Raw genomic sequence first — 72,089 nt, forward strand, 5'->3', positions numbered from 1 at the left:
CAGAGTCCATGGATTTCTCAACAACCCACCTAGACATCAGAAAACACTTGAGTTGAAACTCTGTCTCTCTCCCAAAGGATTCCAGTCTTCACCTTCAATGATCTCGCCTTGGAATTCTTTCCACAAGTCACTCCAACTCTGACAGCCTCAACACCAGCATGCTTTACAGGGTTTCACTCCCATCTTCCGAGACTCTTTTCCCCTGGATTCTTGAGTATGCACTCAAGTACCAATTCACAAGCACGACTTCAGCTCCTTGGCCATGCCGAGCAGAAAACTACTGCTGCAAAGGGTGACCTTCACCCCAACGGCCCTAAGCACAGAATCACCAACCTTCTGCTTCAGGTCTTCTCCTGAGCCCTCTTCAATTGCCAGGGCTTCCTTTGAGCCCTCTTTGATTTCAAGGGCTTCTCCTAAGCCCTCTTTGATTGCCAGGGCTTCCCCTGAGTCCTTTCACATAAAGACTGCTAACTGCAGCCCTTTTTCAGTTTGAAGCCTCTTTCTCTGCTCCTCTCTTTTTAACTTAGCTGGGACCTCTTCCTGGCCCTGTTCCCTATCTGGGATTCTCTGGTTTTGACCTCTCCCTGTCCCCTCTCCCTTTGGGACCTCTCCCTGTCCCCTCTCCCTTTAGGACCTCTCCCTGTCCCTTCGCCCTTTGGGACCTCTCCCTGTCCCCTGACTGGGACTCTTCTTTTCGCACACATTCCCCTACACCTCCCCCCAAGGTCTCTTCTCTTAAAGGGAAACCCTCTGTGGTGGTTTCACCAGTCTTCCCAAATGGGTGCATATCTCCTTCTGAGCTTGCTGGTAATCCTGTTGCTCTAAGGCCAGTTTGTAGGTGTTGTCACTCCTGGTTTCCCTGATTTGTGGTTCAGTAAATGTAACGCTCCCTTGAGACTCAGGGTACTCTGCCCATGCTGTTAATCTACATCTTTTCAGGGTATTTCCCTGGGTGCTGCCTTGTTATACTTTCAGTTTTACAGCCCACAAATTGAACAACTTCATTGGACTGGTCTTGGGAAATTTCCCTCACATCTCTGACAAAAGCTTTACTCTGCCTCTGCTCTTTGGCCTGTCTGGCTAGTTGTACAGCTTTGCTTAAATTTAAATTTTCCCTAGATTGTAAGAAGTCTGAAAGACTCTCACCTAAAACTCCAAAGGCCAATCTATCTCCGATCAGGTCTTCTTTGGTATTCCATACTCACAATTTTCAGCCAGGCAGTACAATTCATTGATGAACGAGTCAATCTCTTCCTCCAGTTTTAGACTGCACTGATTAAACTTCATCCTCTCAATGTCAATACTTTTACGAAGACTGGAGTATGTGTCAGAGGCCCCGATGACATCCTTGTAGGAGGCTGTCTCTTTGTTCCCCCCCACCACTGGCTGACCAGCATATTATCTGCTAAGCTCCCAACAGTGCATGACAATATGCTAACTTAATCTTTGTTCCCTTTACTCGCAAGACCTGAGGCATTGCGATACCAAGTAAAACATCTTTGCCAATTTTGTCATTGCTCAGCCTGTCTGGGGCCCTCTATATTTACAAATGGTTGTGGTAGGGGCAGGGCAAAGCAGTAGCCATTTCTCAGCCTGTTTCGAGGTTGTCTTTCCCCGTGCTGCTTATCTTGCCAGTCACTGGGATGCCCCCGTTATTTTGTTGTTTCTGGTGTGGTTGCTGGGTTGACCTCGAAGTCCTTCATCCGCTGAGCTGCACTGTTGCTGGACTTAACCTGAGGCTTTTCCCACCATTTTCTACTTTTTCTCTGTGGGCGCAGTCACTGCTGCCACCATCTGTTATAGTGGTTTTATCCTGGGATAAAGCCTCTTACTCTAGAAGAGATCTTGCTGGAGGCGATGGTCTTTTGTTGAAAACACATTTATTTACATACTAACTATTTGCAAAGGTTAAGTAAGGCCAAAACATAGCTGGAATTACTGTCTAAGATGCTTCTCACTCATTTTCTTACAGTGAGTAACGTCACTGTGACAAACTCCTTATGCACATGCTCAGTAGCTATCATTAGAGTTAACCCTTTTCTCCTCAGGAGCTGGTCACGGTCTGGAATTTGTGAGGCTTGAATGTTACTTGCCACTTATTAGCTCAAATTGGAATGTTGTCATTGCTGCATTTGGATAGGGACTGCTTCAATATCTGAGGAGTCATGAATAATACTGAACACTGCAATATTCACACTTCTTATGATGGAGGGAAGGCCATTGTTGAAGCAGCTGAAGATGGTTGGGCCTAGGACGCTACCCTGAGGAAATCCTGCAGTGATGTCTTAGGCTGAGATGATTGGCCTCCAACAACCATAACCATCTTCTTTTTTGCTAGGTATGACCCCAATCAGTGAAGAGCTTCCCGCTGATTCCCAATGACTTCACTTTTGTTAGGGCTACTTGATGCCACACTCGGTCAAATGCTACCTCTTGAATCTAGCTCCTGTGTCCATGTTGAGACCAAGGCTGGAGTAATAACTGGAGTTGAGGGCCCAGTCAGAACTCAAATTGAGCATCAATGAGCAGGTTGTTGCTGTGCAAGTGCCAATTCATAGCAGTGTTGAGGAAACCTTCCATCACTTTGCTGGTGATCGAGGGTAGACTGATGGGACTGTATTTGTTCGGATTGGATTTGAGCTGCTTTTTGTGGACAGAACATACCTGGGCTAATTTCCACATTGTTGAGTAGATGCCAGAATTATACCTGTACTAGTACAGCTTTTCTAGAGCCATGGTTAGTTCTGGAGCACAAATCTTCTGTATTATTGCCAGAATGTTATCAGGGCCTATAGCCTTTGCTGTATCCAATGCCTACAGCCATTCCTAGATATCATGTGGAGTGAATTGAATTGGCTGAAGACTGGACTATGTGATGCTGGTGGCCTCAGGAGGAAGCTCAGATGGATTATCCACTTGGCACTTCTGGTTGAAGGTGGTTGCAAATGCTTCAGCCTTGTCTATTGCACTGATGTGATCAGCTCCCTCATCATTGAGGATGGAGATATTTATAGAGCCTCCTCCACCTGTTAATTGTGTAATTATCCACCACCATGCACAAATGTATGTGGCAGGGCTGCAGAACTTTGATCTGTTGGTCGTGGGATCGCTTAGCTCTGTCTATCACATGCTGCTTCCGCTGATTGGCATGCAAGTGTTGTATCTTCACAGGTTGGCACCTTATTTTTAGGTATGTCTCATGTTTTTCCTGCTCTCCTGCACTCTTCATTGAACCAGGGTTGATTCCCCAGCTTGATGGTAATGGTAGAGTGGGGGATATGCCAGGCCATGAGGTTACAGATTGTGGTTGAATACAATTCTGCTGATGATGGCCCATAGCATCGCATGGATGCCCAGTTTTGAGCTGCTAGATCTGTTCTGAATCTATCCCATTTAGTACCATGATAGTGCCACACAACATGATGGAAGGTATCCTCAGTGTGAAGACGGTACTTCATCTCCACAAGGACTGTGCGGTGGCCACTCCTAACAATACTCTCATGGACAGATGCAATGGTGACAGGTAGATTGGTGACGGTGAGGTCAAGTAGATTCCTCCCTCTTCTTGGTTATCTCACTATCTGCTGCATGCCCAGTCTGTTAAGTATGTCAGTCAGGATGGGGCCAGCTTGATCAGCAGTGGTACTACCAAGCCACTCCTGGTGTTGGGCATTAAAGTCCCCCACCCAGAATATATTTTGTGTCCTTGCTACTAATTCATCAGATGAAGGGTGGCAGTAGGTGGTATTCAGCAGGAGATTTGATCTGATGCAATGAGATTCATGGAGTCTGGAGTCAATGTTAAGGATGCCCAGTGCAACTTCCTCCCCTCTGTATACCACTGTGCCACCACCTCTGTTGGGTCAATCCTGCCAGAGGCACAGGACATACCCAGGGATGGTGATGGAGGTGTCTAGGAAATTGGCTTTCAAGGTATAATTTGGAGAGTAGGGCTGTGTCAGGCTGTTGCTTGACTAGTCTGTGGAACAGCTCTCCCAATTTTGACACAAGATGTTAGTGAGGAGGACTTTGCAGGATCGACTGGGCAGGTGTGCTCTAGTCTTTTCTGGAGTCTAGGTCGATGCCGGTTGATCTGTTTGATTTTATTCCTTTTCAACTTTTCTGTGGAGGTTTGGTACAATTGAGTGGTTTGCTAGGCTTTTGGTGTGTGAGGGAGCTGACATCCAATGTCATTGCTACCTTACACCAGTTTTTTGTTTCATCCACTGTTCACACAGCAATCTTTCCCTCCCTTGCTGCACTTCATCCAAGAGTTGCCTGAATATCAGCCTCATTCAAATTATGTACTTTTCTTACCGCTCCCTTCCAAACTCCTCCTCCTTCTGTCTGTTACCTCTCACAGTTCCTCCAGCAGAGGACATTCTTCAAAAGTGCCTCTCAAAACCTCGCATAAATAATCTATTACATCTTTGCTGATAGTCAATTCAGTCTTGCACAAGACTTATTACTAATGTACCCCTGCGCCTGCCTGCTGCTGTAAAATTCAGTCATGTCTTGTGATTGACAAGAAAGAAAATTTGCATATAAGTAGGTCCTGTCACAACCTCAGGACCTCACAAAGTACTTCACTGTCAATTAGTCCCTTTCTCTGAAGTGTAACAGCCAAAGAGCTCCTTCCAGAGTTGTATTGTGGTTTTCGCCCATCGAGAAGCATCACAGGCATTTCTTTCACTGCACGACAAAGAGAAATGCGAGGAATAGCGCCGACCACTCTACATGGCCTCTTCTGACCTCACAAAAGCCTTTGACTCTGTCAACCACAAAGGCTTGAGGAGCAGCGCCCTCAAATTTGGCTGCCCTCAGAAATTTTTCACTATCCTCTGCCTACTCCACGATGACATGCAAGGTGACCTTCACCAATGCAACCATCTATCTCAGTAAAGACTGGGATCAAACAAGACTGCCATCACACCAACTCCCTTCTCCATCTTCCTTGCTGCATTCTGCACATCACCCTCCAGCAAGCTTCCCACAGGCGTGGAGATAATCTACAGAACAGACAGGAAACTATTCAACCTACATCGCCTTTAATCCAAAACCAAAGTTGTTCCAACTTCATTGAGCCTCAGTATGCAAATTATACTTGTATGTATGTTCACTCAAAAACTGAGCTCCAGGTCATTGTCAACTCTTTTTCTGAAGCATGTGAGAAAATGGGCTTACTTCACTAAGCATCCAGAAAACTATTGTCCTCTTCCAACCAGCCACCACAGCACAGCACCTCCCCTCATTGTTTAAGATCAATGTCGAGACCCTGGAAAATTTGGACCATTTTCCATGTCTTGGGAACATCCTTTTGACAAAGGCAGACATGGACAATGAAATTCATCATTGCCTACAATGTGCCATGCATAGTGTGTGACAATGGTATTTCTGACAGAATGGAAAGAAGTTAAAACAGATAGTAAAAATTTCTACAAGCATTTGAATAGGAAAAGAGTAACTAAAGCTAGTGTTGGTCTTCTAGAGAGTGAGTCTGGGGAATTCATGATGGAAAACAAAGAAATGGCGGAGGAGTTGAACAGGTATTTTGGGTGTCTTCATGGTAGAGGACTTAGAAAACTTCCCAAAGGCTCTTGAAAATCAAGAGGTGTTAAAGAGGGATGAACTTGATACAATGACCATCACCAGGGAAAGGGTGCTAGGAGAACTATTAGACCTAAAGGCTGTCAAGTCCCCAGGACCAGATGGCCTGCAATCTAGGATCTTAAAAGAAGTGGCAGCACAGATAGCAGATGCATTGGCTATAATCTTCCAAAATTCCTTAGATTCTGGAAAGGTTCCAGCAGATTGGAAAATACTTAATGTAACACCTTTATTCAAGAAAGGAGGGAGGAAGAAAGCAGGAACCCATAGGCCATTTAGCCTAACATCTGTCATAGGGTAAGTGCTAGAATCCATTACAAAAGAGGTTATAGCAGGGCACCTAAATAGTCACAATTTGATCAGGCAGATTTAACATGGCTTTGTGAAAGGGAAATCATGTTTTACTAACCTGTTAGAGTTTTTTGACAAAGTAACATTCAAGGTGAATAAAGGGGAACCTGTAGATGTGGTGTAGTAAGATTTCCAAAAGGCATTTGATAAGGTACCACATTAAAGGTTACTACACAAGATAAGAGCACATGCGGTAGAAGGTAACTTATTAGCATGGATAAAGTATATGTTGGCTAATAGAAAGCAGGGAATAGGGATGAACGGGTCTTTTTCAGATTGGCAAGCTATAACCAGTGGAGTGCCACAGGGATCAGTGCCAAGTCCTCAACTATTTACAATCTATAGCAATGACTTGTATGAAGCAACTGAATGTATGGTAGCTAAATTTGCCAATGACACCAAGACAGGTAGGAAAGTAAGTTGTCAAGAGGAGGTAGAGTCTGCAAAGGGATATAGACAGATTAAGTGAGTGGGCAAAAATTTGACAGATGGAGTGTAATGTGGGCAAATGTGAACTTGTTCACTTTGGCAGGAAGAATAGAAAAGCAGTATAATATTTAAATGGAGAAAGATTGCAGAACTCGGTGGTACAGAGTGATCTAGGTGTCCTGGCACATGAATCACATAACGTTAGTATGCATGTACAGCAAGTGATTAGAAAGGCAAATGGAATGTTGGTCTGTATTGCAAGGGAATGGAAAATAAAAGTAGGGAAGTTTTACTGCAGCTGTACAGGGCTTTGGTGAGACCACATCTGTAGTGCTGTGTGCATCTTTGGTTTCCTTAATGAAAAAAAAATAACTGATTTAGAAGCAATTCAGGGAAAGCCCACTGAACTCATTCCTGGGATGAAGGGGTTGTGAAGAAAGGTTGAACAAGTTAGGCCTATACCCATTGGAGTTTAGAAGAATGAGAGGTGATCTTATTGAAATGTATAAGATTCTGAGGGGGTTTGATTAATACTCAGAGGATGTTTCCCCTTGTCGGGGAGACTAAGACTAGGGTACATAGTTTAAAACTAAGATGACTCCCTTTTAAGACAAAGATGAGAATTTTTTTCTCCCATGGAGTCTTTGGCGTGTGCCATTCTCTTCCCCAGAAAGTATTGGAGGCTGGGTCTTTGAAATTATTCAAGGCAGAGTTAGACAGATTTTTGTTAGGCAAGAGAGTCAAGAGTTATGGGGGGCAGACAGGAAAGTGAAGCTGAGACCTCAACCGGATCAGCCATGATCTTATTGAATGGTGGAGCAGGCTCAAAGGGCAAATGGCCTACTCCTGCCTTTATGTTCCTAAGTTAAAATGACCAAGATTACCATAAGATGCAACCTCCAGCCTTGTGTCATTCACTGCACCCCTATTGAGGAAAGTAGCAAGTGCAGAGTGTGCCATTAAGAACAGAAGGAGGTGGAATTAAATGTTAAGGGGATTGGAGGAGATTGCTGGTAATTGGGGAAGGAAAGGGTTATGAATGTTGGGCTGGAGGTAGTGCAGAGTTGAGCAGAGAATAATGTGGGATCTCAGTCTGGAGTTTTACCTTAGCAATCCAAGTCAAGTTATTAAGCTCCTGGCAGCATTGCAGCCAGGACTATAGTGTGATGCGCCAGGCATTGATCCAGGTTGCCATCTCTCCCCATTGCTGCTGAGTATCCTGACTCATTACCCCCTCCTCCTGTCCATCTTCTTTACCAACAGCCGCAATGCAATGTTTGGAAAATTGTGAATCCGGCTGTTTAATCGTTATATTATTCCAAAATGATTTAGGAACCGTGGGTGGAATTTTACAGCCTGTTGCGGCAGGGGCGGAGCCGTAAAATGAGGCGAGTCGTTCAAAAGCCCATTGACTTCGGCGGGACCGGAAAAATTCCACCAGCTGCAGCGTCTGTAAAATTCTACCCTATAATGTATTGCAGAGGTATACATGTCTATCCAGAGTGCCACATCACTCACTTATGCACTACAGACAGTGTACCAAAGCAACAATGTATTGTTCCCTTGCCCACATGGAGAGCTGCAAGAAATACTGGAAAGTTCCAGTATTTGTGTGTAAAATGTGAAATTATTTCGAGATCCTGGGAAACATAAGACATAACAATTTGGCACTAGGTACTGTGAGTAAAATTCAAACATTTTAAATGAATTTAATGCCTGGAAGTCTGGTGATCAGTGAAGAGGATAGTGTAGTGCTTCAAAAGGACATAGACAAATTTGTGGATGGACAAGTGACAGATGAAATATAATGCAAAGTGTGTGAAGTGAATAGTTTTATTGGGGAGAATGTGGAGAGGCAATATAAAATAAATTCTAAAGTGGGTGTAGGAGCAGATGCACCAGGGTGTACATGTGCATAAGTAATTGAAGGTGGCAGGACAGGTTGATGGGATGGTTAATAAAGCATTACGGCATCTTATGCTTTATTAATAGGACATAAAGTAGAAAAGCAAGGAGCTTATGTTGAACTTGTATAAAACACTGGTTTGGCCCCAATGGTTTGGAGCATTGTGTTCAGTTCTGGGTATCACACTTTGTGAAAGACATGAAGGCATTAGAGACGGCAGAAAAGATTCACAAGAGTGGTTCCAGGGATGGGGAACTTCCATTATACAGATAGATTGGAGAGATTGGAACTGTTTTCCTTTCCACAACCATTCAGATCAAGAAGGTGAGAATTAAACCCACAGCCACAAATATAAAGCTGAAGCCTGAAATCAAAGCACGGAGTAACATCATCCCACTCAGACTATAGCAAAAGTCTGTTACTGAAAATTTGAAAGAAAATGGGTACCCAAAAAAAGACAACTAGGAATGATCCAAACCAGATGGACTACATAAGAAAAGACGTTAACTGCATGTTCTAAAGCACTGAAACAGATGGTTCTGCTTTCCTGGGGCTGAACAGTTGTGAAGAGCTGCAGCTGACCTCAGTAAACCATGAGATGAAGGAGGCATCACTAAGGGTTGAAGGTAGCACACCCATCAAAATGCACCCACCCATCAAAAACAAGAAAGATCTGGTCCAAATGTAACCAGGGGCAGAATTTTTCCCCCGTCGGTGGGGGATGTTCAGGAGCAGACACGTGTAGGTGTTTTACGTGGGCGCGCCGCCCTTTTATGTGGGTGTGCCAATTAAGGCCCGCCCAGCGTGACGTCTGCAAGGAAGCACTGTGTGCTCCCTGTGTGGGTGGGGGGTGGGATTCCCTGAGCCGAGAGTGCGCTTTTTCGTGCGTGCATGTGAAAGAGCACACTCATCTCCCTGAGACTAAGTGCTGCCTCATGGAGATCGGTTCCACAATAGAAAATATTAAAAACAGAAAAAAAAAATCCCTGCCATGTCCCCTAATGTGACACTGTCACATGAGTTGGGACATGTCCATCACTTTTACTTACACTTTTATTAATTTTTTAAAAACGTACATGAGACCTCATCCTGCCCGTGAATGAGGTTTCATGCTTTTTCCAATGCCTGCCAGGGCTCCCGGCCTGACCGCCAGCCTTAAGGTCCACTAATTACGTTAATTACTTTGTCACTGGCCTTAATTGGCCACTGACAGGTCAGCGGGCGCATAGCTGATTCGTCTGAGCCCCCGCCGACCTAAAAATTGAAATGAGGCGGGGTGACGTCGGGAGTTCCACCCACATCATCCCGCGTTATTTTACGCATCGGCGAGCGGGCCTCGCCAACCAGGAAATCCTGGCTCAGAATATTTTGATGAGACAGTTGGATGCTTTGAAGATTTTGAGTATGGCATCACTATTGATCCAGTAAAGAAACCAATGACTCATCCCCCAGATAAAGTGCTAATAAAGCTAAATGGAAAAGCTGAATACAGAAGATACTGGAAACCTGAAATAAAAACAGAAAATTCTGAAAATACTCAGCAGATAATGGCAGCACCTGTGGAGAAGAATCAGAGTTAATGTTTCAGGCATGTGACCTTTCATTAAAACTGGGAAGAGCTTGAAATAGGTTTTGGGCAAGGGGTAGGTGGGACAATGACAAAAGGAAGGTCCGTGATAGGGTGGAAGACAGAAAAGATTGGATGATAGAAGAGTTAATGTTCCAGAGACAAACAAAATGGTGGTAGGGCAAGAAAAAATACAAAGAAACAAAAGATGTTCCTGGAACAGGTGTGCTGCTGACTGCAAGAAAAAATAGGAGAAAAGAGAGCTCCAAGAGATGGGAGAAAGGAAGGTGATTGCCAGAGTCACAAATCCTACAGATTGCGTAAATTCCATCATGATGAGAGAGAAGTCAAATGGACAGCTATGGTTTGCCTGAATCTCAAAAGATCTTAATCAAGTGTCACGAGGCTATGCCCCTTTATTTTTGAAGTTATGATTTTTCAACTTCCAACTGACCAGAAATTTAGCAATTTGAACTGAGACACAGCAAACTGCTTAAAAATGCAAGGCCACTTTCCAAAGTGAAGGTGAGAAACCAACAAATTACCCTCAGTGAAGTGTGAAGAGAGAGACATTTCCTATGATCCAGACACCCATCAAAACTCATAACTGTCTAAAGAAGAGATCTCATAATAATTGCAACATCTACATCTGGCTGCATCCAAGAAACCAGCTAACCTAAATCGGCCACAGCTTTTAAAATCTATGCCTCAAGGACAATCAAAAGACATTTGACTGTATATAGTTTCACCTTTTTTGTTATTAGACTCTAACTCCACTTATTTCTGATATCTGTGTGTGTGTGCATGATGTGCGTGTGTGTTTGTGTGTGTGTGTGCATGTGTGTGCTTGAATGATTGCATGAAGGCCAAATGTTTGACATTTGAGAGCTGAAGAAAGAAGTTGTTGAATACCAGTGGTCAGAGTCGCATGAGAGAAATTCCAACAAACTCAAAGATGTAGTATGCAAGGAGAAAAGGAGATAACAGAGAGAAACCTATCACTCTACAAGTAGATGCTGCTACAAAAGGAGTGGGAACAGCCCTGGTACATGAGGGAAAACCAGTAACATTCACATACATAACTCTAACATCAACTGAGACCAGATATGCCAATTCATCACTGAGAGCAATGAATATCAAATCCACAAGATGAAGGCTCAACATTTCACCACCTGAGTGATATTGTGAATATTTTTTAAGAGAAAAGAAAACAAGCTATAAAAGAATCATGTTCAGAATTTCAAGTTTAATTATGAAGACAATTGTAATGTTTTTTGGAGAAAACTAAAGTTAATGTTTGAAAGGTTATGTTGAGATAAAGAGGCATTTAAAGAAAAAGAGATGTTATAGTGTTATATTGTTCTAAAATTCTTTAGGAACTATATTGTAATGCGTAAGTATACATGTATATACAGGGTGTCACATCACTCACTTCTACACGACAGTCAGTGTACATCATCCATGGTGTCAGATCAAATGTCACAGGAACTAAGAAAGAGATGGTTCTGGAAGAAGACTCGTGCTTATCTGTCCCTGTATGTAGTTGTAAATAGTTGATAAATGTTTGGAAGTTCCTGGAGGCCTTGTTTCTAGTGGTCTCTGTTAAACACATCCTGGGACTGTTTATGATGTTACTTCATGTTCCACCACCCACATGGAAAGCTGCAAGAAATACAGCCAATGAAAGCTCCAGTATTTGTACCTAAAATGTGTGATTATTTTGTACATCTGGGAACTCCAAGACATAACACCGACTTGGCAGGCAATTGGCCAATGGCCTGCACACTGAGTCTCACGCTTAAATAGGATGGAGGAAAACCTCGCCTTGCAATGCCTCACTGAAGTACAGCAAAGTGCTCTCCAGCTCTTAGACAGCTCACATGAAACAGGGATTCCTCTCCACTTTCCATCAGTTCCCTCTCAGGCCCTCAGAGAGAGCTGCACATGCTGCCTGCTGCCTTGATGACCAAGACGACCCCTGCATAAGCATAGGTGGGACAATCTTGCTGGGGCCCTCAAGTGCTCCAAAACCCAGTGGTCATCTGCTCTCATCCGTCAGAGCAGGGGAATGAGCAGCCTGCCTCCAGCTCTGTTGAAGCCATAGGGGTTGCACCACATAGGAGCAACAGAAAGCGCGAGAGGAAGACTTCTTGGTTGAACAAGGGGATTCAATGTCACTGTTATTATGGCTATCTAAGTTCCAATGAAACTCTCCATTGTCCAGCCATATCCTTTGTTGCCTCCAGAATTACAAATGGACATGAGCCTTCAGGAGAATAGTATGAACAGAGTGCGAGATGAGCAGAAAATGTGAATCTGATGGAAGGATATGAGAGTGTGGGGATGATTTTTATTGGGAGGTGGTGTTGATGGGGGGTGCCTTCAGAAGGTTGGAGTGCCTTAAGGCTTCATGCATCAGGTAATCTGAAGCGTACCTGTATGAGGTCATTACTTCTCTGGCAGCCAAATGAGTAGGTTGCAGGAGCCCGGCCACATCAGCCAGGTCCACGACTAGAAATGTCTGCAACTAAGATTACCCGCAATTAGGGTTGATTTGTCAGTGCAATTATGTGACCCCTAAAACATTGGGAAAGGTTTTACTTATAATCACTACGTCTCTAGTTTGTTTTCCTTCTTCCACCTATTCATTCTAATCTTGAACATTGATTTAATATCTGTCTCAACCACCAATCATGGATGTAAATTCGACAGCTTCACACGTTTGAGTGAAAAAGTCTCTACTCCTCTTGGTTATAAATCTTACATTTATAGCCCGTTGTTCTGAACCTTTGGCTACTAGAAACAGTTTGCTTCTAACTACCCTGTCCCATAAGCCAGGCGGACTCATTACTAGCACTCAAGACCAAAATATTTACCTAATATCTCACTGGAGTAAATTGCTGAGACAATAATCTGTCTGTTTTGTACTCGGTCACCAGGTTTGACTTTTTGTGAAACCTTTCCATCTGTGTCTATGGCATATAGGCAAAGATTTGATTCCAACATCTGATCAGACAGCAGCTGTTGCCAAAACTCTCAGAAGCATTGGACAGAATGCTGGCCCATGGTTTGATTCAAGTGATACAGAAATAAAAGGACTAAAATTCTCCACAATTAATTGAGAATTCTACACAAGTATGTGTAAGACAAGATTGGTAACATTATGCCTACTTAAGTGGCAGTTCTGTCCACTGGGCACCATGCCAGAGCAGCAGGCAGAAGATACACAATTACCTTCATTAAAACCTCCCAAATTTTCCAACAAGAATTATATAACAGGAATTTCACACCCCTGGGCCTCCCTTGAACTAATCGAGACATCAACATCAGTCATGTCGGTTGTCTCAAAAAGAATTCTGAGAAGAGTAGAAATCACTACAGTAAAGTAACATGGGGCAGTGATGAAATAATGTGGATAAAATGATTTAACAAAGTTTCACAAACCCTACAGTCGTCAAGTAAATTTGGTTCCCTGTTCAGCTCATCAGTTCCTCATTTACACTTGTCTGACATACTAGTGGGAGATGTTAGACTGCGCTTTTCTTGGGTCAAAAATGGTACAGGAAGTTCCAGTACAGGAGAGTCTTGCACACAAGAAACCTTCTTGTACTGGAACAAGACAGTAATATAAATGAGCCTTGAGGAATTTTGAAGAGCATACAATTTGAACAGCTAAAAATATCAACAAAATTTTAATGAAAGATGATCCAGTGCCTTTGCTTCTTTGATAACCACTGTGCCCCAATTCTTCTACAAAAGTAATGCAAATAGAAAAATAATCTTTTTAAATATGGCAATGGTGTAGGACAGTGGGGGAGTGTAAGAACTGGAAACATACATTGTTCAAACAAAAAAAAAATCAGGATTTAATGCAATAACAAATTGTGATATTATTAAAGTGCTGATTTTATTAATTAGTTTTGTTCTTCTATGTGCGGTTATAAGATTTGCAGCTTTCAGTTTTTTGTAACTTGTTGAAATAGGAATTAGAGTTGCGGCTTTCTTCCAGCACTATTGACTTTACTTATGGAAGAGAGGTAGGTTCCAAAATAGACTGAGTTTCTTATAAACTGCACATCATAAATTGAATCATGTCACCTTGACTAATAATTACCACTTAGCTGTGGTGCATCACACTGGAGACCATGTAGGATACCTATAACATCTCCACGTGTTTTCCAAAAAGCTGCCATTGCAGCCAGTGGGTAAAACATCTTTATTCCTGCCCACTACCACACTTAGTGCAAATCTGGGATGATTCCGCCCTAGGACGTTGGTTGACTTACGGAGGTCTTTGTTGTCAAAGATTCACTGCCATAGTTTGTAGAGAGTCTGAACTGGTGCAGCTGATCAACTGCTGGATCTCCTCATCATTTGTGACCTTTTGAGAGAAGTGGTTGCCAGGGTATTGGAAGTGCTCAACATTTTCCAGAGTCTCCTTCAATCTATGTGGAAGATGGAATATTTGACTGATCAGTTGTGGGTGAATATATAAGTTATGTTTTGGCAACATTCAAGGACAGGTTGTGTTTCTTGTATGCAGAATTGAAGAAATCGAGAGTGGTATGCAAATCTCGTGCAGAGTGGGCGACGACACCGGAGTTACTGGCAAACTGTAGATCATTTATGTTTATGGTGGTTATTTTAGCTTTCGTACTGAGGTGGCTGAGGTTAAAGAGTTTTCCATTTAGGCAGTATTTAATACTCACACCAAAGGGCAGTTGATCTTTGATGAGGTAAATAGCCACTCTCAGCTAAATAGTATAGGGGCTATCACACAGCCTTGTTTGACACTGGTCTGGATTTTGAAGGGGTCTGTTTCAGATCAGCCATTCAAGATGGTTGATCTAATCTGGGACCAAAAGATGCTCAAAAAGGTAAGTTTACATTTTAATTTTACTTTCTTTGTGGAGCCAGAATGAGGAGTGTTCCTCCACATCCCATAAGGAAAGCAGTCAAGGGGCCCTCTGAGAGCTGCACAGCTGCCAATCCCACCATTTACCTACACTTAGTAGGTAGCCTTCAGACTGCACAATTTTCCACTACTTATCCCAGCTTCCCACCAGGAAGAAGTGGGAAAATTGGATGACAGAATTTAAATGAAGCCATCTCTCATTCTGCAATCAGTAGACAGGAAAGTAATTCACTAGCACCAAGCCACAGAATTTTTATTTTATTTGATGCATGGCCAAAACTTTGCTTTTGTCACATGCAATAAATTCAAACTTTGATTTCCTATTGTTCGTGGCAATAAAGTGTCTTTCCATTCTTGGTGAATTAACAAACATGCACTCTTGTCTGGACAATCCTGAATATCTGCTTCAGGGTACTGCATATCAGCCTGGTTCTTCCAGTGACAATAGCAGTGAATGTCTCAACAATGCAGGGTGATGAGCAGAGGCAGGGGTACCAAGGGAGGGGGAGTGTGTGCAGAATTGGATGGGCTGTGTGCAGAGCCAATGGAAGGGGGAGACTAGAATTAAAATCTGAATAAAGGAAACATTGAAAGCACTTCAAAACACTTGTAAACAGCTGTGAACACTGGAAATCCCTTAAAAGCACTTAGGTAAACACTTGTAAAAACTGGAATGCACTTAAAAGCCCTTCAAAACACCTTCCAGAACACCATTACGCTGTTGGACTGCAAGAAGCCTGCCTACCTTCAGTTAGGTCAAAGAGGCTTCACTCTTATCTGTGTCTCACCTCTAGGGCTCACGAATCCCCTCTTCGAGTGCTTCATGCTGCAGCCAGAAGAGCAAGTCCCGACTGGTTCAATGTAAAAATATTCCCTGGCACATCCAGGGAAACAATTTGGAAGGATTGTACACGATTTGAAATTCGGCATCTGGACACCTGATCCTCTCTGTTTCTAAATCTCCCTAGAATCCTCTGATAATTCTTAATGTATTGTGACGTCAGAACTAATACTCTGGTTTAGAAAACAAAAATGACACTGATTTGGAATAGACTTCCACCTAAAGCAACTGGTGTCATTTGAAGTCTTAACAAAGAGCTAGAGGGATATCAGATTCAAAATGGCTCGGAGGGTTATATGCACTTGAGGACATTTTTTGGGTCAGTGGAATTGTCCTATATGTGCAAGGCTGGGAAATTCAGTAGGGTTGTTTCTACCAGATCCCAAAGGAATAGTTAATTTAATATGCTAATATGTTTGTAAAAGATCTTAGCATTTAATTGTGCTGAGTGTCTTTCTGAGCAAACAAAAAGGAAAGCTCCAAGTCCCACTAAGCTCTTAAAAGAGCTGACTTTCTTTTCCATTTTTTCAATGCTTTTTGCAGTTCATTTTGACTTTTTTAACTTTCTGAATTTTTTTCTGACTTTTTTTTGTTCCATAGCATGAAACAATGTTTAGGCCAAAACAAAAATTGTCCAAAACAAAAATTGTCAAAAATAAATCACCACTACAGCTAATCCAATTGAAATAAGAGTTCAGCCGAACAAGAACAGCATAAAAAATATCTGCCACATTCAAACTTTCACTGCATCGGACTATAGGCTTCAGAATCCTGTGCAGGTCACCATGCCAAGTTAAAATTAATGATAGGGATTGTTTTCAACATGTTTCATATAAAATTTTCATGGTTCAATTGATATGAGACGAAAGAAGGCATGCCATGGAAATGAACAAGCATCAGAGCCAGTCTGCCTGCACCTGCTATTATGCCACCAATCACAGTTGCTGGCCCTGGCACATCCATCTGGCAATGAAAGGAGACAAATACCTCCACAAGCTCTAGATCAACATAGCACCAGCTGTAGAGCTGTGCCATCTGCTGCAAGCATACCTGCAAACAGCCTGAACCATAAAGCCAGCAATACCAGTGGCAGTTAAGGTCACCACAGCGCTTAACATTTCTGCCTCTGCTACCTTCTAAGCTAGTCTAAGGGTTATCTCAGATAGCAGCTAATGTGTCACTCAAATACTTAACAAATAGATGACAAATGCATTCTATAGCATGGCCAACAATTTCAACATCTAACCCGTTAAGTAAAAATAGCAGCATTACATCACTCTTAATTCCCAAAATGATAGCATTCACTGGGCCATTTGGACTGTAGGGTTTTAGGATTTGGCGTTGGCCAGCATTATCAACAAGTGATACTTTCTGACATGCATACTTAGGTAACCTACCTGGTAATACAGTATTGTTAGTTACCCTTATCTTGAGAGTTCTCCTGAGGTTTACTTTTGCCTTCTGCGTCTGCTTTCAGGTGCTATGGCTATTTAACAGAGTGTTGTCATGCTCACCATCTCCTGCCAGGTGTGTGACACTCCATTCACTTGCCACCAACTCCATCCCTCTCCTTGGCAATGGTCTGGGGCTGAATTAGATTATTCACAACCTTGGTGTTTTATTTGACTCAGAGATGAGCTTCCTACCACATATCTGCACCATCCCTCAGCCCACCTAATTTCACCTCCAAAACATTGCCTGGAACTGTGCTTGTCTCAGCTTATCTACTGCTGAAATCTGATCCATGCCTTTGTTATTTCTAGACTCAACTATTCAAATGCACCCAAGGCTGGCCTCCCTAGATCTACCCTCTGCAAACTTGAAGTCATTCAAAATATGCTTCCCATGTCTTAACTCACACCCAAGTCCCTCTTATCCATCACCCTGTGCTCACTGACCTACATTGGCTACCAGTTATGCAATATCTTGATTTTAAAGTTTTCATCCTTGTTTTCAAATCCCTCGATGGCCTGGCCCCTCCCTATCTCTGTGATCCCCTCCTACAGCCCTCAGACCTCCACACTCCACCAATCCTGGCTTCTTGATCATCCCCAATTTTAATTGCTCCACCATTGCTGGTAATGCCTTCAACTGCCAAGGCACTAAGTTCTGGAATTCCATCCCTCAATCTCTCTGCCTCCCTACCTCTCTTTCCTCCTTTAACATGCTCCTTAAAACCTAACTCTTTGGTCAAGCTTTTGGCCATCTGCCCCAGTATATCCTTGTGTGGCTCAGTGTCATATCTTGTTTGATCATGTTTGCAAAGCACCTTGGGACATTTTATTACATTAACGATGTTATATAAATGCAAGTTGTTGTTCTTCTTCTTCTTGTCACCACCCACAGGGCAATTTCCCTTCCACCCACAAATGCAACAGAACATTCACATTACCAGGTATCAAACAAGAGGTGGTGTAACTTGTTGTTTCATTTTTCATCACAGACTCCAGTTCATGCCTTCAAATTTGATCTACTGTTTTCTTTTCTCCCCAGTTCCTTTGTGAAGGGTTCTCAAAATTCCCACATTTTTCATATCATCAACAAGGATATGACTTTTGGATTTTTATGGCAGAGGACCCAACTGCTGAGTTAAGTGTAGAACCCTGCAGTCCATGAAGGCCTGGGACTGGACATGCCCGGGCTTGTTGAGTGCAGTGTGGATTGTTGCCTGTAACCAGACAACGAGAGGAGACAGAATACGCATACTTCTCTTTAAAACAATCAACCCAGAGAAAGACTTCATCTTACACGAAACTAAAGCCCATCAAAATCTTGTGAACCCATCAATACTCTGCATATACAATGGCTTTCAGTTCAAGACTAGTTACAGGGGCAGAAAGACAACAATAAACATCATGCGAGCCCATTAAAAACAATGAGACAACAATCACCTGAAGAAGCCCAAATCAGACAAAGAACTAATCTTGCTTTGGTTTCAGATAAGAAATTCGAAAAAACAGTATAACTGGGCCACCAGTTACGAAGGTAAAGCTGACACAGAGGGTGAGCAGTTTTTGGGGTGGTTGAAGCAGAGTTTATACAGGGTGAGCAGTTTGGAGCGGCTGAAGCAGTTTTGGAGGATGAGCAGTTTTTGGAGCGGTTGAAGCAGAGTTTAAGCAGGGAGCTGAGCCAAGCGGAGGAAGGGGATCTGGAGGTTTGCAGGCCCGCAGGCAACATCACAGCGAGGGGCACGGGTGGCAGGCTCAACAGAAGACAACAAGGCTGCAACCGCAGCCCTCCACGAAGACTGACCACCCACAACCGCGCCCTCCACCCAACTGAAGAACCTTCGCAGATTCCACAGACCAGGACCACGTGGGGATGGCAGGTCCCAGAGGACACAAAGAGCGTACCCCAAAACTGCAACCAGCTTACCTGGCTGGGTTTCGAACTGCTAAGGAACCCTGGTTGGTGAGCATGATCCCTGACCTCTCCTAGTTCAATTTAGTTAGGTTTTGGGGGTGGGACAAGGGTAAGGGGATAAGTAGCGTGATTTTCCCTCGTTATGCCATGTGTTCCCCATTCTTAACTAAGTGTACTTTGTAGGTCTGTATAATCTCAGTATAATCCTAATATTATAAGTTCATTTGTGACTTCAATAAACCTAGTTTTTCTTGCACCAAAACCAGTTGTCTGCTGCACTTTGTCACAACCCCCAAATAAGTCCAAGGTCTAGAACCCAGGGAGTGGGAGTGATTCGGACCGCTCAGAAGTCAGAGGTGAAGCTGATACATACCACCACCCCCTACATTTGCCCCACACATATGTTACAGGATTGCTAAAAAAAATTGTTGGCCTCATCGTTTTAAGTTCACTACTGCAGCTTTTAGCATTCAATTCAATTCCTTCTTCGGCTAGCACAGGCTCCTATAACAAGGAATACTCCACGTAAGAAGCCTGCCTCATGCAAGAAATATAAGCTGTCCTGAAAAGATCAAGCAGCATCTGGAGGGCTGGGTTCAGAACATTTACCCGATGATCTCTGAGCTATTGTTCCTCAGCTACTGGGACTATGAAAATGCCCTGACAAATGTGGAATAGTCATGGATGGACAGTATAGGATCCAAAGTTAGATAAATATTCCAGAAGTTCACTTGATTTACTTTGCTAGGAGGAGAAGATAAGGGTGAATCTTTGCCGAATTTTTCCTCAGAAGACTAAATGAGTGAGAAAAGTCCATTGAAAGATAAAGATTGTAAATGGTTTGAAGAATGATTTCATTTGATGTTCTGAATGGGCCAAATCTTCCGTGGAGTGGATATTATCATCGGATTGCCAATCCTCTCCTTTTCACTTGCCATAGTCTAGTGCTACACATTTCTCGCCCAGACTTCTGACCCAGGCCTCCTGAGAAATGTGCAGTGTAGCTGCCCCTAGAGTCCGTCAGTGTAGTGTAGGAGTGACAGGGGAAGTGAAGCCATGCCCCCTTTTCACTGCACGGCTGTGTACCGGCTTTATACCGGTAAGTTTTAAGCTCCCAGTCACTGGGGGGCTAGTCAGCGGGATGGGGTCTAGTGGGGTAGTCAGGGTTGGGGGGGGTTGGGGTTGGAGTTATTAATCAGGGAGTGGGGTGTAGCCAGGGGGTCCAATATGGAGGGGGTGGGGTCAGTAGTATAGCTACCCAGGCGTTACAACGGATTTTAATCCTTTTAACTTTTCCTGGGTAATTATTCTCCTAAGAGAGTCGGAACCATCTGAAGTCTATGACTTTAAATCGGAGTTTCGGAGGGGTCCAGATGCATGGTAATTGCGCAACGAAAGTTGAAACTTCCCAGGAAATTCCCATGCAGTCCTTGCAGGGCGACCTCCAGGGGGTCCCCCAGCACAACTTCTGGGGTACCTCCCAGATACAACCCTCTGGAGAACGGAAGATCTGGGCTAATGCTTTTTGGCTTCAGGCTTTTTTCTGGTCTATTTTCTTTCCTCGCACATAAATCAGATGGCACTGTACAATGCATAGGGAAATTTATCAATCTTCTTAAATGCCTTGTGTATATGTGCCTGCTTCCTGTCCATAAACTTTACTTTCTATCATCGTAATTTTAGTCACAATTCTGTGGCCAGAATGTTACGTTGTATGATCGGGAGCGTGCCCAACCCAAAATTGCACAAAATAGCACGAGAAGACGTCAGGCACGCGTCCTGATGTTTTTGGTCAGTGGGTGGGCACAAGGGTTGGCAGTGATCCAGCTACCTCAACTTGTCTGAGGTCCAGTGCCACATGAGGCTCTGCCTCGCAAGGGACAGCTTGACATCCATTTGCCAGATGATTCGGCTGGAGATCGCCACCAACTGTGTGTGTTTGGGCACTTAATGCCAGTGGCTGTAAAGGTTACAGTTGCCCTCAATTATTTTGCTTCCGGATCTTTCCAGGGGTCAGTGGAATGTCCCAATCAGCTGTCCACAGTTGCATCAAGCTGGTCACTGATGCTCTCTTCAGATGGGTCATGACCTTCAGTCATTACCAGATCGATGAAGCCATCCAGGCAGAGCGAGCCAGAGGCTTTGCAGCAATTTCTGGGTTGCCCCGCATGCAGGGTGCCATAGACTGCACTCATGTGGCCATCAAGGTGCCAGCGGGTCAGCTGGTGCCTTTTGGAATAGGAAGAGTTACCACTCCATGAACATGCAGATAGTATGCAACCACCAGACCCAGATTCTGCAAGTCTGTGCAAGGTACCTTGGCAGCTCCCATGCTGCACACATCTTACGACATTCCCAAGTCCCAAGACGATTCGTGGTTCAAATTTGGCTGGATGGTTGGTTGCTGGGTGACAAAGGGTATCCCTTGAAAAGGTGACTCGTGATGCCACGCTGGCACCCTAGGACAGAGGCGGAAGAGACGTGCAATCAGAGTCATGCCTCCACAAGGGTGGTGATTGAGAGGACCATTGGTCTGCTGAAGGTGAGGTTCCGCTGCCTGGACCAATCAGAGCACATGTCACTTATAGTCATTGTATTCTTTACTCCACATAATCAAGCACTTGCAAAGGGGAATCCACTGGAGGATGAGGATACCAAAGCAACTCCACAGACCTCAGAGGATGACTCTGCAGATGGGTCTGATGAGGAGCCCAGGCAGGCACAGGGTGAGGACGAGGAGGCAGACTTATGGAACCTTCAGGGAGGCCTTGATTCAACACTCCTTCAGCCAGGAAACCAAGGCATGGTTTCAATCTCATGGCAAGGGCGCAGTCTCCTTACCATGCATTTCTAAGGAGGCAATCCCATGAGCCCAATGTTGCTTCACAGTCTCTGTGATAAAACTTGCTGCCCCTGATATCCATCATAAGGCATTAATGAGCCCTGCACCTATGGAAAACATGAAGGACACTCATGAAGGAGTCCATGAGGAGCTTGAGCACTGCATTGTCCCTGAGCACTGAGCGCACAGCCACCTTATTGAGAAAGTGGCGACACTCATAGAGGGGCAGCTCCAGAAACAGAATCAGGGGTTCCCAGGGTCATGCTCTGACCTGCAAGTCAACACAACACAAAAACCAAGTCCATGCCAAGTGTGAAGGACCAAATCTCAGAACATGGTGGCAGCGATGGAGACATCGATGTAAAAAGAGAGATCGGTGTTATCGAAGGAACCACAGAGTGAAGAAACCTTTAAAAGCAGCTTTAGAAATTTTGACAGTAGAAGGAGGCACACTGGAAAGAAGTAACAATGACCATACCTAATGAGAAGACCCTGCCCTTGACCTGCCATTTGACTGTTTCGAGGGCCCACAGAGAGGCCAACAGCGGGTGTTATGGAAATGCCATTTTCTCCAGTACCGAGCAGCGTCAAGCCTTCGCAAAAAGGAGCCAAAGTTCCAAGTTGGTTTCTTTCTTTATGCAGTAGGTCCAGTAGCAGATGATGTTCTCTGAAGGCACAGGGTGCATGGGTTCCCTGCGGACTTTGATTCCATTATTAAAGCCTTTGACACCTATTTTAGCCCAAAGCAAAATTTAGTAATTGAACAAGCACATTTTAACCAGCGCTCGCAATGACCTGGGGTATCGATTGAATTATTCCTAACCAACCTATATCACCTAGCTAGTTTGTGCGATATGGGGCACTGAAGGACAAGCTAATCCATAATCATATAGCCATAGGTGTTTGGGATGAAAAGCCCGCTGACTTTCCGCGGACCAGAAATTATCTTACATCAGATTAAGTGGTCCAGCATGCAAGACAGACTGAGCTTCGAGCTAATTGGGCTATAATTCGTGGAGACTCTGAGGCATCACATGACTCTGTAGATTGGATAGGCCGATGGGCAGCAGCTCCACCCTGACAAAAGTCTGACAAACCAATTGAAAGGGCGGGGAACTCCACACCGGCAGCCATTTTAAGATGATTGTGTTGTAGTGCAGAAACCCAGCATAGATGCCAAGACTGCGCAGCAGGGGGTGGGGAATACTTCAAGTATGGCAGAACTGGACATTTCAAGTGTTTCTGCAAATCCAGCAATTTAGTCAAAGTCACAGATCAGAAAGCATTTACAAAACACATTCCTTCCAAGAAATGGAAAGTCCAGAAAACAATGACACTACAGAGTTCCTAGGGGAAGGTAGTATTAATCCAGACTACTGGTCAAGGCTTTGATACTTCTTCTAAAATTGATACTGAAGCGGCTGTTAACATATTAGCAGATGATCTCGACTGGCTTCAGCCGATGACCCTTTATCCACCGGACATCAAGTTACAAGATCCAGGAGACATTGACCTTCCAATTAAAGGCAGGATTATCGCTCCTCTTAGCTACAAGGGGTGACAGATCATTGATTCTCTTTATGTTCTTCACAATCAACGTATATCCCTATTAAGTGATGATTTTAGCATATGTCAAGGAATTGTAGAAAACACAGATGATGCTCATCATATGAATGATGCGACAGTTTTCAACCTTTCATTTAGAAGCAATGGAAATTCAGCCTTCAGAAGCCAAGGAAGTTTATACGCTCAGCAGTAAGTTTCTTTCTTTCACAGAGACACCCATCTGCTAGACTGAGGCAGACAAGGAAGTTACAAATCTCTGTTCTTCACAAAGTCTTAAGGCCAGAGATGGAGGATACAGAAGGCACTGCAGCAGATGTTGACCATTCCCATGAAGACCCGCTGGACCTGAATTAGCTCTTCCTAGAAAGTGATGAGGAAGAATCTCTTGCAGTACTCCGTGACCTCTTGGAGGTTGACGTCCTAGACAATGATTTATCTTTCCCATTGATGGATGCACCTTATGATGTGTCTGTTGTATTTTTAGAAGAATCAGCTGTGCTTTTAGTGGCTGAGCAGCATTGAGAACCTAGTTCCATTGAATCTAATAATGTATTGTCTACGTTATTGTCTGTTGCTCATGAAGAGCCTTCCACAGAGAATGCTTTACCTGAGTCCCTGTCAGAGTCCATAGAGGGTCAAACTGCTACAGAGCTGGTACCTTCCCAGGGTGAAAGTCCATTGAGACCCATATTTCAGACTGAGCTGAAAGTATTCTCTTCCAAACTGGAGGTCAGCTGCGGCAGAATCTGCAGCAGAATGTTTAGCATTTCCGAAGCTGCAGAATCCTGTACAGCAATTTTGACCCAGAGTCGACTGTCCACAGGAAATTTCTCTCATTACAGAAGATGAGGCTGTCTTGTCTCAATATCCTCAACTCAATTCTTCCCATTGCCCATAGGGAGCAACCTCATACAGAGAGAAGTGTGGCTGTCTTACCACTGCCAACAAGAAGTAGATGGTCCTCCTGAAAAGTCATTGGGGAATCATCTCTCCTTCTTTTCTGACAGCCTTACAGGAAGTTGGTCATTTTTTTCCTTTGTCATCTAAGCTCATTGAAATCTCAAATCTTCAATCCTTTTTCAGTCTTTGATACAGCAGCCGATGATACAGCTGTGACAGTCTTCCCAAGAGTTGAAGATCATTCCTCTTCTAAAGTTTCTTCCCAAAGTCCTTTGAGGGAGCAATAAGTTCCTCAGAGTGTCCTGAGTTCTTCACTTCTAGTTCCAGAGGGTCGAAAGTTTGGTTCTCTTCAGTCTTCTCTTGTCTCAGTCTTTTGTTGAAATGTTTTCATTGTCCTTGCAGTTCAGTCATCCTGATACCTACACTCATCTTCCCAGCTATGCTGACAGCAATGCTGATAAAGTGTTGTCCTATTCTGCAGGTGATGATGTCCTACCAGATGCAGAAGAAAGCTCTCATGTATTCCCTATGGACCAAGAATACCGAGGGAGATTGAATTCCCCAGTACTGTGACTTGGGCAGGGGAAGAGTGGGAGTTGGCATGAGTAGAATCTATAGTTGTAAAAAGGGAGTTACAAAAATGGAATGTTAATAGTTAAAGACATTGGGCAGGATTTTTAGGTCGGCGTGTGGATGCAATCAGTTGGCCTGGGAATGGCCAGGGAACGGACTGGCATCCGCGATCGGCCCCTGACCACGATTTCACACTGGCTAGCCAATTAACAGCCAGCCAACGTGAAGCGCACGCTGAAATGTTCAGCGCTGCTGGGGTGGGGGCGGGAGGAGGGTGGACACTGACATAAGTGTGGGCGCCGGCGAGTGCTGAATGAAAGCTCCTTGAAGGCAGAGAAATGCCTTAGGGAGCTGAAGACTTCAAAACAACTAAATAAAGATTTTAAAATCACAAAAAAAATGCCATCAGAATCAGCCATATACATAATGAAAATTCTACCCATACGTTTTTATATTTTTTTATTTACTAACAGAAACCTCATCCCACCCTTGGATGAGGTTTCATCAAAAATGAAAAGTCCGCCTCGCAGATTCACCCATCCGCCAACCATAAGGTTGGATGGAGCACAAAAAATCGGGGACAATTGGAACCTTAACAACTATAATTGTCAGCGGGCACGCTTCCGACACTGGCGCTCTCCCACCGACCAAAATATCGTGTTAGCGCGGGATGACGTCAGGAAGCTCGCCCAACGTCATCACTCACAATTTTGTGTCTAATCAGGTTGAAGGCGTGCGCCTGCACACCGACATAAAAATTCTGCCCATTGTTTCATTTTGTTGTTAAAAATTGAGATAGTATATTTCGGGGATGGTGTAGGACAATGGGGTAACAATTGGGACATGCTAATGTATGACGTAGACGATGATGTGCCACTGATGATGTGTCAGTCATGTGTTAGACTGTCAAGAGAGAGGTTGGAATCATGCCGAAGAACTATGTGCCTACTCTGTAACCCGTTTAGATATCATACTAGTAAACAAATGTTAAGCAGATACCAGAGTATGTCTACAGTCTACCTAAGAACCAAGACCCATGTCTAGAGTCCAAGACAGAAGGACCCAATCTCAGAACAGTGAGTTTCTTCGGCAGTCATTATTAATTTATTACGCAACAAACACCCAGGTAGCTCATCACATCTCATTCAACATGATACAATTTTTTCAATGGTTTTTACAGCTAAACTAAGAGTGTAAGATTGGATTGGTAATTAGCAATGCAACACCATTATTCAATAAAGAAAGGAGAGAAAACAGAGGGAACTACAGACCTGTTAGCCTGTTATCAGTCATTGAGAAATTGCTAGAATCAATTATTAAGGAAGCTTTAATAATGCACTCAGAAAATCATAGCATGATCAGATAAAGTCAACATGGTTTTATAAAAGGGAAATTGTGTTTGACAAATTTGAGTATTTTTGAGTATGTCTCTAGTGGGCACATGGAGTTGGGAGTGATATATTGACATGGATGGAGGATCAGTTAATGAACAGGATGCAAAGAGTAGGGATAAACAAGGCATTTTCAAGTTGTCAGGTTGTGACTAGTGGAGTGCCGCAAGGATCAATCTATGTTAAGGACAATCTGTGTTAATGGTTTAGACAAAGAGACAGAGAATAATGTATCTAAGGTTTGCTGATGATACAAAGCAAGGTAACAATGCAAGCTGTGAGGAACAAGCTGAAGAGCAAGTGTAACTCCAGGATGTCGACCTCAAACTTGAGTCAGGAGCAAGATGTTATGTGCTCCATGGTTTGGTCAAGGTTTCTGCAGTAGCAGCCAGGCAAGGCTTTGGGGTGCCTCTTGTACATCAGGTGGCTAAATCGACCATGTCCAATCGATATTCCATTGAGGGTCGTCCACATGTCCTGGAGGAGATTGAAGCCTGCCTGTTGAGATGTTGGATCAGAGACAAAGAGTGGAATCATCCCAGATTTGCACTAAGTCCAAAAGCGGGCAGGATAAAGGATGTTTCACCCATAGGCCGCAATGGCAGCTTTTTGCACCGTATTTTCCCAATCCTGCTTCATTAATCATGTATTCCGGGAAACATGCCATTTCACTGATGGGCAGCCTCCAATTCGCCCACCCCACCAACACCTTGCTGCTTCCTCATGCCAGGCGCCATATTTAAAGTGCAACCATGCGCATAACTCTCAGTGTTTCCAGCCCAGGGCTGCTGCACAGAAGACATGGCCCCGAAAGGCAAGAAGACTGCAGCCCCCTGAATCGGTGATGCATCCCTGGGATGCCTTATGGACAACATTGGAGCCCACCACAATGCCCTCTACCCGCACCCTGTCTGCAGGAGGCCCATCAGACTCACCACTCCAGCTTAGGAGGTAGTGGCAGAGGTGGTCAGTGCCAAAGCTGCACAGAAGAGGTTGATTATCTAGTGCAGAAAGTGGATGAATGATCTCATCCATGTCGCAAAGGTAAGGCAATCATCTCATCACTCTAAACTCACGAGGCTATCATACATTCACCGGCATCTCACTCACTGCAAACTCAAGAGCTATCACAACTCACTCTCTCTCTCTCACACACACACACACACACACACACACCCTCACATCTCCATCTGACCTCATCTCCTCTGGAGACTGCCTCCTCATCCCTCACCATCTTGAGGCCACTTGCATAAATCAACTTCTGCACCCAGACACACCCTGGGCTACCCCCCTTCCCCAGTACAGCCCTCGCCCTGCAGCATCTGCCCTGCCTGAGGCCACTTCATCCACTTCCCCCGGCAAGCCATTGCCCCCCAGCCATTGAAAAGCCACCTTACAGCTGGTCTGGTAGGTAGATACCTGCCCTTGAGCCCCCCTAAAAGTGATATGGTGCTGCCTGTGAAGTCTGGTGCTGATGACCGCGAGTGCTGTCCAAAGCAAGGTAGGCAAACAAATCTCAAAGTACCAAGTGAAGTGCAGCTCACCAAGTGTACGTTACATATGTACAGTTGTGAAACACGGCAGCGTGCAGTCATGCTGACGTGCCTGGATGATCCAGCGTGGGGAGATGATTCCTGTGAGCTGGGCTTATAATAATATGCAGGTGTATTACAATGAAGTTCCCGGTGTGCGGAGCAGCCAATTGCAAATTGGTTTCATGACGACATGAAACTGATTTTTGGCTTTCAAGCCATACTGTCTGCACACGCCTGCCATGACGCCTGACACAACAGACACAGAAAATTCCACCCAATGTGTTTATTTGGGGGGTGGGGTGGGTTTCTGCTGAAGCTTTCCTCAGGATTTCATCAGTGTTATGGAGTTGGAGATGCTTGATCCATGTCCAGAGTGGGTTTTGTTGAGCCATGTGGTGAGTTGGGTTCTTGAAGGTCTCTACAAATGGGAAGTTGTAGTTGTTGCTGATACGGATTAATTCTCCGCATGTTGCTGCGCCCTGTCAAATGGAGGGAAGGGGAATATTTGAGAGGACTGGTCACTACTGACTTGATCTCAGAGTTGCGGAGATTATCCTCGTTTCTGAGTGAAGTTGTGTGTCAATGAGTTTGGTGTGACGACTTGAGGCCCATGTGGTTGCGCAGTACTCAGCTGTTGAGAAGATCAGAGCTAGGACAGAAGTGCAAAGGACGGTGGTTTTTGCATCTCAGCTTGTGCCAGCCACTTGCGGATGATGTTTACTCAAGTCTTGATCTATTCGTCAGTCTTTTACAGGTGGTGATGGGGAGTGGTCAAGGTTCACTCCAAGACAGGTGGGAGTCGGATCATGCCGCACTTTTTCTCCACAGAAGGTAACATTTAGGGTGTCGTGCGCCTTGTGATTTTCAGGATGGAATGCAAAGATAATGGACTTGTTTGGGTTTGGTTGCAGTCTTCACCTGTTATGATATGGCCAGTCGAATTTGCCAGATCCCAAAGGGAAACCTGGTAAGGCTATCACAACAATTTTGCAATTTGTATTTATCGTATGTGTACTGAAATCAGAAGTAAAGATTCGACTTCCACTTTTGGAGATTTTAAGTACTATATTATAACATTTATTATCAAAAGAAAAGAAAACTTAAACACAAGATTACAGTTACACAGTTAAATTTAGTCTGATAATATTTCCCTAAAGGTTTCTCCTTAGCTAGTCACACAAATAAACACACTTTTACAGGCATCATCCCTATAGACTCTTAAGCTATAAAACATCCAGTGATATTACTGCAAGGCACCCACTGTTGCTATAGGGGAGGTATGTCACAAGCTTGCACTCCCTCTCCCCCAACAGTAGAAATCTAAGTATTGTAACAAAACCATGCTTCCTGGGACCAACAGACACTTCTCTGGGGTGGCTAGAAGCTGTTACTTCACAGTACACCCTTCAAAATCTCACATGGCCACCCTCATACAGCTTTCAATCTTTCCTTAAGTACATTTGCTCCCCTTTTATCTTTTAAACCCATTGTTCTTAACCTTGTTTTGAAAGTTACCAGAATCAAAAAATCTTTCATGCTGTCATTATAACCAGCACAGGAAAAATAAACCTAATAACTTTGCTTTATTTACTTATGATCTTTGCCGGTTGTAAAACTTCCTGTTATGTCTCTTTGAAATTCAACAGCTAAAAATTCACTCCTCATTTACCTCCTACTGCAAATTCCTATTCAGGCTGTGTCTACTGGGATCCCATCTTAGCTCATCCATCTGCACTTCAAAATGCCGGCTTTTATACCTAACCCTTCGGTGATTTAAACCTTGCAATCTGACTGTCTTCAGGTTAATTAAATTAGTTACACACACACCCCCCACAATCCTGCTTCAAAGTATCCCAAGTAATATTGGAAAAAATGATATTCTCTTTACACATTAAACCCAGCCAAGTCCACCATCTTTGTATTCCACCTTGAAAATTTAAAGGCACACAACACCCTAAATGTCATTTTCTGTGTAAAAAAAAAAATAGGTGTGGGTTGCGAGTCAGGTCATTGAACCTATGAAAGGGTAGAACAAGAGACATTTTCAGCAATAATGAATTACAAATTAATTTTCTAGATTACAAAGAAATGGTGATCCAGACGGTTCAAATGAACATTTTGCCTTTGACTCTAAGATACCACTGTTTCCTTGTTTCGCACCTCCCATTCATTTTTGAGATTCAGGGGCTCACCTTGAGCCTCACATTGAACTTGAATTGCAGAGTATTAAATGTTAATGAGCTAAGGATGAATACCAACCAACTTCTCGTTACATCAACCAGAACACAGATAAAATTCTGTCAGGAGAGAAATTCTTTGGTGGCTCCTGCAACTGCAGAATCATTGGAGTACAAGGAATTCTGAATAAAGCTTAATCCTATCATTGGGAAGAACTTGTAAAGAGAGACAGACACCAGCTCACATGTATAATGATGTCATCACACACTGGGCATTCTCCTTTGGGTATATTGCATTGCTCCCTTTTTAAAAAATAAGCTTTTATTTAATAAGCTATTTACAGTTACAGTAATTTATAACTTCAAAAGAAAAACATATCTTTGAAAATATGCAGACTTGCCAAAATAATAACTAACATTTTTTCTTTAAACTATATCTATAAATTAAGACTATCAAGTAGCCAATGAAGTCTTCCTGATCTTCATAAAGCTTTGGTATAGAGCCAGATTTGGGACTGTCTGTTTCAGTTCAGGACTTACAGAAGATCTTGGACGGAATCTTGTTGAGGTGTCGGGGGTCTCGCCTGCCTGCCGGTGAAAGACTCATGCTGCTTCTTTTCAGGAAGGCCAGCCAAAGCACAAGTCATTCAGGCAGTGCCGAGGCTAGCGGCAGGCCTTCCCCAGAATCAAGACCCCGGAGGCAGAAGTCTTAACTACAGAGAGCTGCCAGCTAATCAGAAGCCAGCAGCTCTTGTGCTCACCAGTGCCACTGGGGAGGCCATTGCTGCTGCCAGAAGGAAAGGCACTGGAGGCCCAGGATTGTGGAGTGACTCAAGCCACAGGTGAGTAATTTGGGGGAGGGTTGGTTTTGCAGGATGGGAGTCGCAGGGAAAGGGGTGCAAGGAGGTTGGCAGAAAGGGCAGGGTGTGGCTCTCAATGGTGCCCCCTCCCCCCCACCTTTATGATGCCCAGTCCCTTGATCAGGCAGTGAGTGCCTTTGATCAAGGGATTGTCCCGAGAGGCGACAAGCTTGCCACACAGTTGTAGCTGTCATGCATGCTGCATGGTGACAGGCCTACCTGCCTGCAGCTGGGTTAATACTAGTGGCAGTGGAACGAGGCCCTTGGTGGTCATTAATTGGCCACATAAGATTTTCAATAGGCAGCAGGGTGGGAAGGTCAATCATGGGCCTGCCTGCCCAGAACTTAATTCTTGTGGAGGCAGGAAAACAGTGGGGTGCCAGTACACCATCATTCTTCCTAATTGCATGGCCTTCCCACCTCCAAGTTCATCTTCTGCAAGAGCAGAAGGTTCCACTACTTGTTTCTTTCTCTGAAACTGGCACTTTAGACACCAAAGTCTGAATCGGTTCACACTCAGGCATAAACTTATTATCAAGTAGATCATACTTAAGTTTCGGATCATCTCTTACTGGGATAATGTGATCTATGTGAATGCTTTCCAGATTTCCACCAATTTGAGCTAAGTATCTCTTAGGCTTCTATGACATTTCCAACATCCCATTTGTGTGACTTGTGACGGGGCTCAGAACACAAATCTGTTCATTTCTCTTGAAACTACATCCTCTTTTGTTTGTTGATATTGACATTTCTGACTTCACTGTTTGCGTTCAGCTTTAGCAGTTAAATTTGGTAGAACTAAGCTGACATATATTCTTAATCTTTGCTTCATTAAGAGTTTAGCAAATGTATACCCTTGTAATGTAGAGTGAGGTTGTTCTGTACTTCAAAAGAAAATTAACTAATTTCTTTTATGCTGAAACTTTAACATCCATGCAGCACCTGTTTCCTGAGAGCTTCCTTGACTATTCTCACAGAACTTTCTGTTTCTCCACTTGGTGGAAGGGTATAGGCTTGTGAACCTATGAATTGGGAGCACAAGTAGCCATTTGGCCCCTTAAGCCTGCTCCATCATTCAATAAGATCATGGCTAATCTGATAATGGCCTCAATACCACTTTTCTGTCCATGACCTGAGACTCCCTTGTTAGTCAAAAATCTATCTACCCCTGCCTTAAAACTATTCAATGACCTTGTCTCTATTGCTCTCAGGCGAAGAAAGCTCTACAGACTCAAGACCCTCTGAGAGAAAAAAATTCTCATCTCCATCTTAAATGGGACTTAAATATGGGTCTTAAATAAGTTGATACCATTTTGCTTCAAGAAATTCTGAAATGGAACGGAATGAAATTGAGGTCCATTATCTGAGACAAACTCCTCAGGTAAATCATGACAGGCAAAAATGGATCGTAACTCATCTATTGGCTATTCAGCATTGGTGTTTTGACTCATTTGCTTGACTTCGATCCACGAAGAGTGACTGTCAATAAGCACCAAGAAATTGTCATTATTCCTTTGCAGAAGTCTATATGCACTCTTTGAAATGATTGATTTGCCTATGACTATGTTTATAAAGGCATTTTTGGCAACTTGCTTCTTTAATTTTGGCAAATGATGCATTTGCTAAGTAATAATTCTAGACCAGGCCAATTAACAAAACTTTGGGCTGTGGATTTCATGCTAACTGTCCTTGCATGTTCAGTATGAAGTTCTGTCGCATCTTGTCTCTGAAAGACAACTCATTACATCGATTGTGGAATGGTTTCAGTTCCTCATCTGTACACTGGTCAGACTCTGTTCAACCATTCAAACTCTTTTTAAAACTAGCTCTTCCTGAATTTCAATTGCAGTGATTGGAAAATCCTCATCTACTACTCCAATTGTGAATATTTCATCTTCACTGCCGACTTTTGAGTTTTCATGTGACAATGAGTCAGATACGCAGAGGGTAGTAAGTGTCTGGAATTCGCTGTCAGAGAAGGTGGTGGAAGCAGGTACGATAGTGGTGTTTAAGAGGCAGCTTGACAAATACATGAATAGAATGAGAATAGAGGGATACGGACCCCGGAAGTGCAAAACATTTTAGTTTGACAGGCAATATGATCGGCGCAGGCTTGGAGGGCCGAAGGTCCTGTTCCTGTGCTGTATTTTTCTTTGTTCTTTTCTTTGTATATAGCATTCTCCTTTGAACTATAATATTCAGCTCTCATATTGTGAGAGAAATACATTCCACCACTGCATCCTTGACACAGCCATTGTTGATATTGCAGACTTTTGGACCGAGAATAGCCATTAGGTATTTATGATATCTAACTAGCATGAAGCTCCTACCCAATAAAAACTGATGAAACTTCTGGATTCTGAGAATGATTCCAAGCACTCCCTTTTCTATCTGTGTGAAGTTACATTCCCTCTTGGTCAGTTTACGCAATGCAAATGCTATGGGCATCTTTTGATCATCATTCATGACATGACTGATTACTGCCCCAACTCCATAGTTTGAAGCATCATATTCTAGCTTCAGGTCACAATTTATTTCATAATGAACAAGTAATGAATCACTGGTCAAGCTTCTCTTACATGCATCATAAGCACCTTGTTGTGCTTTAGACCATTCCCATTTCACATCTTCCTTCAACAACTCATATAGTAGAGCTAACAATGTTGCAAGCTCAGGCAGAAATTGCAGGTAATATTGAACCATGCCTAGAAAATATCTAAGCTCAAACACATCTAATGTCTTTGGAGCATTGACTGTAGCCTCTATTTTCTCTTTCACTGGCCATGGTCCACTCTTATCAATTTTCAGGCCAAGGCAGACTACCTCAGTTCGCATACTTGCTTCTTTTCCACTCCACATTGTGGTCATTGAGCCTTTCAGCACTTCATTCAACACTTGAAGATTCTCTTCCTCTGTTGAGGTTTTTATCAACACATCAACATGGTTACACAAGTAATGCGGCACTCCTTACAAAATCCTATCCATTGTAGATTGGAAGATTTTTGGAAAAGGCTTCACACCAAAGGGAAACTTCTTGTAGGAATATAACCCCATTTGTATGTTTATCATGATAGACTCCTGACTCTCTCGATCCATGTTGTTGTGCATGAGCACGGGACAAATCCAATTTCGTGAATATCTTGGATCCTGCTAACTCTGCATACAAATCTTGAGAGGTCAGTAGTGGATACTGCTCATCATCCACTATCTGGTTGATTGTGACTTTGTAGTCCCTGCATAGTCTAACTTGAGCACTACTACAATTGAGGTTCCACAATCACAGTGATCTGTTTTCACTAGCACACCATTTCTCTCTAGCTTCTTTAGCCTAGCCTTGCAAAAGTCTAGTCATGCATTGTGTCTGATTTGAATGTAGGCTTTCATACTAATTAGACACTCTTAAATGTCTTTGAAAATGTTGCTATAGCTATTCAACAGCTGATCGAGTTTCTTGGTTGTCTCAACTTGAAAAACACGCTTCCAGTCTAACTTCAGCTTATGAAGCCAGCCTTTTCCCATTAATGTTGGTTTATTGACATCACTCACTACAACAATGGGTAACTTGAAGGACTTGCCCATATTTTGGACATTGTGCTCCATTTATCCACATGCTTCTAACACTTCACCAGAGTAGGTGCTCATGCCTGTCTCTATTCATGATTGAGTAATATGCAGCTGTAACAATGCACATGCTCATGTACTGTTCATTTCCCAGTACCTTTCTACAAAAATCCCTATCATTTGAGAGATTGCTAATGGCATAAATACTGTACATTCCTAGTTCCTCTTCGCTTATGCACTCTGGATTCTCTTCAAGTTTGTAAATTCCACCCTTTTGACATTCCTACTTTCCATGACAACTGGAATGAGTTCTCTTTCCTGCTTTGGCCTACGCTCAGCAAGCCATTGCTATATGGCTTATCTTTTGTCAATTAAAGCAATTGGTATTTCTGTATAGACATGCTTGTGTCATGCGGTTGCCACTACAGCGATAAATTAAGTCACTTAAAGCCTCTATCAGCAGCACTCTTTTGATCAGGTCTCCCCACCTTAGGCTTGGCAGAGGCTTCTGATAGTGGACAGAAGCTCTACCAGTCACTTGCTTAGGACAAAATGTGCAAGCATTCTTAGATGCTATATCCATGGTAAAAGCAATCTAACACAAACATAGGGCAGGCTTTTCCCCACATTGCACTAAGTGCAAGAGCGGGTGTGAAAACCAACATTTTTCCCACCAACCGCAATGGTGGGTTTTCACGCCGTTTCGTCTGTTTCCTGCCTCGTTAATTATGCAAATACAGGAAACATGCCAGATCGCTGGCGGGCTGTTAAATGTCAAAGGAAAATGGTTAGGTTTTCTCTTGTTGGAGATAATCATTGCTTGACATTTGTGTGGCGTGATTGTTACTTGACCAAGTAAGCTCAAATCTGAATGTTGTCCAGGTCTTGCTGCATGCTGGCTACATTATCTGAGGAGTTGTGAATCAAACTGGAATTGATTGCCAATAAAATCCAAATTTAAATAATGTTCCAAAATTTGTCAACAATCTATTGGAAATAATTAATTGGCAAAATAGGGTGTGGCTAGCACTGTTCCCCTCATCTCTGGCAGTTTGTAAACAGTCCAGACTGATGGAAATACAAATCTTGACTCCTTGCACAGTGATTGAGTGCAAGTGAAACAAGTTTTTAACTCAGTTTCCAATAGACCATAGCTAAGACTGATAACAGCGACGATATCTCACCTCCAGAGTGCAGATGAAATTCAATCAAGCATTAGATCGTTAGGAAGATAAATGTTGATTTATAATCACTGACTCCTGTCCTACCCAAAATAAAACTTCGAGAGGCCTACCATTAACTTATATCCGAGGTTATGGCACAGAGGTGTAAAATTACCAGATTATCAGCAGTGAATGTACAATTACATAAATTACATGTAATGGTGTAATAGGTTATTCAAATGGATATGACAAAGCTGGTTGCATGGCCAACCATAGAACCATTGAACATTAGAAATGTTACAGCACAGAAAGAGGCCATTCAGCCCATCGTGTCTGTGCTGGCTGAAAAAACTAGCTGCCCATTCTAATCCCACCTTCCAGCACCTGGTCTGTAGCCTCACAGCTTCCAACTCTTCAGGTGCAGATCCAGTTACTTTTTAAATGAGTTGAGGGTTTCTACCTCAACCACCAATCCGAGCAGCAAATTCCAGATACCTACCACGCTCTGGGTGAAAAGGCTTTTCCTAATATCCCCCCATAATCTTTATACCAATCACCTTAAATTTCTGCCCCTTGGTAATTGACCTCACTGCTAGGGAAAACAAGTCTTCCCTGTCCACTCTATCTAGGCCCTTCATAATTTTATACACGTCAAACAAGTCACCCCCTCAGCCTCCTCTGTCCTAAGGAAAACAACCCTAGCCTACCTAATCTTGTCTCATAGCTGCAATTTTCCAGCCTTGGCAACATTCTTGTAAATCTCCTCTGTACTCTCTCCAGAGCAATTATGTCCTTCCTGTAATGTGGTGACCAGAATGGACACAAAGCTCCAATTGTGGCCTAACCAGCGTTTTATACAGTTCCAGCATTACATTCCTGCTTTTGTATTCCATCCCTCGATGTCTTGCATTTCAACAGAAATGTACTGTATACTAACTGTTGCCTGTTACCTGTATTTATATCTTTTTTTGGTATGTTATCCTTTTGTTCTCATCACTGTGAAGAATGTCAATGTTGAAAACTGGATTACTATTCTACTTCTCATACCAAGTGGCAATTACTCCCACATAAAGATTGTGTTAAAACTACCAAGGAGTTCTCATTCCCTTCCAAACAAATATTCACAAACCCACTTCAGCAAAACGCCCTTTAGCCTCACTGACCTCTCCATCCACCCCCTGCATTCCTTGATCCTGCCATGCTTCTGGTGCATGTCTGTCTGTTAACCCCTGAACAGTTTGACATGGATGTGCCTATGGCCTGTGTGAACCTTACCCATCCCCATCTTGAGGCCACTTACACAGATCAACGTATTCTGCCCCTTGCACCCTCACCCCAGTCATGTGTCTGAGTGCAAACTTCCCCACTCGTAAACCCCAGTATAGGCCTAGCCCTGCAGCCCCTTCTCCTGCCTGAGACCAGCTGCCCTCCTGCCCCAGTGGAGCCCTACCCCTGCAGCCCCCATTAAAAGCCACCCCTGCCTTACCGTTGGTCTGTTAGGTAGAGACTTGCCTGTGACAAACCCCTGAAAGCAATGTGGTGCTGCCTGCAAAGCCTAGAACTGATTCCTGTGAGCCCTGGGTAATGCAAGGTAAGCAAACTAACCTCAAGGTCACAAGCAAAGTGCAGGTCGCCAGGTGAACGTCGCTTATGTACTATTGTGAAACACGTCGTTCTAATTGCACGCCAACGTGGCCTGATGGTCCAGTGTTGGGGGATGATTCCAGCAAGCAGAGCTTATAATGAGATACAAATATATTAAAATGGTGCCCCTGACATGCCATGGCTGGAAACACGACCTGCCATTGATGGTTGGAGGGGAAGGTTGCAAACTTGCTTCACGGCGACCGATTTTGGCCTTCTAGCCATATTTTCCACTCCCACCCACCATGACGCCCCCCATATATAGGGGAAGAAAGTCCCAGCCATAAAATTTAGTGTGTTTAGTAACTTTGAGTGGATTATTTTCTCCTCCAACCCACACAAATCTATCTCCTAATGCATTTGCACAAGTCACAATGTAATGATAAATTCTTCAGTGTCACAATGTACTCACCAAACTCTTTGACTATTTTTCTGGTTTCTTGTTCCATATGTGTAGCTTTTCGCTATCTCTAGTTGCTTAGGATTAAAATATTCCTCCAACTTGATGATAATTATTTTTAAAGGGCACATCTTATGCCTTATTGGGAGCAACAAGATTTGTTAGCCTGCAATACACTTCTGAGCCAATCTGTGTTAGCAAAATTGCTTTCTCGCACTCAGGAATTGCCTTACCCTGAGTTTTGACCTCTCCACTCTCACCTTTGAGTTCTGATATGTTATTAGCCCTGAACAACATGCCCATTCTGTCAATGTATGGCTTTCAAGCCCCATCATTTATTCCTAGTCTTCTGATGTGTCCCATGGGTGCAGCCATTTTGTCTTGTTTTCAAATGTACCAGTAACCAGTAAACACCTTACTCTGGTTGTTTGTAATAGTGATACAAAAGTTGAGACAGCCTAATCAATACAAACTCACCAAAGCAGCGTAGTCAGTAGTTTAATCAGATGGGCAGTAGGTCCCTGCAGCAGCCCATTCAACTGAGTGCAGTCACATGTTTTCAGAAACAATGAGGATCAGCACAATCAAATTGAAATTCTTCACCATCCTAACAGGTAAGTCACTGGGAGATGGCTTATTTTGTTCATCATGGCCTCTACTGTCATTCACTGCAAAAGTTTTTGCACTTTATTCAGGTTTTGTCAAAAATCTGTTATATATTTGGAGGAACTTGCAAAGAGGGACAGACACCAAGATGGCTGGGTTGCATGTTTAATGACATCTTCATGCACTGAGCATTATCATAATATATGAATGAATGCATTACAAATTCTAAACTCAGAACAGCACCCCCACTAGTATGATTCTTTTTCTACTTTTTGCACCAGCCATTCTGATTCATTCCGAATGTGGCTGAAATGTTACCCTGTGGATCTGTACCTAATAGGAACTGGTTTGCAAGTAATCCACCATGTTAGTGCAATTCCCTTATAGTTGACAAAGAGGTGATTCTTTCATCCCCATAAATTTAGCTGAAATTAGGAAAATAAGCTAGGGTTCCCACTAATGGTTACTACTCAACAATTCATTTACGCTGAAAGTACTTGCACGTGGACATGAGTGAAGACAGACTGGGGCGCACAAAACCATATTGCACCAAGGAATTGACAGTTACAGGAGATAAGGACATGGGAAGTGAGAAAATTGTCATAGAAATTAAGTCTGGCTGGATTGAGGCCCAGAACCGAAACATGAAAGGATAAGGATAATGTTCTATTCCACTATTAGATTTTAGAAACGTTAAGAAAAATAGCACCCAGTACCACCCTTCTCAAATTCCTCCTTATGGCAAATCACATGAGCATGTTGTCAAAAACAAAAACAGAAATACCTGGAAAAACTCAGCAGGTCTGGCAGCATCGGTGGAGAAGAGCAAAGTTGACGTTTCGAGTCCTCATGACCCTTCAACAGAACTAAGTAGAAATAGGAAAGGGGTGAAATATAAGCTGGTTTAAGGAGGGGGAGGGGGGGTGGGGGGGGGTGGTGGAAGAGGTGGGGTGGTGGTTGTTGGGACAAGCAAGCAGTGATAGGAGGAGATAACCAAAAGATGTCAGAGACAAAAGAACAAAGAGGTGTTGAAGGTGATGATAAGTCTGTAGTTAATTTGGCATTCAATTCACTGAGTTGAACAGATGTACGTATCATATTCAATGAGATTTCATATTACATTAGACAAAAATTTAAATTATAATTGACTTATATCGATCTTCATTTGGTGTCCTGTTGAACAACCTGGCATTGGGTGTAATTTTCTGTGCCTGCCAGCATTAGGTGTGATCAGTGGCATGAGTAGGCAATACGACATGGTCAGTTTCATGACGGCATGAAACCAGTTCGTGATTGTCCGCTCAGCCCACCAATGGCGGGCCGCATTTCCCACCATCGGACATCAGGAACCTCATCGTAATACATCAGCATATAATTATCAGGCCAGCCTGCCAGAATTGTTTCCCCATCCCCCCACCGCTGGATCATCTGTCATTTCGGCAGGAAAGCACACTGACGTGTTTCAAAAACAGCACATAAAATGTGTGCACTTGCCAGCCTGCAATCTGAGGGGAATTCGAAGGTGAGTACACAGTAATGTTGTTCAGCACTCGCCAGGGTCATCTGTTGAATTTCAAGCTTGAGGGGCATTGGCAGGGTCAAGGTTAAGGGCAGACCAGCTGTTGAGGTGACCTGTAGGGATGGGGGATGGTATTAGTGGCAAAGGAATCCCATTCATTGAATATAGCGCACAAGCATTCGGGGTGGACAGTAGGATGGGCGAGGGAAGCGGTCATGCATTAGGGAAACTGTATAAAGTGACCATTCCTCTGCAACTGAGACAGTTCAGGCGCAGCCACATTGATATGATTGGAGTCGGGCTTCTAGCTTGTCTGCCCACTCAAACAATGCAGATGTATCAAAGTGCCACCAAGTGCTCCAGAGCGTTCCACACCACCCATTGGCTGCAAGTCATAAGAATTTTAGTGGACTGCAGAACAGTTGGACAACTGCACACATTGTACAATCTCCTCACTAATGCTGGCCATGGAGCAGTCACTGTTGGAGGAGCTCACAGATTCTTGCAGTGTCTGCATCCCAGTTTGGACCAGAGTCCCCCATGGTTCAAGCTAACAGTGCAATCTTGTAGTGTGTGTCAGGAGAATATCTGCACCTGAGCTGAGAGCACAGCATGCAGTCCAATGGACAAATCTGCCATCAATCGGTCAGGTGGAGTGGGGCGGAGGTGGGTAGGGTTCCAGGCAGCCATGCAGCGCACTAACCTCTGGCCATCCAAGTGGTGACCAGCATTCTCCAGGAAGCATTAAGGAGCCTTCACACTTAACCAGGACAGGTTCTTAGTACACCCATGCTAACTATGTTTTTCATCCTACAGGATCATGGAACTTGGTGAACTAGCTATAGGCCTGATGGCCTACAGGGCATAAAGACGATGGAGGCTCCTGACTGTTCAGAAGCAGGAGTAGCAACCTCAGGAAGAAGGGGCGGCTGGGGCTCCCACACATGCCACCCAAGAGCCACAACGAGACATCGCTGGTCAGCGTCTAGCGACAGCCAGGGTCTATAGACGCTGCCTTTCATTCCTGCAGATGACCGAGAACCAGTATCACCAAAGATTGCACATGTCTAGGGAACTGGTCGATCACATCTGCCAGCTACTGCAGGATTTGGCGCCACGGGAACATGGAGGACATCCACTGCTAGTGGCCTTAAAAGTGACCGCGGTGCTCAATTTCTATGCCAGTGGCTCATTTCAGGGCTCCACAGGTGATCTCTGTGGGATCTCACAAGCCTCCACCCACAAATGCATCCATGAGGTCACAGATGCCACCTTTGCAAGGGCACACAACTTTGTGCATTTTGCCCAGGACCAGGACAGCCAGGATACAAGAGCAATTGGATTCGCCCAGATCTCCGGTTTTCCACAGGTGCAGGATGCGATTGACTGCACTCATGTGGCGCTCAGATCTCCATTGCAACACATGGTGAACTATGTCAACCGCAAGGGGTTTTATTCGCTGAATGTGCAGCTAGTGTGCAGCCACCAGAAACACCCTGCAGGTGTGCGCATGGTTTCCAGAGAGTGTGCATGATGCCTACATCCTCAGTCGGTCAAAGATCCCTGATGTCTTCCAAGGTCCACAGAAGCTACGGGAATGGCTCCTCGGGGACAAGGCTCCCTGCAGAGACTGTGGCAGATGAGACTCATGCGGCAGCCTCAGACTGTAGCAGTGCGATGGTACAATGAGGCTCATGCAGCAGCTCGCACCTTGGTGGGGCAAACCATCAGGATGCTGAACATGAGGTTCCAGTGCCTGGACCAGTCTGGTGGAGCCATGCAATACAGTCCACAGAGGGTGTCACGCATCATCATCTGTTGCGTCCTTTACAACCTGGCGCTGCAATGGGGAGAAGAGCTGATGGAGAAGGAGATTGAGGAGCTGTATGTCTCCTTCGATGAGGAGGACGTCGACGGGGATGAAGGTGAGGTGGCCGTCGAAGGCAACGATGACGGGGATGAGGCCCTCACACTGGTTAGACAAGGCACTCGGGAGGCCCTCATAGCTGCTAGCTTTGTGGAGGATGATGACAACATGCGGTGCAGTGGCTCCATAGTTCCTTACATTGCATCTGTTAATGTTTGACTCCAATCTGGCTTATGGCAGCACGAATACCCTCTGTGAGAATGCTCCTGTCATGGAGACGCAGTGGAGGCCCTAATAGTCACTCGATTGCCAGAGGATGATGATGACATTCAGTGAGGACACTTCATAGATCTTCACTTAGCCTCTGAGAATGCCTGACTCCTGTCTGACCAAGGGGAGATTGCTTGCGCTCTGTGATCAGGGTCATATCATAGAGGTGCAGCCATGAAACTTTAGAAGCATCTGACCTTTTGCCTGCCTTCAGCACCTGAGCCATTCAGGAGCCAGGTCACAGCATCAGTGGTCACAGATGCTTAAGAGAAGGGGGCCAGCCCCACCTTAAAGATGCTGAGAGCATGAGAGAACTCTGTGGCGCCTGCCCACTACATTCTGGCAGCAATAACCAGCACCACCGAGGTGCAGGCACTAGTAATGTTTCCAGGGAGTGTGAGGCTGGACAATCACTTTGGTCCGGAGGCTGTACAGAGCACAGGGAAGAGGCCCTGGACTGAGACACCTGCCTTGTCTAGTGCAGGAAGGTTTCCCATCTGAGTGACAAGAATACTGCTCATCAGAACAAGGAGCCATAGGCAGGGAGACATTCTTGGGATTTTATTGACAATAGTGGACAGTGTGTACAGTGATTAACACCTGGGCCCAGGCTGTACAACTAATTCTCCTCAACTTTCCTAACCCTGTCTCTACATCTTGATGCTCCCTGGCCATCCACAGTGGAGGTGGAGGCAGCCTGCTGACTGTGACGCCGTACCTATGATGACTTTGGCGGGCGTCTTCTGGAGAGCCGCAACTTGGAGGGCCCCGGCCTGCTTTTGGGGTCCTGCTATGGTGGCCTCCTCAGCTGTGGAGCTGGAGCTGCTGAGGTCACAGGAAGAGGGGACTCAGATGGGCCAGACATGCACTGAGTCTCCTAGGTGGACGGGCCCGGAGTGTGTACCTGCTGATCCTCCTCCCTACGGGTGCCCGGTGGCCCCAGGCTGACTCCTTGTGGAGCAGGGGTAACTGGAGTGAGATCAAGCTAACGCACCCCTCTTGTGTACACACTGTTGGAGGCCAACTATGGCATCAGTGATGGAGCTGAGCGCATGCAGCAGTGCAGGAGCGAAGTCCTGGATCAAGGTCTCCATGGCGGCTGCCATCCCACCAGTGTTGACCTTGGTGCATTGGCATGACGGCGCTATCACCTCAGCCTGAAGGCCGCCAGGCTCCTTCATCGTGCCTTGCATTCTGAGGAGTGCAGCGGACATCCCTTCCTGATGTTCCCTAGCTTGCCTTTGCAGCTCCAGCAACTGAGACATGACCGAGTCCAGAGGCTCGTCATCTGACTCAGATTCAGCAAATTTCTAGTCTCCAACAGTCCTCCGAGTGCCAGACACCTGGGAAGTCCCTGCCTCCACCTGTTGTGGATCGGATGGTGCAATGTGCTCATCAGATTGTGATTCTGAGGGTACTCTAAAGCTAGGTCCCAGCGAGGTGTGGTCTCTGCGCTGGTGGAGGGTATGGGTGAGCGCTGTGATGGGACTTCAGGGAGGGTGCCTCCAGACACCTCTTGAGAGGTTTCTTCGGGACTTGAGTGGGGGCCTTGGGTCATGGACTCTGTCGGCTGTTTGGCAGATGTGCCTGCGGAAGCAAGGGGAGATAAGTAATGCATGGCAGTGGACTGTGAAACGACACATCACTCACAGCATGGTTGTCTGATGAATGTTGCACTGCTGGACCCTCACTTGGTAGAGCAGAGCCGATCTCACCGTCGGTACAGGAATGGTCCAGATCTTCGCCGGCCAGCTGGATGGCTCTGTTTTCAAAGCCTGTGAGGACCTTGATTTTGTGCATTCTGCCACCCGTCTGCGACCTCTCCCTCTTGTTGTGTGCCAGCTTGCCCTGCATGAATAGAGGTGGAGAAAGTATAAGCAGGACGCTTGCCAGGCCAAATGATAAGTATGCCTGGCCTATGTGGGTGGTGAGTGGTCCCATGGATGAGATGAGGACAATGAAGGTGTGTTAGAGAGTGAATGGTGATGTCCCTTGAACCCACAGTGAGTGAGGGCCCTGTGGATGTGTGATGGGTTTGTGAGTGTGTGAGTTGAGAGTGATGAGAAGACTGACTTAACCTGGTGGAACGGAAGGGATCATTCATTCTCTTGCAGCACTTGGTGGCTGTCCTCTTTTGAAGGGTGTTGGCGCTGACCACTGCTGCCACCACCTCCCAAGCCAGGTCAGTGCTGTTGCTGCCCATCCTCTGGCCAGAGCGGGGGTAGAGGACGTCCCAGCGGGCCTCCACAGCATCCAAAAGGCACTCGAGGGGCACGTCCCTGAACCTGGGGGCTGCAGTCTTCTTCAGTTTCAGGGCCATGTCTTCCATGCAGCAGTGGTGAGCTGGAAGCACTGAGATGTGTGCTTGTGGCTGGACATTAACTATGACGCCCGGCGTGATGTAGTGGCGGGGTGATGGCGGGTGAGCGAATGAGAGCCCACCCACCATTGAAATGTAGTGTTTCCCAGGAGTGCATAAATAATGTGGCGGGTTTGGGACGATACGGTGTGAAAACCCGCCACCATGGCCGGCGGGTAAAACGGGCCGATAACCGCACTTAGTGCAAATCTTGGAAAAGTCCACCCATTGCCTTTATCAATACATCATATTTGTTTTTTGAATTTGATTGTAGCTTTATTTTGTTAATTGATTCAGAAAATGATCCGAATCGTTGAAATTAATACCGACGATGGGATGATCTTTATCCTTGAGATGGATAGCAGAATCTGGAAAATTCCTGGCTCGCCCCGCCCACCTCAGGAGTAAGTGCCCACAAAGACAGGATTTTCATTGCTGGAGGCAGGTGAGAGCTGCTGTTTAAAGGACTCACCTTGGTTCTGTGAGACTTTGTGCCAGTTATAATAAAAACAGAAAGGCCCTCCAGTCCTCACCCCTCACACCCACTCAGCCCCCACACACTCCCACTGTCTTATCCATGCCACCTCAGGCCCTCCACCCATCTTCCATGGCCCCTCATAACCTCCATGCCAAGGCATGCCCTCCCCCACCCTCCTCCTATGGCCCCTCATGTCCCCCACGCAAAGGTATGCCCTCCACCAACCCCCTATTGGCCTCTCATGACCCCATATCAATCTTCTGTTCTTCCATGCCCATTCACCCACCATATACTTAATGGAACCAATGAACCCCAAAGTGACAATAGGATGAGCAAAAATAATGCATAATGAGGGTTGGCTGAAAGCCCAGGCATCCATTAGAATACTGAAACAACTGAGGCCCAAGGAAAACATTTCTTGATTGACAGCTCTGGCCCTCTGATCTATGTTGTCAATTATAAAATGTTTATTTACACAAGATAAAGAGATTTCAAATGTTTGTAGTTTCTGCCATTGATGCCTTATTGTGATTGAATGATCGACACTTTTATTGGCCTTTAGTAAAAAAGAGTTTTTTTAAAGAAAGTAGAAAGTTATCAATGAATAATTTTTTAAAAAGCTTTTTTTACACATCCTATTGTCACCATCGGTTGGTTCTACACAGCATATAGTGGATAAATGGGCATGGAAGTGCCATAGCCTGGCATGGGGGGACATGAGGGGCCATGAGAGTTAGCGGGGGGCCTACCTTGACTTGGGGTAATGAGGACATAGGGTTGGATGGGGGGCATGAGGGGCCATCGGGGCTGGGTGGGAGGGGAAAACTTGGCATGAGGGGAATGAGGACGATCTTTTGAACTTATCTTTCAAAAGGTCTTCTCATGCAGGCTATGACACCTCTGAGGTGCAGTGAACCATGACTCTTTGAAAAGCTGGCCCAACTCCATGAAGATTGTGGAGGACTACGGCATGCCTATCCCCGGAAAGGAGTCGGCCAAGGCGGGAATGCAAGGTGCGGGCTCGTGACATGAACCAGCCAACACCCTTTGAAGACACTTACAGATCAGAAGCCCCAGAAATGGGGTTGGGAATCCCCGAATCAGGTCCCAGCTGCCATTTGTAAAGGAGTCCCCCGACTCTGCAAAAATCCAGCCCTATATGTCTGTTACCCACAAATTTTCACAAGCTTTTTAACTTCAGGGAGACATTTTCTTCGGTGATGTTTTCAAATTTCTGGAGATAAGACTCTGCTACAACTAAAGTGGGAAGTGAGGCAATCCTTAAATCAATACTCTATCCAAAATGAAATCATTAATGATAGAAAATTGTATATTGACTCAGAGAAGTATAATGGATCAATGGAAGGGAAATCTATTCTGTTTGTGCTGTGTCTGTTTTATCATTTTTTCTGTCATCATTTGTCAGTGGGATTTACAAGAATGTAAGAAGAAAACATCACTGCTTCCTCTGTTTTAGCTGTTGTATGGGATTTTCCGCTCCCATTGGTGGAGGCCGTCAAGGAGGGCGGGAATAGAAAATATCGCGAGAAGGCCAAAAATTGGTTTTCGGCATTGTAAAACCCATTCGTGATTATGCACTGCAGCCTTCATTGGCGGGTGGCTGGAGTGAGATCAGGAATGTCATTTCAAGATATTTGCATTTCATTATAGGGTCTCCTCGCTGGAATCATCCCCCGCACTGGATCACCCAGGCATGTTGGCATGCAATTAGAATGACGTGTTTCAGAGTGGTAAATAAGCAACGTGCACCTGGCGACCTGCACTTTGCTCGTGACTTCGAGGTTCGTTCACCTACCTTGCATCGCGCAGTGCTCACAGTAATCACCGCCAGGCTTTGCAGATAGCACCACATCGTTTTCAAGGGGGGTGTCAGAGGCAAGTCTCTACCTATCAGACCAGTGGTAATGTGGGGGCGTATTTTAATGGGCTGAAGGGTTAGGGCTGCACTAGGGAAGTGGGAAAATTGGCCTCAGGCATTGTAAGGGGCTGCAGAGCAAGGGCTGCATTAGGGAAGGGGGAAAACTGGCCTGAATGCCTGTGCTGGGGGGTACAAGTGGGGAAAGGTTGCACTTAGACACATGATTGGGGGGAGGTTGTTGTGGGGGCTTAGCATCCTCAGGGGCAGGATGGGGAGAGAGAAGATGTTGCAGAAGGACATTAGCTACTTGGGGTGAGAATGGGAGGAGTGCTGAGTGAAGAATGCAGCAATGGTGCAGTACAAAATTAAAATGAGGAGAAGCTCTGCTGGTGAGGGTCTGAGGGCCAACTGGAGGCCAGGTGCATGCACTGGGGTGAGGGAGGGTGGTGGAGTTGCAATTAAAAGGGCACCCAGCTGAACTGTGCTTTCCCAAATGAGGAGAGAGGCAGAGCTGAGACATGTTAGGAGCCTTTCAATGACATTGCAGGGGATCAGGAAAGTTAAACAATGATGCACATTTATGCAAGACTAATCCCGCAGAGTGGCACTAATCGATCTCCTTGTTTTAACTCCTTGATCGCAGCATGGAAATTTCTCAGAGCAATAACGTACTCCAGGGCAATTGGGTCACTGGATGAGCTTTGTAAGTGTGATAGAATCATGTCTTTGCTGAGGCAGTTCACGACCACCTTCTTAAGGGCAACTAGGGATGGGCAATAAATGCTGGCCCTGCCAGCGAAGTCCCCATCCCATGAATGAATAAAAAACAGGTGAGGTTTCAACTGGAGGAGGCAGTCCCAGCATCAGACATCACAATGTGCTGCCTCTTCAAGTGTATCTCCAATATTCCAGTCACAACGGCAGCCTACAAAAGCCAGGAGCTGTTCCACTATCCTCACTGGGCTCACAGCTGTATGCCTTCAGTCTGAGAAAGTTCCTCAAGGAGATCCATCTCCAGTGACGGGACAAAACATTCTGTGTAACCTCGATGGTGAAACTGATTGGTGACATTGGGCCAAGGGAGCTGAGGGCATTCCGCAGGACCTAATCGGAGATGATTCAATCCTCTGTGTCACCTTCTCTCTCACATTAATATCCGGCACTCTCAGTTAGGAATGCTGACCTGCTTTTATCCTCCCCTTACTGTGCATGTGGACCACCTGAAGATGACAACGTTCGAACACTTGCGTGTCAGACATTCAATTGCCTCCTCTTTAAGACACACATTGTGCCCCCCGGCCCTCGAAAACTCCAAAATGCTCAGATACCATGAAGACCTCAATGTCACAAGTCTTTGCTATTAAAGAGCAAATTCAGCTTCAGTACATCCTCACTCATATCCCACTACTCCCCTCAACATTGTTTAAAGCTACGATTGCGCTTCCAGAGCCTGCTCAAAGCCTCTACTGACCGCCAAAAATCACCATTTGCAAATAGCATCACATGTCTCGGTGAGTGTTTAGGTGAAGGGATGCACAGCGCTGCATCCCAGCATTGTGACAAGAGCCCTGTGGCCCCAATCCAGACAATTACAGGCTGAAAGACGATCAAGGTTGTAGGTTCGAACTCCAGGGAAATAATGTGGCTGGGAGGGGCAGAGCTTCGGCACCTTGAGTGGGCAAGGTGCTCCCACTTATTGATGAGCTTAGCAGATGTACACTCGGAAAGTTGAATACACGGCTGGCAGACAGGACCGCGCATGAGCTCCAAGTATGGACTCATAGCATGAAAACCCTGCAGGAAGACAGAGCACATGGAGTTGCACGATATATGACCCTTCTCCATGCATTAACACATCTCCTTGTACACTACACCTTAACCTTTCAAGAATGCAGATGAGATAGGAGAACATCTCTGCCTCAATCTTACACAGCCAAAAATAAACATGACATGACCCTGGAAAGCATGTGAACGAGGTTCATTCCACAAGCACACTTAACACTAGGGCTGAGACAACATTGATGTTGAGAATGATCTGTAAAAGGGCTACACACTGTGGTGATAAGGAAGCACATTACATTGAAGAGCGGCCCATGAGAGCAACAAAGTGGGGAGAGGCACCATGGTATCACACCTGATTGACAGCAACATAGCTCATCATAAAAAGGAGGCATACACAAGAGGAGATGTGAAATGGATGTGATTCTATTTACATTTGTGAACATTACATATGTCGTAAACACCCATGACACCATTGTGCTCCTAAATCTGTTTAACTTTCCTACCCCTACCGCTACATCTTGGTACTTCCCCAACATCCACAGCAGAGGTGGAGGCAGCCTGCTGACTGCTACACCCTATTGTCTGTGATGGCTTTGGTGGACATCCTCTGGAAGGCCGAGACCTAGAGGGCCCCAGCCTGCTTTGGGTGTCCTGTTGTGAGGGCAGGTGCATCCTCCTTGACTTGTGGAGTTGGAGGTGCTGGTGTCACAGGAAGAAGGGTTTGGGATCATCCGGGCAGTCTCGGAGTCACCTGGCTGGTTGGTCCCAGGGTGTCCAGCTGTTGATCGTCCTCCCTGTGGGTGCCTGAAGGCTCCTGGCTAAATCCGTGTGGAGAAGGGGTGGCTGGAGTGAGATCTAGGTGCCCTGCTTCCTCTCGTGTAGCCACTGATGGATGCCACCAATGGCTACAGCAATCGGGTGCTGCTCCTGCAACAGTACAGGACTGATGTCCTGGATTAAGGTCTCCATGGCGGCCACCATCTTACCAGAGTTTGCCTCAATGAGTTGCCATGCTGGCACTATCACCTCAGACTGAATGCAGACGGGCTCCTCCATCGTCCATTGCAATCTGAGGAATGCAGCTGACGTCCCTTCCTGATGTTCCCGGGATTGTCGCTGCAGCGCCACCCACTGATATAGGACTGAGTCCAAAGGCTCGTCATCTGACTCGGACTCGGCAGAATCCTGGCCTCCAGCAGTCCTCCGAGTGCTGGCAGCCTCGGATGTCTCTGCCTCAGCCTGCTGTGGACCAGGTTGTGTCATGTACTCATCAAATTGTGACCCTGAGGCTACTCTAGAATTGGGTCCCATCGAGGTGTGTGTCTCTACAATACTGGAAGCTGTAGATGAGCACTGTGATGGGCCTTCTATAGTGCTGTCCTTTGTTTCCTCATCTGAGGTGTCTTCGGGGCTGGAGCTGAGGACCTGGCTTGTGGATGCCCTTGGGTGCTTTCCAGAGGTGCCTATGAAAGAAAGTAGAGATTGTGCCTATGAAAGAAAGGAGAGATAATTAGTGCATGGCAGGCGACTCCACAACAGGACAATGTACTCACCGTATGGTTGTCTGAGGGATGAGCTGGTGGAAGATCCTCACTTGGGTGTCAGCACAGGCACGGTCCATGTCCTCAATGGCTCAATTCTCGTAGGGAGTGAAGACCTTGATTTTGGCCACTTCGCCCCCCACCCCACAGTCTGAGACCTTTCCCTTTGATTGTGTGCGAGCTTGTTCTGCATAAAGACAGATGGAGAGTGTGAGCAGAACGCATGCCAGGGCAGATGATAAGGATACCTGCCATGTGTGGGTGGTGAGTGCAGTTATGGACGGGATGAGGACGTGATCTGCAGAGGATATGACAACAGATGGATTTTTGAAGGTGTGTGTGAGAGTGAATGGTGATGTCCCTTGACTCCTTGAGGAGAAGAGGCAGCTGGAGTGAGATCTGGCAGTGAGTCGCCAGTGAATGTCTGATGGCCTGGTGAGTGTGTGAGTTGAGAGTGATGGAATATTGACTTACCCTGACAGCAGGGATGAGATCATTCTTCCTCATTCTGCACTGGGTGGCTGACCTCTTCTGTGCTGTGTTGGCACTGACCACCACTGCCACTGCCTGCTTAGGTGGGGTGGTTAGGTTGTGGACCTCCTCTGGCCATCACGGGGCAGAGGACATCACAGTGGGCCTCTCCTGCTTCCAGCAGGTGTTCCAGTGAGGCTGAATTTTGGAGCAGCATTCTTCTTCCCTTTGGGAGCCATGTCTTCTGTGGAGCAATCATGGGCTTATTAAAGAAGCTGTGCATGGCTGCCATTTAAATATGGCACCCAGAGTGAGGAAACAGTGAGCTCATGGCGGGGCGGGTGAATCAGAGGCCGTCTGCCCGCGATCCAGTGCATTTCCCATGTGTGCATAATTAATGCAGTGGGAAGCAGATGATTTGGTGTGAAAACCCGCTATTGCAGCCAGCGGGTAGAACAACCTTCTCATGCCTACTGCCACACTCAGTACAATGAGGGGAAAGTCCCACCCTTTGAGTTTTTAAACAAATCTACAGGAATCTGTATATTAATCATTAGTGCAAGATATTTGGCAGTGTATAGTCATACCAATACATGAGGCATTTCTCCCCAAAGGGCAATATACTTTTAGTGTTAGCTTTGCCATTGAAAGTCCATGACCACCTCATTTGGTACATTTGATGGCAACACATTTAAAATGTCTGGGGGAATGAGTAACAAGTCCTTTTACTTGAATTTGCACCATATTGTCCGCTTCCCGCCACATTAATTATGCACTCTCAGGAAACATGCCGGATTGCAAACAGGCAGCCTCTGAATTTTCTCTTTCTGGCAACTGTTTAGTATATTATATGAAACCAGATTGTGCAGACTAATTCTAGTTTCTCAGAGTCAACAAGTCCACAGCACTAAGTTTCCATAATTTGACACTGATTTGTGATAAATTCACAATTTCATTCAGAGATGCCAGAGGAATGATTGGTGTGGGAAACAGGAATACCACAGGAACTGTTGCCTCCGGTGGTACTCTATTGAGGCTAATGATGAGTTACATTGTTGGCTCTGTAGTGAGAGAACTCTACCTTGCATCAGGTCCAGAAACAATTTATTTTAAAAGCAGAAGTAAAACATGAAGAAATGTTCTAGCCCTGAATTTGTAAAAAAAAACACAATCCTTAAGTTTCACCGCAAATATGGATAGACTTGGATAGACTTGGGTTGTTTTCATTGGAGCAGAGAAAACTGAGGGGCGACCTGATCAAGGTGTACAAAATTATGAGGGGCATGGACAGGTTGGATAGGGAGCAGCTGCTCCCCTTAGTTGAAGGGTCAGTCACAAGGAGACACAAGTTCAAGGTGAGGGGCAGGAGGCTTAGGGAGGACGTGAGGAAAAATCTTTTTACCCAGAGGGTGGTGATGGTCTGGAATGTGCTGCCTGGGAGGGTGGTGGAGGCGGGTTGCCTCACATCCTTTAAAAAGTACCTGGATGAGCACTTGGCACATCATAACATTCAAGGCTATGGGCCAAGTGCTGGAAAATGGGATTCGATAGATAGGTCAGGTGTTTCTCATGTGTCAGTGCAGACTCGATGGGCCGAAGGGCCTCTTCTGTGATTCTGTGAATTATACCCAGCTCTGCCCTCTCAAGCTGGCCCAGCCAGAGTAGGTGTGGTTCGGAAGAGTGCGCCCATGCCACTGAGAGCACTACTTGGGCAGTCACATTTGCCCGCAGACATTCTGACAACTTTCCCTCCCAGGGGGTGCAAGGTTCATCTCCACAAAAACAATTGGTGGCCTAGACACCCTCCCATCCCCTCAATTCCATATACCTATCAGCAAGCCACTATGCCTCATCTCACTCTGCTCCCAAACAAAGCCACTAGAAATCTGACTGTAAATCTGGGATGTGCCAAAGTGGCCAAGCAGTTTTGGGGTTTTATTCTTCATTTATTTTATTATTCCTCTATTGCAGCCCCAAAACACCTGTAAAAATAGCACCTTGAAATTTTTTGGGTTGCCTTTATACCTCCTAACCACTATTTCCTTTTGATTAACACTGAATGAGTGGAGATCATTGGAAAGCAGCACAGTTTAATTCTGATGGGCTGTCTTACAAATGAAAGTTTATATATTTTTAATAGATATGTTATTTTTGAAACTGGCTGTCATGGGCAGTTAGACTCAAATCCAACTGATACCCTTAAAGCAAAACATTTCTCTAAGAAGGGAGGTAGGTAAACTATTATCTGGCCATGCCTCCAAAGAAGAAGAACAACATGGAGAGGTTATCATTTCTACCAGCCTGTCCCCTTATTGAGTGGTCCATTCCTGCCCTGAATTCTGGTAGTAGTTTCCTAACATTCAAACCCAGGAATGGAGAACTGTGGCAATTTAAATAACCGTTGATGATGATACTGCAGAGATTCTCCAGCTTAATAAACAATATCTAGTTCACCATAGAAAAATTAAGACAGCAGAGAAGTCATATTAATCATTTCTAACAAGATTTTGTTTGTGATTAATTCATCATTTTGTCAGTAAATAAATCACTGGCACAACATTAAAATACTGTAGGTGATCGAAAGCGGAAATAGAAACAGAAAATGCTGGAAATACAACTGCTTCCGTTTCTTTGGACAGAAGGTGCTGTTAATTGTTCTGCTTTGGCCGCTTCCAGTCCCTTGAGACCCATTTATGTTTTTTTTAATTGCCCTTTTACCTTACCCCATCATCCCTTCTACCTGCCTTCCACAGTATCACCTACTTTCCTTTTAGTTATTTTTTCTATCTTCCCTCTCCCATTCCCTGATGCTGTATGCTTAAAATCTTTTACATCTCTATCTTTGAGTTCTGTCGAGAGGTCATCAACCTGAAAGGTTATCTCTCTTTCTCCTTCCACAGGGGATGCCTGACCAGATGAATAATTCCAGCATTTACCGTATTTTATTTATAATCAATTGCTGGAGATTGTTTAATATTGTATTTGTTGAATTTATTCAAAGTTGTCTGTAAGGATTATTAACATTGTTCATACATTCTTCAATACAACCTATTTTACACACAATGCCTGTAACTGGCTTGCTTTGTGAGAATTACAGGGCAAAATCGTCCCAGATTTGCACTGAGTGCAGTAGCAGGTCGGAAAAAAGCCATTTAACCTGCCCACCACAATGGTGGGTTTTTGTGCCATATCGTCCCATTCCCGCCTCTTTAACTATGCAGCCACAGGGAACACGTCTCACTGGTGGGCAGCATCTGATTTGCCTGCCATGCCATTACATCGCTGCTTCCTCACACAGGGCGCCATATCTGAACTGCAGCCACGCACACAGTTCTCAATGCTTGCAGCCCAGGACTGCTCCAGTGAAGACATGGCCCCAAAAACTAAGAAGAATGCAGCCCCCTGATTCACTGACGCATCTCTGGGGCACCTTCTGGATGCTGTGGAAGTTCATCGCGATGGCCTTTAACCCCGCTCTGGCCATAGGAGGCCCATTAGTCTTACCACTCCAATTTGGAAGGCGATGACAGAGGTTGTTAGTGCCAATGCTGCACACAAGAGGTTGGCCATCCAGTGTGGGAAATGGATGAACAATCTCATCCATGTAGTCAGAGTAAGGCAACCATTTTATGACTCTAAACTCACACACTCACAAGCCCATCACACATTCACTGGCAGCTCAAGGGACATCAGCACTCACTCTTTCACATACACCCTCACATCTCCAACTGGCTTCATCTCCTCTGTAGACTGCCTCCTCAGCCATCACCATCTTGAGGCCACTCGCACAGATCAACATGTGCCCCCACACAAACCCTGGGATACTCTCCTTTCCCAGCATAGCCCTAGCCCTACAGCCTCGTCCCTTGCCTGAGGCCACTTCTCCCCCTTTCCCATACAGGCCCTGGTCCTGCAGCCATTGAAAAGTCACTCCTTCTTACAGCTGGTCTGGTAGATAGAGACCTGCCCGTGAGCCCCCCTAAAAGTGATGTGGTGCTGCCTGCGAAGCCTGGTGCTGATGACCGCGAGTGCTGCCTGAAGCAAGGTAGGCAAACAGACCTCAAAGTCCCAAACCAAGTGCAGCTCGCCAGGAACATGTCGCTTATGTATGGCTGTGAAACACATCGATGTGCAATCATACCAACGTGCCTGGATGATCCAGCGTGGCAGATGATTCCGGCAGGTGGGATTTATAATGAGATGCTAAAGCATTGAAATCAGGTTCCTGACGTGCAGTGGCAGGAAATGCGGTCCGCCATTGATGGGTGGAGTGGACGATCGCAAACTAATATCGTGAAAATGATATTTGGCCTTCTTGCGGTATTGGCGCACTCCCGCCTGCCATGATACCCGATGCCAACAGGGCTGGAAAATTCTGGCCACAATATTTTCATTGGTTTTAAATTATGCTGATGTTTTCTGCAGTTTGACATGTTACACTGTGTACAGGATTTTTTGTTTACAGCTTTTAGTAGGGTTATAGTTTTGGTTGGATAAATCAAGATAACAAACCAAACTTTCAAAAATAGGAACAATAAATCCGTGTTTCGGCAATATTTAATCTTTTTGCTAAGATTTGGTCTTGGTGACTGTCAGCGTTAAATTTGAAAAGGGTCCTCATGTTGCTTAACAAGGATGTATTTGTTATTATTGTTTGTTTTATAAAATGATGAGCTTGTCATAATTATAAGTGTGATTTTGTGTTCAGTGGTGTCATAACTTTTGTTATACGCTGTGACACATAATCAACATTCTCAATAGCATATATAAGATTCTCAAATGCCAATTCCAGAAAATGAAGAGTAGCCCTGACAACCGTCCCTGAGTGCACTATTTTTATTCAAAAAAATGTCAATTTTACTATAAGGGAATAAAAAAAGAATTATTCTGTTCTAAACACACCTAAACTATACTAAGACCTTTAAGAAAGAAGGGCGATGGGGGGGATGGAGGGGCATTTTAGAAGGTCTAATACAGGCAGGAATTATAGAGTCAATGGCAGAACCCTTAAGTGCATCGACGGGCAGAGGGATCTGGGTGTCCAGGTCCACAGGTCACTGAAAGTGGCAACGCAGGTGGATAAGGTAGTCAGGAAGGCATATGGCATGCTTGCCTTCATCGGCAGGGGTATTGAGTATAAAAGCTGGGAAGTCATGCTGCAGCTGTATAGAACCTTGGTTAGGCCACACTTGGAATATTGTATGCAATTCTGGTCGCCACATTACCAGAAGGATATGGAGGTGTTGGAGAGGGTGCAGAGGAGGTTTACCAGGATCCTGCCTGGTCTGGAGGTTATTAGCTATGAGGAGAGGTTGGAGAAATTCAGATTGTTCTCACTAGAGCGACGGAGATTGAGGGGCGACTTGATAGAAGTTTACAAAATTATGAGTGGCATGGACAGAGTATATAGTCAGAAGTTTTTTTCCCAGGGTGGAAGAGTCCATTCCCAGGGGACATAGATTTAAGGTGAGAGGAGAAAACTTTAGAGGAGATGTGCGGGGCAAGTTTTTTTACGCAGAGGGTAGTGGGTGTCTGGAATTCGCTGCCAGAGGAGGTGGTGGAAGCAGGTACGATAGTGGTGTTTAAGAGGCAGCTTGACAAATACATGAATAGGATGGGAATGGAGGTATATGGACCCCGGAAGTGCAAAATGTTTTAGTTGACGGGCAATATGATCGGCGCAGGCTTGGACGGCTGAAGGCTGATCCTGTGCTGTACTTTTCTTTGTTCAATGGTGTGGGGGGGAAAGATAACTAATAAGTTAGTCAGAAGTAGAGAGGATCAAACCCCTGGTCCAAATGGATTGCATCTGCACTCTATTAAAAGAAGAAAGGGAAGAAATAGCACAGGCTGTCTTTTATATGTATTCATTTGAAAAATGCCCGAGAACTAGAGGACAGCTAATGTTGTTCTTATATTTAAAAAAGGAGCTAGAACACGTCCAGAAATTATAAACCAGTCTGCTTAATGTCGATGGTAGGAAAGATAATGGAATCCTCACTCATTGATGTAATGGAGAAGCTTCTGGAAAGCTAAAGTATATAAAGAGTATTCAGCACAAATTTCCAAAGGGTAGGTCATACTTGACCAACCATGTTGAACTCTTTGAAAAGAGAATAGATAAGGGTAATTATTATGAGCATGTTATGAGCATGTGGGGAAGGGTAGAATGGCTCCCCTCTTTTCCCACTCCTTGACCGGGATTTTCCATGCCGGCCGGCGTCGGGCGTGTTGGGATGGCGTGAACGGACAATATGGTATGATTGGTTTCACAATAGCGTGAAACCAGTTCAAGATCATCTGCTCAGCTGACCAATGGTGGGTCATGTTCTGCACCATCAGACATTGGGAACCTCATTGTAACACATCAGCATATCATTATTAGGCCAGCCTGCCAGAATCGTTCCCCCCCCTCTCCCACTGGGTCGTCCATCCACATCGGCGGGAAAACACGCCGTGTTTCTCAACAGCACCATAAGCGACACACACCTGGTGGGCTGCACTTTGCTCGGGACTTCAAGGTTTATTTGCCCACCTTGCTTTATTCAGCACTCGCTGGCATCAGCGCCAGGCTTCACAGGCAGCACCACCTCACATTTAGGAGGGCTCTTGGGCAGGTCTCTACCTACCATATCAGTCATATGTGGGTGACTTTTCAATGGCTGCAGGGCTGGGGCTTGCTTGGCGAAGGGGGAGAAGTGGTCTCAGGCAAAGGAAGAAGCTGCAGGACGAGGGCTGTACTGGGGAGGGAAAGTAACCCAGAGTGTGTTGGGGGGGTGGGGTACATGTTGATCTGTGCAAGTGGCCTCATGATGGTGATACCTGAGGAAGCAGTCTCCGGAGGAGATTAGGCCAGATGGACATGTGAGGGTATGTGTGTGAGAGTGAGTGGTGATGTCCCTTGAGCTGGCAGTGAGTGAGATGCCAGTAAATGTGAGTTTAGAGTGATGAGATGGTTGCCATACTCTGGCTGCAGAGATGAGATCATTCACCCTCTATCTGCATTGGACGGCCAACCTCTTCTGTGCACTGATCACCACTGCCATTGCCGGAGCGGGGATAGAGGACATCACAGCAGGCCTCCACGGCATCCATAGGGTGCTTCAGGGCTGCAGTCTTCTTGCCTTTCTGGGCCACGTCTTCTTTGCTGGGCTGGAAGAACTGAGCGCGGCTGTACTATAAATGTGGTGCCTGGTGTGATGAAGTAGCAAGGTGATGGTGTGGCAGGCAAATTGGAGCCAGCCCACCATGGAAACGGGAATGCATAAATAATGTGATGGGTTTGGGGCAATACAGCGTGTAAACCTGCCATTGTGGCCAACAGGTAAAACATTGTTTTACCCACCCGCTACCGCACGTAGTGCAAATCTGGGACGATTCACCCCTTGTTTGATCGTGACAGATTTTTTTTAGAAAAGGATAGGCTTGCCAATTTAGTGAGTGTTCAACTGTTTCAGAGCTATGACTGTAAAAGACACACACAGAGATTTAAAGTTAAAGTAAGTTTTTAAAAAGAAAAGAGATTAGTATTTATCGTACTTAATACCCGATCTAAATAAAATAATAATGCTCCAACTTTCACACACATGCGCTCTCAAGGATTCACTCACACACACAAATGAGTTACAAAGTGGGACGGCAGATTAAGCAGTATTTTAAAGCCCAATAGAAGTTAATGGTATACAGATCTTGTAGGTTGGTGACTTAGATATTCCCTTTGGATTTGATGTTGAGATGATTTAATATGTTGACAGACAGAATCACAGAATCACACAGTGCAGAAGAGACCCTTCGGCCCATCAAGTCTGCACCAACACGTGAGAAAACACCTGACCTACCTACCTAATCCCATTTACCAGCACTTGGCCCATAGCCTTGAATGTTATGATGTGCCAAGTGCTCATCCAGGTACTTTCTAAAAGATGTGAGGCAACCGGAATGCCGTCAAGGGGGGTGAAGGGAAGATGTGTTTCCTTCAAAAACAGCTCCTCTGACATGTCCTCCTTCTTCCTTAACCGAGGTTTTCCATCCACGGTCGTTGACAGGGCCCTCAACCGTGTCCGGCCCATATCCCGCGCATCCTCCCTCACGCCTTCTCCTCCTTCCCAGAAACATGATAGGGTCCCCCTTGTCCTCACTTATCACCCCACCAGCCTCCGCATTCAAAGGATCATCCTCCGCCATTTCCGCCAACTCCAGCATGATGCCACCACCAAACACATCTTCCCTTCACCCCCCTTGACGGCATTCCGTAGGGATCGTTCCCTCCGGGACACCCTGGTCCACTCCTCCATCACCCCCTACTCCTCAACCCCCACTTATGGCACCTCCCCATGCCCACGCAGAAGATGCAACACCTGCCCCTTCACTTCCTCTCTCCTCACCGTCCAAGGGCCCAAACACTCCTTTCAAGTGAAGCAGCATTTCACTTGCATTTCCCCTAACTTAGTCTACTGCATTCGTTGCTCCCAATGCGGTCTCCTCTACATTGGAGAGACCAAACGCAAACTGGGCGACCGTTTTGCGGAACACCTGCGGTCTGTCCGCAAGAAAGACCCAAACCTCCCTGTCGCTTGCCATTTTAACACTCCACCCTGTTCTCTTGCCAACATGTCTGTCCTTGGCTTGCTGCATTGTTCCAGTGAAGCCCAACGCAAACTGGAGGAACAGCACCTCATCTTCCGACTAGGCACTTTACAGCCCTCTGGGCTGAATATTGAATTCAACAACTTTAGATCTTAAACTCCCCCTCCCCCCATCCCCACCCCGTTTCTTTTCCCCCCCCACCCGCTTTTTTTTCAATAATTTATATAGATTCTTCTTTCCCCACCTATTTCCATTATTTTTAAATCTAAAACTAAAACCTTTAGTCTTTCCACCCCACCCCCACTAGAGCTGTACTTTGAATATCCTGTTTTCCATTCTTAATTAGCACTTTTCTCAGACAAAGACCACCACCTTCAACACCTCTTTGACCCTTTTGTCTCTGACATCTTTTGATTATTATCTGCTCACACCACACCCTCAATGTGTCTCTTCCCCTCCCCCCCCACCCACCTTAAACCAATTTATATTTCTCCCTTGTTGAAACTATGCTGCAGTTCTGCCGAAGGGCCATGAAGGCTCGAAACGTTGACTGATTTCTTCTCCGCCGATGCTGCCAGACTTGCTGAGTTTTTCCAGGTAATTCTGTTTTTGTTTTGTTTTGGATTTCCAGCATCCGCAGTAGCTTTTAGCTTTTTGTTTTTATAATTGTTCAGGTATGTCCTGTCTACAAAAAACAGAACAAACCCAATCTGGCTAATTGCTGCCCCTTTTCACTCAATCACCAGCAGACTGATGGAAGGTGTCATCGACAGTGCTATCAAGCAGCATTTACCAACCCATAATCTGCTCATTTATGTTCAGTTTGGGTTCCACCGTACCACTAGCCTCCAGACCGCATTATGGCCTTGGTCCAAACAGGAACAATGGGACTGAACTCAAGAGGTGAGGCGAGAGTGACTACCCCTGATATCAAGGCAGCATTTGGCTGAGTGTAACATCAAGGAGCACTATCAAAATGGAAGTCAATGGGGATCAGAGGGAAAACTCTCCACTGAAATTATGCCCAACGCAAAGGAAGATGTTGTTGGAGGTCAATCATCTCAGCCTCAGGACATTGTCATGGTTCCTCAGAGCAATGTCCTATGCCCAAATACATTTAGTTGTTTCATCAATGACCTTCTCTCTAACATAAGGTCAGAAATGGGGTTTGCTCAGTGTTCAGTACCATTCCAAAATCGCCAGATAATGAAACAGTCAGTGCCCACTTGCAGCAAGGCCTGGACAACATTTAGGTTTGAGTTGACAAGTGCCAGACAATGACCATCTCCAACAAGAGAAATTCTAACCCTTCCTTTGACATTCAACAGTGTTACTATTGCCGAATTCCCATTATAAACTGCCTGGGGGTCACCAATAACCAGAAACTTAACTTGATGTGGCATCAAGGAGCCCTAGCAAAACTGGAATCAATGGGAATCAGGGGGAAAACTCTCCACTTTTTGGAGTCATAGCTAGCACAAAGGAAGATGGTTGTGGTTGTTGGAGGATGGTCATCTCAGCTCCAGAATATCACTGCAGGGGTTCCTCAGGGTAATGCCCTAGGCCCAACCATCTTCAGCTGCTTCATCAATGACCTTCCTTCCATCATAAGGTCAGAAATGGGGATGTTTGCTGATGATTGCACAATGTTCAGCACCATTCGCGACTCCTCAGATAGGAAGCATTCCATCTCCAAATGCAGCAAGACCTGGACAATATCCAGGCTTGGGCTGACATGTGGCAAGTAACATTCATGCCACACAAGTGTCAGGCAATGACCATCTCCAACAAGAGAGAATCTGACCATCGCCCCTTGACGTTCAATGGCACAACCATCACTGAATCCCCCACTATCAACATCCTGGGGGTTACCATTGACCTTCAACTGAACTGGACCAGCCACATAAATACTGTGGCTACAAGAGCAGATCAGAGGCTAGGAATCGTGTGACGAGTAACCCTTGACTCCCCAAAGCCTGTCCATCATCTACAAGACAGAAGTCAGGACCGTGATGGAATACTCCCCACTTGCCTGGATGAGTGCAGCTCTCACAACACTCAAGAAGCTTGACACCATTCAGGACAAAGCAGTCCACTTGATTGGCACCCCAGCCACAAATATTCACTCCCTCCACCACTGATGCACAATAGCAGCAGTGTGTACTATCTACAGATGCACTGCAGGAATTCACCAAGGCTCCTTAGACTGCATCTTCCAAACCCATGACCACTACCATCTAGAAGGACAAGAGCAGCAGATAGATGGGAACACCACCCCCTGGAAGTTCCCCTCCAAGTCACTCACCATCCTGACTTGGAAATATATCACCATTCCTTCATTATTGCTGGATCAAAATCCTGGAACTCCCTTCCTAACAGCACTGTGGGTGTACCTAACCATATGGCCTGCAGCAGTTCAAGAAGGCAACTCACCACCACCTTCTCAAGGGCAACTAGGCAATAAATGCTGGCCCAGACAGCGAAACCCACATCCCATGAATGAATTTTTTAAAAATCAGCCACGCAAAAATAATGGGATGAGCAGTGCAGGTCAGAGGCTGAGTAACCTGCAGTGAATAACTCACTTCTTGACTTCCAAGACTTCTTCTGGAGTGTGATGGAATACTTGCCTGGATGAGCGCAGTTTCAACAAAACTCAAGAAGCTTGACACCATCCAAGACAAAGCAGCACACTTGTTTGGCACCCCACCTGCCACCTTAAACATTGACTCCATCCACCACTTGTGCACTTGGTGCAGCCTGCAATCTACAAGCTGCACTGCAGCAACTTGCAAAGATAGAATCTTTGAAACCTACCATCTATATCATCCAGAAGAACAAGGATGCAGGGACATGAGAGCTGTGCCACCTGCAAGGTCCACTCCAAGTCACACCCTGTCATGGATTAGCAATATATCATCATTTGTTCATCTTTGCTGGGGCAAAATCCCTGGAACACCCTACCTAATAGCACTGTGGTGTACACCACAAGGACTGCAGTAGTTTGAGAAGGCAGCTACCACCCCCTTCTGAATGGCAATTAAGGATAGATGATAAATACAGGCCTCACCAGCAACATTCCCTTGAATGAATAAAAACACACATGCATTTTCAGAAGGCCTTCAACATGAAATTGCATAGTAGACTTGTGATCCTGGTCTGAGCATATGGAGTAAGGGAGCAAGCACAGAATGGATAGCAAGCTGGCTACAATCAAAAAAAGAGAGGAGGGGTTAAAGGTATTTAATTAAACTGGAGGAAAGTGGGAAGTGGCATTGCATGAGGTTTGGTGCTGAAACCTCTGTTGTTAAATATTTACATAAATGTATGGACTTATGGATTGGAAGTACAATTTCAAAACTTGTGGGTGGAGCAAAATTGGGGGCATTGTTAATACTGAGGATGATTGATAAAATATGAGAGAATATTAACAAACTTGCAGAATGGGCACGTAAATGACAAATGAATTTCAATACTGATTAGTGTGGGGTGGTGCATTTTGATGGAAGAAATAGGGGGGCCGCATATTCCTTGGAAAATAAGTATCTTAATGGGGTAGGAGCACAGATTCACAGATCGTGATTAAAGTAGCACTGCAGGTTAACAAGGCCATAAAAAATGCAAACAAAGCATCATGATTCATTTTAGAGGAATAGAATTGAAAAGCGTTGCATTCAATTTTTTGGTGTTTGTGTGTGTTTGTTAACTGCTCACTGTGCTGTGTGCTATTAGTCATGCCTATGGGTGTGGTTACAGAGGAAGAGAAACAAAGTAAGCTTTTGGCTCCAGACATTTTAAAAACATTTGAAATAAATCTCCTGTTTACACACACAACCTGTTGAGAGTCATCTCTGCATATCTCCATTGTGCAAAACACAATAACTGGCAATGAAGATGGAGAATAGTTTAAATATATCAGCTTCAGCACCTGTTCTTTGTTTGGCAGATCCACCCATGTCATGGGATCGATGGATTTTAAGGTTGAAGACCTATTTAATTGCAGTGGGCAGGTAGCAATGACCATTTGAAGGTGATACTCATCCATTATCTGGGGGCAGAAGATCAGCAAGTGCTCCAGCAGTTCACATAAGACATGTCTACATTTGATATAGCGGTAAGTGCTTTTGTAACATACGTTGGGCTAAATAGAAGTGTGATGACCGAATTATATACATTCTGCCAGAGAGGCCAGGGAAGTGGTGAGTCCTTAAAACAATACATGGCAATGTTGCGACTGTTAGCTTCCACATGCAAATTTGACACACTAACTAACGAACTAATGTGTAAACAATTTATCGAAAAAACTTCAATTCCATGAACTAGGGAATGTCTACACATAGAGGATGATGATTTAACCTTTGAAAAGCCATGACCTTGGCAGTCCAAATTAAGACTGTCACATTTGATTCAAAGAAGTCACACAGAAATGCACCCTGAAAATCAAGGTCGTAGACATAGCTTGACCAACCAGATCAAGTGCAAGGGACCTCAACCGTCTCATCAACACTTGCCGCATCACAATCAAATATGACTATTCTTAAAGGTACAGCCCAACATTTAACAAAACCATAATCACTACACTAGGAAGTGTAGGTTAGCAGTGAAGTAAAGCCTGCACATGACAATGTCAAAGCCATTCATGCGCTTCTAACATTGTTTAATGTGCAAGTGTTGTCATCATTCTCGGTACTACCAACTTTTATCTCAAATTTATTTCTAAGTACGCAAAGATCATGGAGCCTCTTTACAAGCTACTGTGCAAAGATACACAATGGGAATGGACAATCGCACAGCAAACAGCATTTGACACATTAAAGGCGAAGATAGCACTCAAAATTTCAAACCACATGCGGAAACATATGTCACAACAGATGTGTTGGAAAATGTTACAGGAGCTGTAATCTCACATTATATTGAAGGAAGCTAACGAGCAATCGCTTATGTATCACACTTCTTGTTGAAAATTGAATGCAAGTACTCTACTGAAGAGTGAGAAGCATTAATCTGCATCTACGCTTGTGAACATTGGCACATGTTTCTCTATGGTAGAAACTGCACTCTGCACAGATCACCAAGCACTGGTTACATTGTTAGCCACATCAGGATGTGATCATCGACCTAGATGAACCGACAGATGGTCAGGTAGTCCTTATCAATACAACTTTGAGGTTAAGCATGTGACAGCTTCATGCAATCAAGTAGCTAACATGCTTACCCATACGACTATCGCAGACAGCATTAGCGATAGTGAAGCAACTTGTGACATTGAAGACTATGTGATTGTGAATCTTGTTACACAAGAAAAGTTGCAAGCAGAATCGATGACAGACACGGCAGAAGGTAATCCAGTGCCTAAAAAACCTATTGGCCTCACAAAATAAAGGAAGACCTGGTCCCATACTATAGAGTGTGCAACGAGTTTGAATTGTTTGATGACAACTTTATTGCACAGAACTCGAGCATTACAGCAACTTGTATTGTATCTTGCCCATGAAGAAAGTCTCGGTGCTTTTAAGATAAAATAACAAGCCCATTAAGTAGTCTGGTGGCCAGCAATAGATTGCTGCATTGAAGCATTCACTGGAAACTGCCTAGCATGTACACTCAAAGAAAAATCTCTTAAACCATGTCCTGCAACTCTACAATTGACTCCATGGCCAGCAAAACCATGGAAAGATCTACAAGTTGATATGTTTGGATAAGTACAAGGAACTCCTAGCAATCAACATTTCATTCTTGTTCTTCATGATCCATATAGCAAATGGTCAGAAATTGCAACAACAAATTCCATAACAACCGCTACCATCATTGACATTTTAGACAAGTTGTTTAAAAAATTGGGTTTTCTGGAGGTTATCACTACAATGGAGCACAGTTTGTTTCCAGTCAGTTCACGGACTTATAGCAAGCTACAGAATTCACCGCCATCTGACATTGCGATACAGCACGCAAGTGAATGGTGGTGTCCAACAATTCAACAGGGTGATCAAGAACAACCTGAAACCTAATATGTCAGAGGAGAAAATGTTTGAAGAATCCATTCATACCCATCCCACACTCTCTGCCCAAGAAGATACTAGCCAGTTCAGGACTTTCACATACCGCAAACCATTCTTGGGCCATCACAGCTGTTGAAAAAGAATGTCAGAGTGAAAGCAAAATCGCAAAGTAACAAGGTAAAGCAAATACGTACTTCGATAAGTAAACATGCACAAGAAAACCACGATTTGAAGTTGGAGATTAGATTTGTATCAAATGGCTAAATCATGACCACAAGCTCACAGCAACTCTGTCAAGACCAAAGTAGATTGGACCAAAGTGGTTGCTTCCAATTAATGACCACTTAAGTGCTATTTTCCACACAGCCTCAATTTTCAGGGTTGCGGGAGGAGTTCAGAGGCAGGGGGGAGCCCAAAAAGTGAACCTGCTCAGTCCGCAGGCGGGAAGGAGCATGTCTCCTTTCAACATTGGATGCCACCACCACCGCGCCCCCCCCCCCCCCACCAAACCCCTTCCACCAACAATGTCTAGCCCCTGCAGGAGCTCCCTACCACTATGGCCTTTCCACCCTATGCTCCCCTCTACCAAATCCCCTCAGGCCTCATCTCTCCTTCCCATCCTGACCCCCATACTTACCTGGTCCTGGACTTCTGGGACTTGGTCTCTGGGGACTTCTTGCAGTCCCAGTCCTGTCCACTGCACCTTCTGGCACTGCAGGGACTAGAGATTGGCCGGCAGCTCCCTGAGACAGGGATTCATTCATCCTAGACAATTAATACTCGTTAGAGCGTGAAATGGCTGTAGGGCAGCCAGTATCGGCAGGGATGTGTCCACCACCGACTCTTCGGAGGGTGGAAATGGAAACCCTGCCTTCCTAAAATCCTGGCCTGGGAGTCAAATCATTATATGTTTTCGTTAATAAACCCAATAAGTAATAAGGAGACACCTCTTTATGAAGAATGGTTAGAATGTGGAATTTGCTTCCCATAAGGAGTAGTTCATCTGAATGCTCAAGGTGCTCACTGCCCCAGTCAGAAACGTGTCCATTATTGCTTGATGGAATTCAGCCAGTTGGTATCCATTACATGATTTGGCAGCGTGTTTCGCAGGTCTACTGTTTTCTGGGAAAAGAAGAACCCACCATCTAATCTATTTCTGCCTTTGTATAACTAGAGATTGTGGCCTCTGGAGCACCTAATCTATTTTGTTGAAATAAACTATCAACGTAAATACATTTTAATCCCTTCATCATTTTATAATCCTTAATCAAATCATCCACAAATTTACACTTCTCTAGCATGTAGAGACATAGCTCTGAGTTTCCAAGATAGGTTCAAAGACACTGAAAATTAGAAATTAAACTGGAAGTTAATCTTGTGGCTCTCCTCTGCACTGCTAACAAACCTTAAAATCACCCACAATCTGAGGAATTGAAAACTGAACACTGTATTCTAAGTGAGGCCTAACAAAAGTCTTATGCCAAGACTAAATATTATGCTTCATTGTATTACAAGTTGTCCCATCACATCCCAGCATGGTCATGAACCTTCAAAAATATATACATTGATACATCAAGATCTTTCTTTCTTTTTCCAACAGCTTTAGTAATTTTCCCTGAAGTGTGTGCATATGTTCAGCATTCACCCAGCCCTTTTGCATTGCACTGCACTTTTCTAAGTTAAATATTTTTTGTCAACCACAGGCCCAATTCCCCCAGATGTGTTAGTCGATTACTGCATTAGTAGAAATAATCACTGAACAGGTCTAATGGCGACCAAGTCCCAGCTTCATGCTGAGGATATCGTCTTTTGTGTTAAACTGGAACAGTTTAAAAACAGATCTAGGGGCTCAAAAGTGGGCATCCATGAGATGATGTGGTCCATTAGCAGCAGAAGAATTGTATGTCATCACTGTCTGTAATCTCATGATCTGACATGTCTTACACTCTTCCATCATGATCAAACCAGATAATCAACCCTGGTTCAGTGAAAAGTGTAGAAGTGCATGCCAGGAAGCGTACCAAGCACACCTGAAAATAAGGCGTTAGTCTGGTGAAGCTACCACACAGGACTAGTTACATGCTAAATAACAACAGCATTCCATAGACAAGAATTAACCAATCCCAACCAACAGATCAGGTCAAAACTCTGCAGCCCTGCCACATCCAGTCATGAATGGTGATGAATAATTAAACAAGTAACTGAAGGAAGAGACGCATTGAACAACGATAGCAGAGTCCAGTAAGTTAGCGCAGAAGACAAGGTTGAAGCATTTGCAATCATCTTCAGTTAGAAGTGCTCAGTGAATAATACGCAACATTAAGATACAGCTGAGTGCACCAGATACAGTGTAGTGCTGAAGAACTGTGCTCCAGAACATGGCATATTACCCCTTGCTAAATTGTTACGACACAGTTACGAAGCTGATATCTGGTTGACAATGTGGAAAATTGCCGAGGTATTACCTGTCCACAAAAAGAAAAACAAATCCAATCCAGTCAAATTAAAGCCCTGACAGCCTACTCCTAATCAACAGCAAAGTAATGGGAAGAATCATCAACCTTGCTATCAAGTGGCACATACCCACCAATAGCCTACTCACGAATGTTCAGTTTATGTGCCATCAGGGCCACTTGGCTCCAGACCTCATTGGTTCAAACCTGAACAACACATCTGACTTCCAGAGGCTGTCCTTGACATCTGGACAGCCTTAGGATCCTTGGTGCCACAAGCAGTTTGAGTAAAATTGAAATTAATGAGGATCAGGGGGGAAACTCCAGTGGCAGGAGTTGGACCTGGCATGAAGGAAGATGATTGTGGTTGGTAGCCAATCATCTCATCCCAGGATGTTGCAACAGGAGTTCCTCAGTGTAGCCTTCTAGGCTCAAATATCTTCAGTTCTTCATGAGTGATCAACCCTCCATCATAAGGTCAGAAGTAGGGCTATTTAAAATTCTCATCCTGTTTTCAAATTCCCACCTGGCCTTGCCCCACCCAATCTCTGTAACCTCCTCCAGCCCCATGAATCTCCAAGATGTGCGTACATATATTTCTTGAGCATCTCTAATTTTAATTGCTCCACCACTGTTAGCCATGCCTTCTGCTGCCTTGGCCCGAAGCTCTGGAATTCCCTCCCTAAGTATCTCCACCTCTCTACTTTTCTTTACTCCTTTAAGACACTCCTTAAAACCTACCTCTTTGATCAAACTTTTGGCCATCTGCTGTAATATCACCTTATTTGGCTCCATGTCAAATTTTGCTTTATTACGCTCCGGTGAAATGCTTTGGGACTTTTTATTATGTTAAAGGTGCTATATAAATACAAGCTGTTGTTGTTGTTTGCTGATGATTACACAGTATTTAGCTCCATTCGCAATTCTTCAGATAATGAAACAGCTCTTGCCTGAATGCAGCAAGGCCTGGACAACATCCAAGCTTCAGCTGATGAGTGGCAAGTAACAATTGTGCCACACACGTAACAAGCAATGGCCATTTTCAAAAAATCTTAGAGTCTAACCATCTCCTTTTGGCAATCAATAGCATCACCATTGCTGAGTACTCTAGCAGCAACATCCTGGGTGTCATCATTGATCAGAAAAGCAACTGAAATAGCCACATAAATGTTGTGGTGTTAGAGCAGGTGAGAAGTTGTGTATTCTGCAGAAAATGTTCAGCCTCCTGTCTCCCAAATCCTCTCTACCACATGTGAAGCGCATAGCAGGAGTGTGATGAAACACTTTCCACTTGCCTGGATAGGTGCAGCTGCAACAACACCCATGAACCTCAAAGCACCAATAACAAAACAGCCCACTTGATAAGCACCCCATCCATGAGAAAAAACATCCACCCCCTCCACTATCAGCATAGTATTGTGCACTATCTACAGGCTGCATTGCAGCAAGTCGCCAAGGCTTCTTTACAGCATATCCAATACCCACAACAACCACCATCTAGAAGGACAAAGGCCAAAGGTGCATGGAAACATCGTAACCTTCAAGTAGCCATTAAGTAACACACCATCCTGACGTGGATATATATTGCTGTGTCTCCGCTGTTGCGCGATCAAAATCCTGGAATGTCCTGCCTAACAGTATTGTGGGACCATCTTCACCTAATGGACCTCAGCAGTTCAAGAAGAAAGCTGACCACTTCCTTCTTAAGGCAATTAAGGATGGACAATAAATGCAAACTTTGCCGGTGATCCCCACATTCTGAGGTATGATAAGGAAATGTTTTTAGCGTGCTGATATCTACAGTTTCCATGAACTGAAGATTGTGGAACGTTATTTCAATGAAACATCCCAGGTTCGTACAATACTGTATCAAAATGAATGGAAACCCAGCCACAGGGTTTAAAATTAAATTACTCATGTTATACTGTCTATTTCAAATTCCTCAGCAAAGAAAAAAATAACTTTTATTCATACATGATAAAGCTGCCATAGGTCTTTCAAGAGGTTGTAGATGTCACACAGATATATTTCTGGCCCATGTTCTCCTAATTCTTGGAAGCCGGGGTAATATTTGGATCATTTGGGGCCTAAATCCCTCTCACACGTTTTCTGACTGCCAGCCCCCAGGACATGAGTGTTGTAAGATGTATTTAGACACCTCTGCACGTGTAGTAATTTATGTTAGTGTTAACACTAAGACTTCAAGACAGATGGAAGGCTTGGTGTGGGTAGCACCATTCAATTTTGGGGCCATTTTGTTTTTAGAGTTTAAATAAGGACTTAAATAATGACCAAATAATGGTGGTCCTTTCCTACTCCAATATTGTTTAGCGCTCTTATTATTTTCAATATAGACCCAATTAATTGTTTATTCTATGATATTCTTATTTGTCATTTTTTATTTTAAGTACATATACTCTATATATATTTACACAAGGTATTCACATTGGTGCCTTATTTCCTGTTAATTTTTTTTAATCCATTCATGGGATGTGGGCTTCGCTGGCTGGGCCAGCATTTATTGCCGATCCCTAGTTGCCCTTGAGAAGATGGTGGTGAGCTGCCCTCTTGAACCGCTGCAGTTTTTGCTACAGGTAAGGAATTGGTCATTGTTTGTTGTCTTGAAATAAGAGGTTACTTCAAAAAGATTTAAAAGCATGTTTCAAATTATTCATTATTGTGCCTATTATAGCTTTTGTTTCTCATGCACACAACACAAGTGCAGGATATAATTTGGAAATTGGGATGGCAAATCTGATTCCCAAGGCATTGAAGCTCCAGTAGGTCAGTTTTTGCAACTTTGGCTTTGCACTGCATGCTAGTTGCAGGAATATGCCCTATGAAGCTACAAAACTGCTCATCAGATCTCCCTTTTTCTAAAGACCCAACACCTATGAGGGGACACAAAGAACATCCCACAAAGAACATTCATTTCTAGAGAGTACATTGCAATTTCCAAATTGGAAGTTGTGACTGAACATTAAAGGTCTTTCAAGTAATTATATGAAGACAGCAAACTGTACTTTAAATGATGCCCCCTTTCCTGAACTTGACAGCTTTCCTCCAACATTTCCATTGCTTCTCCAGTCGGTCTTGTGGAAGGTTGCATTTCATGCCTACCCAGGCATTGGATGGTTTCTCCTTTGCTTTCGGATGTGTGCATGCTTCCCCTTTGCAAAGTACACAAAGATTGAGATAGGCTGGAAACCAGTTCACATTTTCATTTTGCTTGGGTGTGTGTGGGCTGGTCGTTATGATCATGTTTTTATGGTGCAAGCAAGCAGCAGTCATTTTACACTGTAGGAAATGTGACATGGACTATGGAGATGGTTGGGGAAGGATGTGCAGCTGTGAGGAGTGTTGAGCAGCAGTAGTGAATAGGATTTCAGGAGTTTAATATGTGACTCATTTTGTTTATACTGTGTAAGTAAGTGTGGTGGTGAATCATGCTTCTAGCATTATTTCAGCATCTTCATGAGCACTACTGCCTTGACTTACCTTGGCTACATGGCAAAGTCTTTCAAATATTTTGTGTACTGAATAGCCATTCATGGAGTGGTTGAGGTGATCTTGTGTAAACCTCCTTCCTCCAAAGTGCCATCACAGCCTATTTCTATGCTGTTTTTCCTGGGTGCCAACGACCTAGTCCCAGAAATTCCTCAGAGCTGTTTCCAATCTGCCACCATAATTTTGCCAGATAAGTAGCAGGTTTCTGTCACAATCCTGCTAAAGTTATGGCAGTGAGGCAAGACGAGCCTTTATTTCTGCCAACTTGAATCACTGTCACAGCCTCTGAAAATCTTAGACCTTTGTCATTTCAGACCCTCCTTTCTTCTGCCAATGGAACTATACCTTGAGTTCTCTCTCTCTCACACACACACACACACACACACACACACTCCTTTTAATCGAACTGCTGTACTTCTAGCCCTTTAAACTGCTGCAGCCAGACCTGATTTCCCTCCTGGATTTCTGCTGACTGCCCACCCTGAATACTAAATTAGTCCCCTCCCAGAAAAATTCAGTCAGGTTTCAGTAGGCCTGCAAAAATAGGGAGAAACTTACTCCACCAGTTCCGCAACGAAAATTCAGGCTGTGTTACACAGTGCAATGGGATGTGTGCTCAACAAAACGTATACCACAGGTGTACTAAGCATTTGATCAATGATTAAGTGTACATACCCTGAACATAATAATCTGTTCATTCCTCTTCACAGATGTTGACTAACCTGTGTATTCCTGTATTTTATATTTTTTAATTTCAGTTTTCCAATATTCACAGGTTTTACTGTTTATTGCATCGCCTTTATTGAATTACACAAAAGCAGTCAGTTATAGTGTGTTACAATCCCCGTAGAGATTGATAACTTGTAAACAAAGACATTAGAACTTCTAATTGATGGATGAAAGGATGACAAGATTGACATAACTGTTTGCAACCTGGCATTCTCAATACTGTCCTGGGACTATGGGCAGGATTTTCTGCCCCCTCCCGCTGCTGGGATCATCCTGTCCTGCCGAAAGTCAATGGGCTTTTGGCTTGGTCGCCGAATCTCCTGTGGTGGGTCCCACCGCAACGGGGCCGGAAAATCATGGCCTACCAGTCTAACTGCTGTAAACACAGGTGCTGCTGCCATTGTCTTGGTGTGTGAACAATTTACGCCTCCTTCCCAGCAAAACAATCTGGG

This window comes from Cetorhinus maximus, chromosome 2, assembly GCF_964194155.1.
Source record: "Cetorhinus maximus chromosome 2, sCetMax3.hap1.1, whole genome shotgun sequence".
Classification (NCBI taxonomy): Eukaryota; Metazoa; Chordata; class Chondrichthyes; order Lamniformes; family Cetorhinidae; genus Cetorhinus; species Cetorhinus maximus.